Raw genomic sequence first — 72,089 nt, 5'->3', positions numbered from 1 at the left:
TATCAAGGGGAATGTAAATGTGTCTGAATTGTCTGCACTAAATGTATTTCTTTTAATGCATGCTATGCCTGTACACACATATAATGGAACAAAGGACAAGTCTAATAGGCTAACAAAGGACACCGCACATCCCAGTTACGCGTCCCTAGACTAGAAATCCCCGAGACCAATTCGCTATTACAAGATCGCTTGGCGGCGCTAAAACATCAGAGTAATTAAGAAAGGTTGTAGGGAATCATAATATAACTTTATATACCACCAGATAACTACGACTAATAACCACAACTTTTTTACACCATTTCAAAATAAAATAATCTTACCACCCCTAAGTAACCGAATAAGGTTAAGAGCAGTGCAATAACAAATTATCTACTTTACAGGACAAAATTTCACCACTCAGCAACTGAAGCTGACGGTGAAAGATACTGAGCACTGACTCCTAGTAAGTTGGTGGAGACACCAACTCTAGTTAGTAAATTCCAGGTTCAGGATTCACTTCTGTTTTAAGTTTTACTGTTTAGATAGTTATTTCACACTTTGGTTCAATTATTTTGTAATTAAATGTAGAACGCAGCACACAAACTGAAGACCTCACACCCAATTGCGAACTAACAATCACTAAGAATTCCAGGGGAGCGATAATGACGCATTCCCAGGAACCATTCAACTACAATAGACACATTAAACATAGTATCATACAATGTCCGGGGGCTTAATTCTCTGGAAAAAAAGAAACATGGCACTCAGGAATTTCCATAGACTTCAAGCTGACGTGGTATTTGTGCTCTGTTACAGTATTAGTCACTAGTGATGTCCCGAACTGTTCGCTGAACTGTTCGCGAACTGTCCGCCGGCGAACAATAGTGTGTTCGCGTTGGGCAAACATATGCGATTTCCGGTCCGCCCCTATTCGTCATCATTGAGTAAACTTTGGCCCGGAACCTCAGAATTTGCCGGCGGACAGTTTGCGAACAGTTCGGGACATCACTATTAGTCACCTGTATAATAATTTCGGCAGATGGGTTCGGTCCAAACCATGCCAGCCGCTCTCTGATCTCCCTGTTGGTTTCGGATTCAGTTTCCCGAACGGCCAGTGTTTCGGCTTCCTTAACGGTCGGTGCTGCTGCCAAGCTCTCCCGGTCTAGCTCCAGGAGTTCAGCAATTATGACCCACTTGGCCTTGTTGCTGGCAATACCTCCATGCACCTCCAACAATTCCTTCAGCGTGCTGCATTTAGCTGTGTGTATCAGCCCTCCATGCACTGTCACGGGGAGTGGCAATACTAATAGGGGCACAACCTCTCTTAATCTATCAAAAGCACCATGCAGACGAGTCAGGCCATTATATCATCCTCCAAGGAGCAATCTGCAACCAACCTGTAACAGAACCTTCCATTGACTGATGCTCCTAGCGCTTCCTGAGGACTCCAAGCACTGCTGCAGACACCACAACTGCCGTAGCTTAACTGGAGTCTCGCCGTCTTCCTTCCACCCTGTATGAACCTCCAGCATCCAGGAGCGTGTGGGGAAGACCTCTCCTCCAAGGAGAGTGTAACAGGAACAAGCTCTTAAAAGAGCTAAGTGATTAAAGCTCAAGGGAGTATGCAGAGCATAGCAATCCCCAGTGTGAATAAAGCTGTCCCCTCCAATCACGAGACAAGACTACGTGTTGAGGGTCAAGAAGAAATGTGACTTATTATAACACAATGGCATATTGTTAAAGAGGTGGGGGAGACAATAATTAACAGAAAATATCTCATGTGCCTGCAGAATTAGCAATATGCAAATCTACCTGAATATTCAAATGAACCAGTCTTGCTATTCAGGTAGTGCATATTGCTGTTGCTACCAACAGAGGGCACTAGACAAGCTCCATAGCCAAATCCACCTAGTTGGTAGCAAACCTCAGCAGTACAGGAGAGCAGGCAATACATCCCAGGGGCCATAGTCACATGGCAGGAGGCTGGCAATCAGTCTTCTCCAACTCCCAGTGGCGAGGCTGGTTCCGCCACATTTATCCCCTTTCCCAAAAAGACTAACAAGGTATCTGGCCTCCTGCCGGTCAGTGCCTTGGTTAGTCCAGCAACCCACCCACAAAACATAATCAGTAGTGCAGCCCACCCACAATGAAAAGTTACTGCACCTGGGGAAACGTGCAGCCAGTCTTTGTCCAGGGGCTCCATCATGGCTTTGTGGGGTATGGGTACTTCGAATCTGTGGGTTGCTGAGTGGGCAGAGACCAGCGGTAATTGACGGAGGGAAAGGCGCCTACACTTATGCAAAGATTACAATATGAACAATTAAGACAATTTCTGAAAGCTTAGGGCCTATCAAAATGGATCTCAAGGGAATTGACTAAATTCGAAAAGTTATGTTTAATGGACAAAACGCCTCCTAAACCAGCATCTTTATGTTATAAACTCCTACACACACAAACCCACACCCAGTTACTGTATTTTACCAGATTATGGAGGGAACACATGGATGTAGAGTTAGTAGTGGAGGACTGGAATGCTATATTTAAAATCATCTTTCACGCACACTCTATTGTCCCACTACAGGAGATTAATTACAAATTTATCTCTAAATGGTACACCACTCCAGTGCATGTCAATAGATTTGACCCCGCTACATCTCCCAAGTGTTGAAGGTGTACCTCAGAGAGAGGAACATTGCAGCATATATGGTGGACTTGTAACTTAATCTTGGGCTTCTGGAAGGAGGTTTGGAACACGGTAAATTGAGTAATTAATATAAATATTCCTTTTAGTCCGGAGGCACTTCTCCTGTTTCACTTCAACATCCCCCACCAAAATTTCAGATACACCCTCACATATTTCATGCTGAAAGCAGCCAAATGTAGTATAGTGTGCAATTGGAGGTCGACAACCTTACCCTCCAAGAAAGACTGGTACTTAAAATTTAACACTTTCACAAATTGGAAGAACTCAGATGGGGCTCCCTTGATAAATACTACAGGTACACAGAAATATGGCAACCCTGGAAGCATTTTTTTGAAGGGCACACTAAACAAACAAACACAAACCCTGAGTTGACAACAAAGGCAGGTAGCAGGGGAAACAATGGGCTAGGGGGGAATTTGAAGGAAATAGCCCAAACTGAAACACAACTTCCCTTCCCATTCTCACAAGAGTTGTCACATTATAGTTATGTTTTGGGAACATAATCCCATGAAGACTGATTTTCTCACTGCTCTGTGAGACCCACTTTGATGCAACCAGGATGCAAAAGACTACATCATACATACACCCAAATTACTGTGAATTTCAACATGCCTACTTGGCCGAACGCCATTATTAATGAAGGCATAAATAGAAAAAGAAAAAGACATGTAAGAAGGTGTGAAGTCGCTAAATCTAAAAATGTGCAATGTTACGATGTGCTGCTTATATCTTATACTTTATACATTGTATTTTCTTTGTTATTCTTGTTTTAGAATGTGACATCAATGTACCACAAGGAAAAAAAATCTATAAAAATAAATAATAAAAAAAAGAAGAATGGTTCGTACGTTCATTCGTATGAACATATAGTTCGGGAGTTTGCTCCCCCTGAATGCCGCTGGGTGTGAAGGTAACAGGGGGTGGAAGTCCCAGCGGTGTTCGCACCGACGAGTGACCGATTTTATTTCCATGCACTTGACGACCCATGTCTTTGTTCGTGTACCAATATGGCCGCCACCACGTGTTCGCCCATACGAATGACGACCACCCTGCCGACCGCTTGGAATGTTCATGTAGTTGCGATCTGTGGAGGTGTGAACGGTGTTAATGAGCTGCACACTCCACATCTGTGTGGTCTGCCATTCGGTAGTTTGTTCGGTTGTCGACCAGAACTGTGGGAACGAAATTGAACGAATGGCCAGGTGAAGCAGGGGAAAAGAGGGATTTTCAATAACAGGGGAATATGCCTCACACATGTACTGTAAGCCCCAGACATAGGGGACAACGCGGATGGGGGAAACTGGCACGGACAGCCCAGAGCAGGTATAAGGGTACTGTAGACAGATCCATTCTGCTACAATCTCCATGCTGCAGATTCTGGAAGAAATCTCCTTCTATCACAAATTTTTCAACTTTAAAGTCAATTTTACAAAAAGCAAAATACTTCCACTGGTAATCTTAGACTCAACCAAACAAGCCCTACAGAATTCATTTCCCTTTCTATGGTCGTCCATGGCCATCAAATACTTTGGGATTCATCTACCCACACACCCTTCCAAACTCTGATCTAAAGTTCCTACCTCTCTTTCACACAATTACACAGGATTTAACCAAATGGCATAAACCTCACTTCGGCGGGTTTTGCCGAATAAACATAATAAAGATGAGTGTTCTTCCTAAAATCTTATACTTACTACAGACCACTCATATAGCTTTACCAAACACATTTTTTGCAGAAATCAAAAAACGATTCACCCGTTTCATTTGGTCTCACAACCATCCCAGACTACTGTTCAAAATTCTCAAAACACATAAACACCAAGGGGGCCTGGGCTCACCAGACATTGAAATGTACTATAGACTAATTGTGCTGATTAGATAATCTGAATAGTCACTGCTAGAGATGTCGCGAACATAACATTTTCCGTTCGCGAACGGCGAACGCGAATTTCCGCAAATGTTCGCGAACGGGCGAACCGGGAGAACCGCCATAGACTTCAATAGGCAGGCACATTTTAAAACCCACAGGGACTTTTTCTGGCCACAATATTGATGGAAAAGTTGTTTCAAGGGGACTAACACCTGGACTGTGGCATGCCGGAGGGGGATCCATGGCAAAACTCCCATGGAAAATTACATAGTTGATGCAGAGTCTGGTTTTAATCCATAAAGGGCATAAATCACCTAACATTCCTAAATTGTTTGGAATAATGTGCTTTAAAACATCAGGTATGATGTTGTATCGATCAGGTAGTGTAAGGGTTACGCCCGCTTCACAGTGACAGACCAAACTCCCCGTTTAATGCACCGCAAACAACCGCAAACAGTCCATTTGCACAACCGCAAACTCCCCATTTGCACAAGGTTGGTGTAATGATATTGATGTTACAAAGTTTTGGAGTCCAGTAGCCAGATCAGCAATGTTTTCTGCCAGAGGTAGCCACTCGTTACCCAGGTGGTTGAGCCCCTGAGCCTTGAGTGGCCTTCTGGTCTTAAGCAGAGATGGGAGACTGGAACAGAGAGATGATAATCGTAGTGAGGCAAGCCGAGGTCAGTGGGAAGGAGAAGCAGCAAAGTCAAAACGGTCCAAAATCAGCAACAGGTAGGATTAACAGGAACAAGCTTGATTAGAGAGTACAGGAACCACAATAATCTGGCAAAGGTACAGAGACAGGAAGTGGCTTTTATAGGCCAAGAACCAGACACATGACCAGACACAGCTGAAGAGACTTGTCACTGATACCAATGCTTATAGAGTCAAGGTTACCAGATCTCAGGTACATTTGCAAAAGGCAGGCTGGTGTAGTGGTGAGGAAGAGGTTTAGCAGCATGTAAACCAGGGTTCGAAACCCAGCAGAGTCAGTTCCTCACATTACTCCCACCTCTACAGGCGCAGCCTCTGGATGCCCTATTTCCTGGTTTAGCAGGGTACTGTGCATGGAAAGGCTGAAGAAGATCAGGAGCATGAATATTGTCCACTGGTTCCCATGATCTATCCTCTTCACCATAGCCTTTCCAAAGAACCAAATATTGAAGCTTGTTGCGGAATATCCTGGAGTCAAGAATTTTTTCCACCTCGTATTCATCTTCACCATCCACGAGGACTGGTGGTGGGGCAGGCAGGGCTCGACCAGGGAAAGTATTTTCATGAAAAGGTTTAAGCAGTGCAACGTGAAACACCGGATGTATTTTCATGGAATCTGGAAGTTGCAGACGGAAGGTGACAGCTTTGATCTGAGCGATGATCTCAAAAGGTCCCATGAACTTTTGACCCAATTTATGAGAAGGAATCCTAAGCTTAAGATTCTTTGTTGACAGCCAAACCTTGACACCAACATGATAAACTGGGGCCTCCTTTCTATGCCTATCAGCAGCTCTTTTGTAACATTCCTGAGCCTCCGAAAGAGTCTTCTTCAACAGTTCTTGGGAATCTCGTAAGGCGGTTAGCCGGTCAGTGACTGCAGGAATGGAAGTAGTAATTGGGAGACTCACTAGAAAGGTTGGATGGTAACCATAATTAGCAAAAAATGGGCTCAGAGAAGTGGAGCAGTGTTGGGCATTGTTATAGGCAAATTCCGCCGTGGGTAGAAAATCCAGCCAGTCATCCTGCAGGTAACTAATATAGCACCGCAAATATTGTTCTAACGTCTGGTTGGTTCGCTCAGTCTGTCCATTACTTTGTGGATGAAAATCTGACGACAGATTTACATTAATACCTAGAATAGAACAAAAATATTTCCAAAAATGGGATGTAAACTGCACTCCCCTGTCAGAAATTACTTCATCAGGCACTCCATGCAAGCAAAATATTTCCCGAATAACTAGGTCAGCAGTCTGTTTAGCTGAAGGTAGACCACGAGCTGGTATGAAATGACTCATCTTAGTTAACCGGTCCACAACAACAAGAATGGTAGTGTGTTCCTTAGAGGGAGGTAGTTCCACAATAAAGTCCATGGATATAGATCCCCAGGGACGATGCGGAATAGGAAGAGGCTGAAGCATGCCAACAGGGGATGAGCGAGGAGTCTTATGTCTGGCACATACATCACAAGAGGACACATACTTCTTAACATCCTCATAATATTTAGGCCACCAAAAGGATCGGGTAAGTAGTTCTTGTGTCTTTCGGATTTCTGGATGACCTGCTGGTTTTGAGTCATGGTAGAGACGTAAAATGTCCAGTCGCACTGATTCTGGAACAAACAGACGTTGTTGAAAAATCCAAAACCCATTAAGCATGGTCATATGAAGATCACGAGGAGGATCACGAAAAACTGGATCATCAGCGTAGCCCTTTTTAATGCGAGACATTAGATCAGAAGGAAAGGTAACTCCTAAAAATCTACTCTCAGGCAAGATGGTGGCTTTGGTTACTATAGTATGGAGGGGGTCAGCTATCCTAGACAAGGCATCTGCCTTGCCATTTCTGGAACCAGGGCGGTATGAAATAAAAAAATTAAACCTTGAGAAAAATAGGGACCAGCGCGCTTGTCTGGCTGACAGTCTCTTAGCTGATTGAATACATTCCAGATTTTTGTGATCTGTGAGGACAGTAATTGGATGGGTGGCTCCCTCCAAGAGATGTCTCCATTCGGCAAAGGCAGCTTTTATAGCCAAAAGTTCTTTATTCCCTATGTCATAATTTCTTTCTGCTGGTAACATCTGGCGGGAATAGAAGGCACATGGATGTAACAACATCTTAGGTCCAGTCCTTTGAGACAGTATAGCCCCAACAGCTGAATCAGAAGCATCTACCTCTACAGTAAATGGCAATTCTGGCTGAGGATGTACCAGGATAGGGGCAGATGTAAACAGAGTCTTTAATCTGGAAAATGCAGTGTCAGCCTTATTGGACCACTGAAAAGGAGTCCCTTTACGTGTAAGTTCAGTGATCGGTGTAATAACGGCAGAGAAATTCTTAATGAAACGCCTGTAAAAATTGGCAAACCCCACAAATCTCTGAATATCTTTTTCATTCTTGGGGATGGGCCAGTCCAGCACAGCTTTAATTTTACTTGCGTCCATACTTAAACCTTTAGGAGTTATTACATATCCCAGGAATTGAATTTCTGTTTGTTCAAACTCACATTTTTCCAGTTTAATGTATAGGTGGTGGGTACGAAGGCGCTCAAGAACAATGCAGACCTGTTTTCTGTGATTTTAAAGATTATCAGAAAATATCAGGATATCATCCAAATATGCCACAACAAACTGATCCAGGAGATCCCGTAGTACATCATTGATTAGATGCTGAAAAGTTGCAGGGGCATTACAAAGCCCAAATGGCATTACTAGATATTCGTAATGTCCGTACCTGGTTCTGAAAGCTGTTTTCCATTCATCATTTGGTCTTATGCGAACCAGATTATATGCCCCCCGTAGATCAAGCTTCGTAAATATTTTAGCTGAACGAAGTCTCTCCAGAAGTTCAGGAATGAGAGGCAAGGAATAGCGGTTTTTAACAGTGATTTTATTAATGTCCCTGTAATCGACACATGGCCGTAGACTGCCATCTTTCTTTTCTACAAAGAATATAGGAGCTCCTGCTGGAGAAGTAGATGGTCGAATAAAGCCTTTGGCAAGATTTTCTTGTATGTATTCACGAAGTGCTTTCAATTCAGGCTCAGAAAGGGAGTATATATGGCCAAATGGGATAGCAGCTCCAGGTAGCAGCTCTATGGGGCAATCATAAGGCCTGTGAGGTGGAAGCTGATCAGCATTCTTCTTATCACAGACATCTGCAAAATCCCGATATTGTAGAGGAAGCTTAGTTAAGTTTGTATCAACCATTTCATTAATTGTTGTGGCAACAGGTGTTGCCTTAGAGGGTTGACAATTCATTACGCAGTGTTCTGAAGGAAAGGACAAAGTTCTAGTCTTCCAATCAATCTGTGGGTTATGCAGAGCAAGCCAGGGTATACCCAAAATCACTGGAAACTGTGTTCAGGAAATTAGGTGGAAAGATATAGACTCATGGTGATTCACTTCCAGAATCAATTTTAAGGGCACAGTCTCATGTGTAACCGGGCCTGACGTAAGTGGAGAACCGTCTACTGTTTCCATTAACACAGGTGAAGATTTAGGGATAGACTGAATTTTATTTCCTGCTGCAAATTTGATATCCATAAAGTTTCCGCCTGCTCCAGAATCTATCATAGCTGTAGTTGAAATTTTATTATCACCATATTGCAAAGTGATAGGCACCACCAAATGAGGATGTTGAGTCATCATACCCTCTTCACCCTGAGCCAGAGAAAACAAGGGTTGTGTGACAGAATCCAGTTGGTCTGAAATCTGGGATTGGTGTTGAATCTGTGCACCCTCAGCAGTCATAGCTATTGTTCTTTTAGACATGCTAGGGCAATTGATGGCATAATGCCCTGCACTACCACAATACAGGCATAAATTGTGAGTGCGTCGCCACTGTTTTTCTTCATTGGATAATGACCCTCTTATTAGATCTACCTGCATAGCCTCAGGTTCAGATTTTGTAGGTGTTTGTGGGGTGGGAGTAGAAATTCTTGAATAGAAAGTAGGAGTAGCACTTGGTTTAAAAGAGCCCTGTCTTTCCAATCTTCTTTCTGAAAGTCTCCGATCAATACGGATAGCCAACCGCACAAATGCATCAAACTCAACAGGAAGATCAACACGAGCTAGCTCATCTTTTATAGCTTCTGAGAGACCCCTTCTGAAGTGGAACCTCTGGGCTGATTGGTTCCAAGTAGTATCAGCAACCCACTGTCTGAATTCAGCAGCATATTCAGCCACAGAGCGCCTCCCTTGATGTAAATGAAGGAGAGTGGCTTCTGCTGTAGCACAGCGATTGGGGTCATCAAAAACTAGGCACATGGCCTCAAGAAAGTCTTTTAAATTTCCCAAGACTGGACTGTCCTGTTCCAGAAAAGGGGAGCCCCAAGCCAGGGCTTCATCTTTGAATAGGGAGAAAATAAATTCCACCTTCTCTCTTTCAGATGGAAAACGGTTAGGTAACATCATGAAATGCAAACGGCATTGATTTAGGAAACCCCTAAATTTTTTGCGGTCTCCTCCAAATTTTTCTAGTAGAGGCAAGCGGGCATCTTGTGCAGGTGTAACAGTAGTAGCAGCAGCAGCCGCAACATCATGTGCCCTGTAGCTGATAAGCTCACTATGCATTGATTGAATTTCATTTTGCAGTTCAGCTACCTGATCTTGCAGCACTTGAATGGTCTGTGCCTGGGTCTGCATAGTTCTTGCATTAAAAGCAACCTGCTGGGCCAATGCAGAATCTGATCCGACGGTCTCCATGAATGGGCCAGATTATTCTGTAATGATATTGATGTTACAAAGTTTTGGAGTCCAGTAGCCAGATCAGCAATGTTTTCTGCCAGAGGTAGCCACTCGTTACCCAGGTGGTTGAGCCCCTGAGCCTTGAATGGCCTTCTGGTCTTAAGCAGAGATGGGAGACTGGAACAGAGAGATGATAATCGTAGTGAGGCAAGCCGAGGTCAGTGGGAAGGAGAAGCAGCAAAGTCAAAACGGTCCAAAATCAGCAACAGGTAGGAGAAACAGGAACAAGCTTGATTAGAGAGTACAGGAACCACAATAATCTGGCAAAGGTACAGAGACAGGAAGTGGCTTTTATAGGCCAAGAACCAGACACATGACCAGACACAGCTGAAGAGACTTGTCACTGATACCAATGCTTATAGAGTCAAGGTTACCAGATCTCAGGTACATTTGCAAAAGGCAGGCTGGTGTAGTGGTAAGGAAGAGGTTTAGCAGCATGTAAACCAGGGTTCGAAACCCAGCAGAGTCAGTTCCTTACAGTTGGATACCAAGCTAGCCATGTCCCGTTCCTTGTCCTCACTGATGTCATTAAAGGTCTCTTCCTCCACCCAGCCACGTACAACACCAAGGGTCCCCGAAAGGTGACAACAAGCCCCCTGGGATGCCTGCTGTGTTTGGTCTTCCACCTCCTCAAAGCCACCTCCCTCCTCTGACTCCTCTTCTTCAGACTCCTCTCTCTGCGTTGCCTCTCACAATTTTTTGGAACGCCTCAGACTCCACCAGCTTGTATGGTAAAAGCTGGGGCTAAGAGTTCAGACAAGCCAGCTGTCAGATGCCGGGCAAGGGGGTGACTTTGTGACATTGGCTTCTTACGCTCAAACATGTCTTTGACAGACACCTGACTGTGGGCAGATGAGCAGGAACTGCTCAAGGCAAGAGATGGAGTGGCGGATGGTTGAGAGGGGGCAAGGAGGACAGCAGTGGTTGACGTGGCTGAAGATGCTGGAACAGGAGGAGGATGGCGGCTTTGTTTGTGTGCTGCTTGTACTCATGTGTTGATCCCATAGGCGTTTGTGATGTGCGATCATGTGCCTTCGCAAAACAGTTGTACCTAGGTGGGTGTTGGACTTCCCACGACTCAGTTTCTTTTGGCACAGGTTGCAAATGGCATCACTGTTGTCAGAGGCAGACACACAAACAAATGCCACACTGCTGAGCTCTGCAATGACGGCATTCTGGTGGTGGCAACAGCATGCATCGATTGGCGTGCTGTCTGGCTGACCCCGGGTGCCGATGCATGCTGTCTGACTGGGCCACTAGCTCCTTGCGATGATCTCCCCCTGCTTCCAACTCGTCTCCTCCTCCTCTCTGTCTCCCCATCTGAACTTTCCCCCTGTTCTTCTTCTTGCCGAGCGGGCACCCACGTGACATCCACGGACGTATCGTCATCATCAACCGCTTCACTTGTATCTGGCAACTCAGCAAAGGAAGCAGCAGCAGGTACAACATCATCATCATCACACCGTACGTCCATGTGTGTAATGCTGCCTGACTGAGACATATCCCTGTTATCTACATCCTCTGGCAATAATGGTTGTGCATCACTTATTTCTTCAAACGGATGTGTAAATAACTCCTCTGACAGATAAAGTGAAGCGGCTGTGGTGCTAGTGTTGGTGCTGGCGGCAGGCGGGTGAGTGGTATCTTGAGAGGTGCCCGAAGCTAAGCTGGAGGAGAATGGTGCGTCAAGGTTCCGAGCAGAAGTTGTAGAAGATTGGGTGTCCTGTGTTAGCCAGTCAACTATGTCCTCGTGTGTCATGAGCATTTAAGGCTGGACATTCGAGTGACATATTTGAGTATTCGTTTGCTCTTAGTATAATATGTAAGTTGCATATTGAAAATCATAAAGTAAACAAGCTTTTGACGCTTGGTAAAAAGAGGAACATAAAATATAAATGCAGCGTCAACTATGAAGATTGTGCTTCAACGCTAAAAATTACCACCCCATGTGAGTCCTGTGTCATCCAGGCGAGAAAACATGTGCATGTGAGTCCTGTGTCAGCCAGGCGAGGGTCGGTGTTTGCCTGTCAGGAGACCAGCCTTTGTGCCGCATGACTGTTGGTGCATGAAGCTCAGCAGACACTGCATTGTGCACAGTCCCTTTATGTGTGGAACGGTCCGACGCTTGTCTCAGACTGGGTAAGGTTCCAGGAATCATGGTTACCATTAGTGGTCAGGCTGTGTGTTTCTGCTCCCTCACTGTGTGCAGCGTGGTGTGGTAGGTAAGTTGTCATATCGTGCTAGTTCTTCCCTAGGTCTGCTCTTGGGCTTGTTTTCCTTTGCTGCCGGTTCCTGCTCTGTCTGGGTCATTAGGCTGTTCATGGGCCCACCGGAGAGGTGGGTGCTCCCCGCTGTCGTTAGGGTCACCTGCCACGAGGTCTCCGCCATTTTAGAAGTGGCTTGTGCGCTGGGCCTTCTCTGACACCTCTCCGAGCGCCAGCGTTATGGTGGTCCGATGGGTCTCAGGGTGGGGACCGGGATCACCCCCGCCTGCCCAGAGGGGGGGGAAACGGGTCCGGACCCGCTTAGCCCCGGATGTCTGCTTTACCGCTGGTGGGCAGGATAGCTGGGCAGCGGGCGTCCACCCCGCTCACCGCCCGAGCGGTCCGCATCGTGAGATATGGATCGCCCCTCCCGGGTGTCTGACTGTGCCACTAGCTCCTTGCGACGACCTCCCCCTGCTTCCAACTCATCTCCACCTCCTCTCTGTCTCCCCATCTGAACTTTCGCCCTGTTCTTCTTCTTGCCGAGCGGGCACCCACGTGACATCCATGGATGCATCGTCATCATCAACCGCTTCACTTGTATCTGACAACTCAGCAAAGGAAGCAGCAGCGGGTACAAGCGGGTGTAATGCTGCCTGACTGAGACATATCCCTGTTATCTACATCCTCTGGCAATAATGGTTGTGCATCACTTATTTCTTCAAACGGATGTGTAAATAACTCCTCTGACAGATAAAGTGAAGCGGCTGTGGTGCTAGTGTTGGTGGTGGCGGCAGGTGGGTGAGTGGTATCTTGAGAGGTGCCCGAAGCTAAGCTGGAGGAGGATGGTGCGTCAAGGTTCCGAGCGGAAGTTGTAGAAGATTGGGTGTCCTGTGTTAGCCATTCAACTATGTCCTCAGAACTTTTCAAGTTCAGGGTACGTGGCCTCTGAAAACTGGGCATTATTCTAGGGCAAAAGGGAATCACAGCACCACGACCACGACGGCCCCTGCGGGGTGGCCTGCCTCTGCCTGTCATTTTTTTTTGGATTAGTGGTACTATGCGTGCAAGCTACTGTGAGACCAGATATGAGTGGCACTGTGCAGTGGCAGAGGTTGGCAGAGTAGACGCTGTAGGCCTGACACACCCGCTTGAAGACAACTGTAACGGACCTTTTAAGCAGACAAGGGGTTAAAATTGTTTAGGCGATAATCCCCTTTTCACAGACAGGCACAGCTACTGTAGAATCACCAAAATTCACAAATTGGATATAGGTGAATGCACCAAACTCCCGAACTGCATACAAGGGAATAAGGTAGCACTCCAAACTCCCGAACTGGAACCTCACGAATAGCTGCTAGCAGACGAACAGGAAACGCTCCTAAGCGGCTTACACTCCTGGCAATCAGTCCCTATCAGCATACAGTGAATCCCCCCAAGAACGAGACAAGGCTCCGTGTTGAGGGTCAAGCAGTGGTCTGTTTATTGAGGGCTACCTGCCCCTGTATTTATGCAGGTCTCCCACCTGGTGGACACTCCCCTAGGGGACCAGATGGAAGACTGTAAAAACGGACAGACATGTACCAATTACAGACATACAGCAGTAAAACATCCCCACAATGCATCCTGGCTTCCTCCACTCTGCCCTGGAGAAATAATTCAATTATCTCCCAGGACAAAGGAAAAACACCATTACACACGTGGGGACACAAAGACAGACTATCACTTTAAAATACATAAAGACACATTTTATAAATAAAACACAGACATGTACCATATCCCCAGATAGCTCAGGTCTGAGTGCACATTATTAGGTGAATGGCACTCAGACCACCCGAATACAGTTTAATTGCCATGGAGCCAAAGTCTTTAATTACACTAATATGCTCCATGGCATGGCTATCTGGGTTAAAACATTCCTCCAACACAAAATACCGAATTTGCATGCATTTGTTTAATCCATATGAATTAGAACCAGGGGCTGGAGGTTCAGCGGTGCCTGCAGGTAAAAGTCTCGTCACAACAACTAACTGCTATTCAATCTATAACAGTGAAAACACTTTTTTTGTTTTTAAATGTAAGCTTTTGTGACACCAGATATGAGTGGCACTGTGCACTGGCATAGGTTGGCAGAGTACACGCTGTAGGCCTGACACACAGACGCTTGCAGACAACTAACTGCTATTCAATCTATTACAGTGAAAAACATTTTTTTTTTAAATGCAAGCTATTGTGACACCAGATATGAGTGGTGGCACTGAGCAAATGGGCACAGTATGCACTGTGAGCCTGACACAGAAGCTGGCAGGCAAGCAACTGCAATTACATTACACAGAAAAAAAAAAGCAGACTGATGTTCTAGCCCTAAAAATGGCTTTTTGGGGTGCTGTCCTTACAGCAGAGATCAGATGAGCCCTTCAGGACTGTAGTAGACACTGAATACACTAGCCTAGCTATCAATTTCCTTATCAAATCAGCAGCAGCTACACTGTCCCTCCTCTCACTAAGAATGCAGCTTCACAATGAATGTAAAATGAATGCTGTACAGGAGGTGGGAGGGTCTGGAAGGGAGGGTCTGCTGTTGATTGGCTGGAATGTGTCTGCTGACTGTGAGGCACAGGGTCAAAGTTTACTCAATGATGATGAATAGGGGGCGGATCGAACCGCGCATATGTTCACCCGCCGTGGCGAACGCGAACACGCTATGTTCGCCAGGAACTATTCGCCAGCGAACCGTTCGGTACATCACTAGTAGACATGCACAAACATCGTTTCTGCTATAATACACATTTTTGTCTATATCTCACTGTTAAATCTGGTTGTGATTTATTTCTAGGATTAGTTATATACTGAGTTTTATCTAGTTCATCTATACCCTCTGTGACAAACTCCCATTTTTAAGGGAGTTTGCCATGAGTTTTTTGAGGGGCCTGCTTGCCAGCCTCCTACCCTGGGACTATGGGCCCTGTTCAAAAGTACTGTTTCTGCCCCTTGGACTTTTAACTGGAACAGATTCAAACATGTGACGGCGGCGGCCATCTTAAATTATCCAGCAGTGTTTTGTCGTCGAGTGTATGAAACTGTTTTGGGCATGGGACCATGTGCACGCTGGAGCAAAATTAAGACTTCCAGGAAATTCCTGAACCCCTAAACTGATCTAGGTGATTTTTGGATATGTTGTTCACCCAGATCGGGGGGGGGGGGGGGGGGGGGGGGGTTACATTGTGGGGAAAAAATGGTACCATTAAACCTTCAGTTTTACTTCACCCTCAATCTAGAGTCCTGTCTCTTATTGGGGGAATCTGCTACAAGGGATTGCTATGCTCTTCATACTCCCTTGAATAATCACTAAGCTCTTGTAAGAGCTTGTTCCTGTTCCTGCTTCACTCTCTGGGGAAAGAGAGGTCCACCCACTGGAACCTGGAGCCTTGTCATAGATCCAGGGTGGGTAGGAGGCGACGAGACCCAACCAAGCTGCAGTGCTTATGGTGTCAAGTGGAGTGTGTGGCAAACCTAGCCACTTCTGAGCTATCTGCAGTACAGGTTGTCCGTAGGCTGAATGTATAATGTGTTCCGTTAAATGTATATGTGTTGTACTATGGCCGTTCGCATGCTGACAGCCGTACGCTGCCAGCATACAAGCATTCGTACGACGAAACACGGCTATCCTGACCGTTCGCCGTGCGAATACGGGCTCCCCAGGTCGACCACACATTCACAAGTCGTGTGGCACCAATTAACCGATTGCAACATTGTTGCAATCGGTAATTAAGGGCTCTCCTAGGTGGCCGTCGTTCGACTACCGACCATGCGGCGGTCGGCCATCTTGGATCCTTTGTCTCTGCAGCGGTGTTCGGTCGTCGAGAGCCTGGAACTGAAAACGGCTACTCAATGATCCGAACACCGCTGGACTTCCAGAGCATTCGGGAGTTCCGCGTTCGGTACATTATGTGTCCCGTACTTATTCGGTACTTTTAGACCAACTTCAATGTTTAAAGGTATTCTATGCGGCGTTCGGTCAATTCAGCTGGGATCGGAGCGGTATTCTCACAAAGTGTGCGCTCCGACCCCAGCTATCTACCGAACGTTCGGTTATTCCAAAGTACCGAATATTGTGTGAATTATGTATTTTAAAGTCAATTGTCAGTTTTGCTGCACGAGGGGATAATCCACTTAATCGTCCATTTTAGTGGGAGTATCCTTCTCGTGCAGCGATGCCTGTTGGGAAAGTCACAATGCATGTTGGGAGAAATCCCCTGGATTATCTGTGTGGAAACCCCTTGCATGGGGAACTGCTTAAATATGCCTGCTTGTGAATAAACCGAGTTAGTTGACTCCCAAACTGTGTTTTGTCCGGTTATTGGGAGGATTGGGGATATTGCCTTGCTTTCTACTCTGACTGTGGATTTCCTGAGGATACCAACGGATATCGTGCATTATTATACTGCATTCCGTTACAATTGGTGGCAAGCGACGGGATCCGAACCTTACAGCCGAAAAGCAGCGTTCGTGTAAACTGGAACTACCGAACAAGGAAAGCAAGGGCAATTTGTATGGAGATTGATTATACCATACTGAAACGACAGACTTTAAAAGAGCTACTGGAAGCCAGGGGTAAGATAGCCAGCAACAAATCTAAGGCTGTGCTGATCGCGGAACTGATGGAGGGAGACGGAGCCCGCAGCGCTACACCTCCAACAGCCATGGAAGAGACCCCATTCCAGAAAGAGCTACGAACCAGGTTGGCGTTTCTGCCGCAACCAGTACCGTTGGAAATATTGACCGTGATGGTATCGGATGTACAGGATTATCTGATGGCGACCTGCACCCCTGAGACACCGCCTAGGGCAGAATCTGTTACTGCCTCCACCCACGGACAGGTAAAGCCCAAAGTCCCACATCACGCATTTAAAGCGTTTTGTGATGAAAAGGACGAAATTGATGGGTATGTACAGGATTTTGAGCGGCTGTGCGATTTGCACGATTTGGAACCCGCAGTATGGGTGCCGCTGCTGGCAGGCAAATTATCGGGTAGGGCAGCTGAAGCCTACCGTGCTGTACCTCGAGAGGACAGCAAAGATTACCCTAAAGTAAAGAGGGCGATCTTGGAGAGGTATGCTATTACCCCAGAGGCGTACCGGCGCAAGTTCAGGGGCTTGCGCAAACCTGAGAAAGATTCTCACGCAGAGTGGGCGCACAAGCTGGATCAAGCATCACTAGGCTGGATACAGGCCAGCAACGCTACTAATATGGAGGAGTTGCGACAGCTAATGCTACTGGAACAGTTTTTTAATGGTTTGTCCCCAGAAGCACAAGAATGGGTGAGAGACCGTAAACCGCTCACCCTACCCGAAGCCGCTAGGTTGGCGGATCAGCATTTTGATGCCAGGAGGCATCACGGATCACAAAATAAGACTCTCCCTCGGATTACCGGGCCACCCAATAATTTTACTCCTACCAGCCCCACCGTACCCCTGCACAGGCCAGCACTGAATACTCCACCACCACCCTCCCGATACAACGGCCGGGCTAACATTCAGTGTCACACCTGCAAGCAGTGGGGACACATTTCTCGGGAGTGCACCCAAAACCGGAGCCGGCAAGCTTGGAATCAGGTGCGACAAAATTTGGCACCAAGGGCTGCTGTGCACCATTACCAGGTAGCACCCGCCACCCAAGAATTGCTGAGCGCTCAACTTGAGGAGCCTCTAGGGGTGCTCCACGAAGTAATGTCGGTCCGAGCCACCGACAACCGACAACATCATCAGCAGCTAGTAACCCTAGAGGGGAAGGAGGTACAAGGGCTCCGGGATTCGGGAGCCACTTTAACTTTGGTTGCACCACATTTGGTACCAGGCGCAACCCACACTGGCGGCTCAGTGGCAGTACGGGTGGCCGGGGGAGCAGTATACCGGCTACCTACTGCCAAAGTACACTTGGATTGGGGTGTGGGAGAGGGGACTGTGGAAGTGGGGCTTATGCAGAATTTACCTGCAGATGTTGTGCTGGGGAATGACTTAGGCCAGATGACTTCCGCTTTTATTCCCCAGGCTCCATACCAGGAGGCACACCCCGTAACCACCCGGCAACAGGCTCGCACCACGGCTACACCGATACACTCTGAGGCTCAGGTAAGAGACCATGTCCCCCAACCGACCCCCATGCCCTGGGATACCCCGACTACCTTTGCGACCGAAGTCCAGACCGATCCCACCCTCCAAGTATATAGGGACCGGGCACAAACAGACCAAGCAGGGCTAGAGGGGGAGCGGTACATCTGGGAGAAAGAGTTGTTATACCGTGTCACGACAAAAGATGTGGGGGGGTCTGTCACCTTGACTAACAAACAGCTAGTGGTACCGCAAAAGTATAGGCAGGAGCTGCTTAGAATTGCTCATGATATCCCCTTGTCAGGACACCTAGGGATGACCCGTACCCGATACCGCTTAACGCATGCCTTCTTCTGGCCCGGGATCTCTCAGGATGTGCGCCAGTATTGCACCTCCTGCGACGTCTGCCAGCGAGTAGGTAAACGAGGGGATCGCCACAAGGCCAAGCTATGTCCCCTACCCATTATCGCAGAACCCTTCAGCAGAGTAGCGGTGGATATCGTAGGGCCCCTGACAAAACCCAGTCCCTCTGGCAAAAGATACATTTTAACTGTAGTGGATTACGCCACCAGGTACCCCGAAGCTGTGGCCCTCACTAATATCCATGCTGAGACCGTAGCGGAAGCGTTAATGAAAGTGTTTTCCCGGGTAGGGTTTCCCCAAGAGATAATCTCGGACCGAGGTACCCAATTTACGGCCGAAGTTACCCAACATATGTGGAAGGTATGTGGCATTAAGCCAATAGTTAATTCCGCCTACCACCCCCAGTCCAATGGGCTATGTGAGAGGTTCAACGGGACGCTGAAGCAGATGCTTCGGACGTTCGGGGAGACCCACAAAGACTGGGAGAGGTTTCTGCCTCACCTACTCTTTGCTTATAGAGAGGTTCCCCAGGAGTCGACAGGATTCTCCCCGTTTGAGTTACTATTTGGGAGAAGGGTGCGGGGACCCTTGAACTTGATTAGGGAACATTGGGAGGGACAGAGTACTACCAACGAAACCCCTATCATATCCTACGTACTGGAGTTCAGGGACCGTCTGGAGGCGCTCACTCAGGCTGTACACACCAACCTCCAAGCGGCCCAGCAACGACAGCGACGCTGGTACGATAGAGGAGCCCGAGACCGCAGCTTTCAGGTGGGACAGAAGGTTTTAATTTTAAAACCCGTCCGCACAGACAAGCTGCAGGCCATCTGGCAAGGCCCATACCAGGTAGTGGAGCAGCGATGCGACACTACCTATGTGATCGGCCCCTGCTCAGGGGTAGGGAAGAGACGCATGCTCCACGTGAACATGCTCAAACCCTACCATGAGAGGATCGAGGATGTGACGGCAATATGTGCCTCCTCCTTAGAGGATCAGGAGAACCTACCCTTACCTGACCTACTAGAACCAGAGGCACCGATAGAGCCCTCCCAGGGAGTTCAGCTGGGGGAGCGGCTCAGCCCCCAGGAGCGTGCCCAGGTACAAGCGCTGATTGTAGCCAAAGGAGCTACCTTCTCCAATTTACCTGGTTACACTCCGCTAGCCACCCACCGAGTAGACACCCTGGGACAGCTGCCTATGAGGCAGGCTCCATATAGGGTTCCGGAATCAGTCCGTACCCATATGAAAACCGAGCTAGATGAAATGTTACAGCTAGGGGTTATCGAACCCTCCGATAGCCCCTGGGCATCGCCGGTAGTCCTGGTACCTAAAAAGGATGGCACCACCAGGTTCTGTGTCGACTACCGGAGGCTAAATGACAAAACGGTGTCTGATGCCTACCCGATGCCCCGGATAGACGAGCTGTTAGATAAGATGGCACGGGGCCAGTATCTCACTACCATTGACTTGTGTAAGGGGTACTGGCAAATTCCTCTAGCCGATGACGCCATCCCCAAGTCGGCGTTTGTCACTCCGTTTGGCCTGTACCAGTTCAAGGTCATGCCTTTCGGAATGAAAAACGCTCCGGCTACCTTTCAGCGGATGGTAGATCGGCTACTGGACGGTTTCCAGGAGTATGCCTGTGCCTATCTAGATGACATAGCCATCTTTAGCCAGACCTGGGAAGACCACCTACACCATATAGGGGCGATCCTAGATCATATTGGGGAGGCTGGGTTAACGTTAAAGCCTAGCAAGTGCCACATAGGTATGGCTGAGGTGCAGTATCTGGGACACCGAGTAGGGTGTGGGCAGCAGAGACCCGAGCCAGCCAAGATTGAGGCCGTAGCAAAGTGGCCTACCCCCAGGACTAAGACTCAGGTGCTGGCGTTTTTAGGGACGGCCGGCTACTACCGGAAGTTTGTTCCAGACTATAGCACCCTGGCCAAACCCCTAACGGACTTGACTAAAAAGAACCTACCCCGACTGGTTGTCTGGGCCCCAGAGTGTGAGCAGGCATTCCAGCAACTCAAAACGGCTCTAACTAATGCTCCTGTGTTAACTGCTCCTGATCCAACTAAAAGATTTCTTGTTCACACAGACGCTTCAATGTTTGGATTGGGGGCAGTACTGAGCCAAGTGGGAGCCGATGGCGGAGAACACCCCGTAGCCTACTTAAGCCGCAAGTTGCTGCCGCGTGAAGTGAGCTACGCTGCCATTGAGAAAGAATGCCTGGCCGTGGTGTGGGCCCTCAAAAAGTTACAGCCATATTTGTACGGACAACCTTTTTCTTTACTCACAGATCACAACCCGTTAGTATGGCTAAACCGTGTATCTGGAGACAATGCCCGGCTGCTGCGCTGGAGTGTGGCGCTGCAGCCCTTTGACTTTACCATTCATTATCGGCCCGGAAAACAAAACGGTAACGCTGACGGGTTATCCAGACAGACTGAACTCGAGAAGTGATCTGTGAGTACTCTCCCGGACATCCCCAAGCCGATCCGTTGGGATCAGACTGTGTATGCCGGCTTGGTTCTGGGGGAGCATTGTGGCAAACCTAGCCACTTCTGAGCTATCTGCAGTACAGGTTGTCCATAGGCTGAATGTATAATGTGTTCCGTTAAATGTATATGTGTTGTACTATGGCCGTTCGCATGCTGACAGCCGTACGCTGCCAGCATACAAGCATTCGTACGACGAAACACGGCTATCCTGACCGTTCGCCGTGCGAATACGGGCTCCCCAGGTCGACCACACATTCACAAGTCGTGTGGCACCAATTAACCGATTGCAACATTGTTGCAATCGGTAATTAAGGGCTCTCCTAGGTGGCCGTCGTTCGACTACCGACCATGCGGCGGTCGGCCATCTTGGATCCTTTGTCTCTGCAGCGGTGTTCGGTCGTCGAGAGCCTGGAACTGAAAACGGCTACTCAATGATCCGAACACCGCTGGACTTCCAGAGCGTTCGGGAGTTCCGCGTTCGGTACATTATGTGTCCCGTACTTATTCGGTACTTTTAGACCAACTTCAATGTTTAAAGGTATTCTGTGCGGCGTTCGGTCAATTCAGCTGGGATCGGAGCGGTATTCTCACAAAGTGTGCGCTCCGACCCCAGCTATCTACCGAACGTTCGGTTATTCCAAAGTACCGAATATTGTGTGAATTATGTATTTTAAAGTCAATTGTCGGTTTTGCTGCACGAGGGGATAATCCACTTAATCGTCCATTTTAGTGGGAGTATCCTTCTCGTGCAGCGATGCCTGTTGGGAAAGTCACAATGCATGTTGGGAGAAATCCCCTGGATTATCTGTGTGGAAACCCCTTGCATGGGGAACTGCTTAAATATGCCTGCTTGTGAATAAACCGAGTTAGTTGACTCCCAAACTGTGTTTCGTCCGGTTATTGGGAGGATTGGGGATATTGCCTTGCTTTCTACTCTGACTGTGGATTTCCTGAGGATACCAACGGATATCGTGCATTATTATACTGCATTCCGTTACAGAGTGCTTGGAGCCCTCAGGAAGCACTAGGAGCATCAGTCAACTGAGGTACCCAATCAGGGTGCCAGGTGATCCATTACACCCTCCATCTACTATCTTGGTAGGAACAATCTTGGCAGTCAGGGCAGTTTGTCTAGTTCATGCAGAGTGTTTGATGGACACAGTTACTTCCCTTTGCCATAGCCTTGAAGGTTTGTAGTCCAATGGCCATGAGAGGGAATGCCCACCTGCCACGTGGGCCTAACGCTAACCATTCGCCCTCCATTTGTTTAAAAATACATAGGGATGTGGAAAGAGTGCAGTTAACTTTTTTTTTCTTTGGTTTTCACTATATGTATTTTGGCTGATGTGTACTCTAGTCATTGCTGCCGCCCAGGAGTAATGGGAGTTTGAGCGCAGGACTAGTTTCTTTGTATTTTATTCACTTTTGTATCACACAGCTAGGTTGCAATGCTGCTGACCATCCCATGTGTTCCCTATTAAGGGTTAATAAGCATGTAGGGATGTATATACAAAAATACCCCTTTCTGTCTCATTAGAGATATATTTGCCAGAAGCTCAAGGAAGCAGGACGAATGGTTAGAGTTAGGACCCACCTAAGAGGTCTGCCTTGATGTGGCAGGTGGGCATACCCTCTCATGGCCATTGGAGGTAACTAAAAACCTCCATTTGTTTAAAAATACATAGGGATGTGTAAAGAGCGCAGGTAACTTTTTTTTTTCCTTTTTTTTTCTTTGGTTTTCACTATATGTATTTTGGCTGATGTGTACTATAGTCATTGCTGCTGCCCAGGAGTAATGGGAGTTTGAGCGCAGGACTTGTTTCTTTGTATCAGTACTGGGTCCTGTTCTCTTACATTAAAGGGAAACTCCAGTGCCAGGAAAACGATCCGTTTTCCTGGCACTGGAGGGTCCCTCTACCTCCCACCCCCCAATCCCCGGTTACTGAAGGGGTGAAAACCCCTTCAGTGACTTACCAGAGGCAGCGACAGATCCCACGTCGCTGCTTCCTCCTCCCCCGCCGCTCTTCCTTCTGCTTACGTCGGCCGGTGGGCGAGACTGATCTCGCCCACCGGCCGAGGAGACCTAATGCGCATGCGCGGCAATGCCGCGCATGCGCATTAGCGCACCCCATAGGAAAGCATTGAAAATGAATGTCAATGCTTCCCTATGGGGAATAGAGCGACGCTGGAGGCCCTCACACAGCGTGAGGACGTCCAGCGACGCTCTAGCACAGAAAACCTGTGCTAGAAACCAGGAAGTTCCCTCTAGTGGCTGTCTAATAGACAGCCACTAGGGGAGGACTTAACCCTGCAAGGTAATTATTGCAGTTTTTAAAAAAACTGCAATAATTACACTTGCAGGGTTAAGGGTAGTGGGAGTTGGCACCCAGACCACTCCAATGAGCAGAAGTGGTCTGGGTGCCTGGAGTGTCCCTTTAAGAGTTTCAATAGGGAAATGAATGGCTACGGAATAGCAATCAATTCTACTAATCCTGCAGCTGAATTGAAGCACTACATAATTGAACTGAGAGGGAGCAAACCGCATTGGATTTGCCTCAAGACTCAAAGAAGAGCTAACAAAAAAGTACATGCTCTGATTGTATGCACATGTGCACTATATTATGTTACATTCTATGTCTGTTTGTTATGCTTGTTTTTTGCTCAGTGTGGGATAGCACTGTTTAACATTACAGAATAAAAAATAATTTAGAAGTGGGACTTACCATTTTCATTTTTTTTTCTTGCTCTTCTATCTTTGAATGTAGTCAGACTGTTTCAGTCCTGTCTAACCATCTTTTTAAATACATGGTGTGTCAAGACACATTTGTGGTCAAGAGATTTAACAACATGCTTAGTATTAAATACACGTCTTTGTTACTTTTTTTTGTTTTTTGCTTTCCATTGTTTATCTCCATTGATGTAAATGCACACTGGTGTAAAATAATGTTGTAAATATGTGTTGTGTCCTATGCGTGCAGCAATATTTAATTTGGAAATTATAAATTGCAGGATTTATGTGGTTTTGTATTTTTCAGGATTCTGACATGGACAGCAATTTGATATCACTTTTTTGGAACAAAGTTAACTTTCATCATTTTAATATTACTCCCAAGACCAATGAGGGTTTACTTCAAATAACGATTCATTTTTTCAAGCATGACATAAGAGCTTTTCCACTTTTAATTTTGATGAGGTAAGACAATTTGTGGATGATTTTGGTGGATGTAGATTACTTGCAAATAATGTGCCTAGTTCTACAGTAAGTGATAAAACTACATCATTCAGTGTTTAGGATAGCTGTACTGTAAAATTACTGAGATAAATGTTTCCAAAGCATAATATACACGTTAATTAAAAAGAAAGAAATAACTGAGAATAGTTTTAACTATTTTACTTTTAACTGCATTACTAGAAATTGTATATGCACGCTCTATGCAGCCAGAGTGGTGTGCACACAGTGGAGGAACTAATGTAGAGAGGGAAACATTTTCTTTTCTGGACCCCATCTAGCTCATGCATGGCCAAAAGTTAGATCAACATCTGTCATACAACTCCCACAACTGTTGGGTATCTACCATATATCCATCCATGCAGAGCTGTATATGTAAGCATGTTTTTTTGTGATTGAATGTATCTACAGGTGATACTCGAAAAATTACAATATTGTGCAAAAGTTCATTTATTTCAGTAATGCAACTTAAAAGGGTAACTAATATATGAGATACACATTACATGCAAAGCAAGCTTGTTCACGCTGTGATTTGTCACAAGTGCGATGATTATGGCTTACAGCTCATGAAAACCCCAAATCCACAATCTCAGTAAATTTAGAATATTACATGCAAGTAAAAAAAGGAGTATGCATAGAACAATATCGGACCTCTGAAAAGTATAAGCATGCAAATGGACTCAGTACTGTGGCGAAACCAGCCTCGCCACTGGGCATTGGAGAAGACTGATTGCCAGCCTCCTGCCCTGTGACTATGGCCCCATGTTAAAATGCTTGATTTTCCCCTGCAAAGACCTGAAAGCCGGGTCATTCTGTACTTTCCCTATGTGAGCAGTGTTACCCCAGATAGCGATGCCATGGAGCCCATTCGTATAACAAAAGACTATGTGAAAGACTTTGGCTCCATGGCAATTGAACTGCATGTATGTGATCTGAGCGCCATTCAGTCATAATGTGCACTCAGATCTAAGCTATCTGGGGATATGTTGAATGTATATGTTTTATGCAATAGCTGCACAGTTATATATTTTTATGTATTTTATTGTATTTTGCTACCATGTGGCTAATGGAGTTTTGCCTCTGTCCTTGGAGATAATTGGATTACTTCCCAATTATCTCCAAGATAGAAGACTCTGTGGAACTGGTTTTGGGCAGAAAAGCCATGCTTCATTTGGTCAAATAGGACTTATGTTTGTGGCATGTATATTTTGGAAGTTATTAATATTTGGTCAAAACTGTATTTCTCTGCCTGTGATAATTATATTAACCATTGTGTTCAGTAATCATATCACAGGCAGAGGGGAGGATTTTGTGTGGGAGTATCTGTGTGTATTGTACGTATTGATTGGTTGTTCTATAAAACCCTGTGGGCAGTACTATGTTTGTGGATTGGGAATAAAAGAGGCTGTATGTGCCAGTACAGTCGGTTCTGCTTGACCTCAAAATGAAGTGTTGTCTCGTTATTGCGGGAATTGGATTGTATGCGGATTGCCAGGAGTTTAAGCTGATTGTATGCTTTTCCTGTTCAGCTGTTTACAGCATTCATATGCTTGAGAGCATTCGTATGCTTCTCCGGTTTGGTGGTTGTGGTGTCTGCTGCAGTGCTTGGAGTCCTCAGGAAGCACTAGGAGCATCCTTTAACGGAGGTACCCAGTCGGGTGCCCGTCGATCCGTTACAAGTACTTTGGACCCTTTTGCAGCAATTACTGCCTCAATGCGGCGCTGCTGAGGTGTTATGCTTCAATAGCGGCGTTCAGCTCTTCTGCATTGTTCGGTCTCATGTCTCCCATCTTTCTCTTGGCAATGCCCCATAGATTCTCTATGGGGTTCAGGTCAGGCGAGTTTGCTGGCCAATCAAGCACAGTAATCCCACGGTCATTGAAACAGGCTTTGGTGCTTTTGGCAGTGTGAGCAGGTGCCAAGTCCTGCTGGAAAATGAAGTCAGCATCCCCATAAAGCTCGTCTGCGCAAGGAAGCATGTAGTGCTCCAAAATCTCATGGTAGACGGCTGCATTGACCCTGGACTTAATGAAGCACAGTGGACCAACACCAGCAGATGACATGGCTCCCCAAACAACACAGACTGTGGAAACTTCACAGTGGACTTCAAGCATTTTGCAGTGTGTGCCTCTCCATTCTTCCTCCAGGCTCTAGGTCCTTGGTTTCCAAATGAGATGCAAAAGTTCTTCTCATCAGAAAAGAGGACTTTGGACCACTGTGCAACAGACCAGGTCTGTTTTTCTTTAGCTCAGGTAAGACGCTTCTGACGTTGTTTGTTGTTCAGGAGCAGCTTGACAAGAGGAATACGACATCTGAAGCCCATGTCCAGGATCTGTCTGTGTGTGGTGGCTCTTGATGCACTGACTCCAGCCTCAATCCACTCCTTGTGAAAGCCCCCAACACTTTTGAATGGCCTTTTCCTGACAATGCTCTCCAGGCTGCGTAATCCCTGCTGTTTGTGCACCTTTTTCTTCTACACTTTTCCCTTCATAGAGCTTGGTTGCTTCATCTAAGTGTTGCTTCTAAGTGTGTGGTTGGAGATATTCTGGAGAGTTTTACAGAAGCTTCAACTGTCTAAGAGTTGTGCTAAGAGTTTTTCTTTTCTACTGTTACAGGTAAGATTCATCTGTTGGAAAAGGTTACTGATTGCACAAGGTTTGATTTCCTGTTGATAATTATAAGGCTATTGGTTGCTGTTTAATTAGCTATTGTTTGCTGTTTAATTAGCTATTGTTTGCAAATAAGCAGAGGCCTACCCAGGTGTTAAACATTCCTAGTGGGTGGTGATTTTAGGAGTTGTATAAGGGTTGTTGTCATTAGCTTGGCTAATAGAGCTTGGTTGCTTCATCTAACTGCTGCTTCTAAGTGTGTGGTTGGAGATATTCTGGAGAGTTTTACAGAAGCTTCAACTGTCTAAGAGTTGTGCTAAGAGTTTTCTTTTCTACTGTTACAGGTAAGATTCATCTGTAGGAAAAGGTTACTGATTGCACAAAGATAGATTTCCTGTTGGTAATCATAAGGCATTTGATTTGATTAGTTAGCTACTTGCTATTGATTGCTGTTTATTTAGCTATTGTTTGCAAATAAGCAGAGGCCTACCCAGGTGTTAAACATTCCTAGTAGGTGGTGATTTTAGGAGTTATATAAGGGTTGTTGTCATTAGCTTGGCTAATAGAGCTTTGTTGCTTCATCTAAGTGCTGCTTCTAAGTGTGTGGTTGGAGATATTCTGGAGAGTGCTGCTTCTAAGTGTGTGGTTGGAGATATTCTGGAGATAGGTTTGTTGAACGTCTAAAAACACATGGATTTCAAGATCAGAGACAACATGGGTTTACTTCAGGGAGATCATGCCAAACTAATCTTATTGATTTTTTTGATTGGGTAGCTAAAATTATAGATCAGGGGGGTGCAGTAGACATTGCTTACCTAGACTTCAGTAAGGCTTTTGACACTGTTGCACATAGAATGCTTATCAATAAACTGCAATCTTTAAGTTTGGATTCCAATAGTGTTGAATGGGTAAGGCAGTGGCTGAGTGACAGGCAGCAGAGGGTTGTAGTCAATGGAGTATATTCAAAGTTAGGGCTTGTCACCAGTGGGGTACATCAGGGATCTGTACTTGGACCCATTCTCTTTAATATTTTTATTAGTGATATTGCAGAAGGTCTTGATGGTAAGGTATGTCTTTTGCTGATGATACTAAGATATGTAACAGGGTTGATGTTCCAGGAGGGATAAGCCAAATGGCTAATGATTTAGGTAAACTAAAAAAATGGTCATAGTTGTGGCAACTGAAATTCAATGTGGATAAGTTCAAGATAATGCATCTTGGAAGTAAAAACCCAAGGGCAGAGTAGAGAATATTTGATAGAGTCCTAACCTCAACATCTGAGGAAAGGGATTTAGGGGTAATTATTTCTGAGGACTTAAAGGTAGGCAGACAATGTAATAGAGCAGCAGGAAATGCTAGCAAAATGCTTGGTTGTATAGGGAGAGGTATTAGCAGTAGAAAGAGGGAAGTGCTCATGCCATTGTACAGAACACTGGTGAGACCTCACTTGGAGTACTGTACACAGTACTGGAGACCAGGGCCGCCATCAGGGCATGACAACCGCAACGGTTGTCATGGGCCCGGCGGTCCTGGGGGGCCCGGACTGCTCAGGTCGTCCGGGCCCCACATTCAGTGGGAACATACCGGGTCGCAGGGGGCCCTGCGACCCCGGTATGTTCCCACTGGGCCAGCCTCTTCTCCTGGGGGGCCCAGCAGCCGGTCACCTCAGGGCCCCCCAGAGGCTGACCCTGCTGACACCCGGCGGGCGCACGAGGGAGCACTCTCCTCTGAGTGCTTCCTCTTCAGCTCCCTCGCGCACCGTACTGATGTCGGAGCCGGAAGATGACGTCATCTTCCGGCTCCGGCATCAGTACGCGGCGCGCGAGGGAGCTGAAGAGGAAGCACTCAGCCAGGGAGAGTGCTCCCTCGCGTGCCGGCCGGGTGTCAGGACATTTGAGTGAGGGGGAGGGAGGACATTTGAGTGAGGGGGAGGGAGGACATTTGAGTGAGGGGGGGGGGGAGGACATTTGAGTGAGGGGGGGGAGGACATTTGAGTGAGGGGGGGGAGGACATTTGAGTGAGGGGGGGGAGGACATTTGAGTGAGGGGGGGGAGGACATTTGAGTGAGGGGGGGGAGGGAGGACATTTGAGTGAGGGGGGGAGGGAGGACATTTGAGTGAGGGGGGGAGGGAGGACATTTGAGTGAGGGGGGAGGGAGGACATTTGAGTGAGGGGGGAGGGAGGACATTTGAGTGAGGGGGGGGAGGACATTTGAGTGAGGGGGGGGGGGAGGACATTTGAGTGAGGGGGGGAGGGAGGACATTTGAGTGAGGGGGGGGAGGGAGGACATTTGAGTGAGGGGGGGAGGGAGGACATTTGAGTGAGGGGGGGAGGGAGGACATTTGAGTGAGGGGGGAGGGAGGACATTTGAGTGAGGGGGGGGAGGGAGGACATTTGAGTGAGGGGGGAGGGAGGACATTTGAGTGAGGGGGGGGAGGGATGACATTTGAGTGAGGGGGGGGAGGGAGGACATTTGAGTGAGGGGGGGAGGGAGGACATTTGAGTGAGGGGGGGAGGGAGGACATTTGAGTGAGGGGGGGAGGGAGGACATTTGAGTGAGGGGGGGAGGGAGGACATTTGAGTGAGGGGGGGAGGGAGGACATTTGAGTGAGGGGGGGGAGGGAGGACATTTGAGTGAGGGGGGGAGGGAGGACATTTGAGTGAGGGGGGGAGGACATTTGAGTGAGGGGGGGAGGGAGGACATTTGAGTGAGGGGGGGAGGGAGGACATTTGAGTGAGGGGGGGGAGGGAGGACATTTGAGTGAGGGGGGGAGGGAGGACATTTGAGTGAGGGGGGGAGGGAGGACATTTGAGTGAGGGGGGGAGGGAGGACATTTGAGTGAGGGGGGGAGGGAGGACATTTGAGTGAGGGGGGAGGGAGGACATTTGAGTGAGGGGGGGAGGGAGGACATTTGAGTGAGGGGGGGAGGGAGGACATTTGAGTGAGGGGGGGAGGGAGGACATTTGAGTGAGGGGGGTAGGGAGGACATTTGAGTGAGGGGGGGAGGGAGGACATTTGAGTGAGGGGGGGAGGGAGGACATTTGAGTGAGGGGGGAGGGAGGACATTTGAGTGAGGGGGGGGAGGGAGGACATTTGAGTGAGGGGGGGAGGACATTTGAGGGGGGAGGTTGACATTTGAGGGGGGAGGTTATTTGAGTGAGGGGGGAGGGAGGACATTTGAGTGGGGGGGAGGGAGGACATTTGAGTGGGGGGAGGGAGGACATTTGAGTGAGGGGGAAGGGAGGACATTTGAGTGAGGGGGGAGAGGGAGGGAGGACATTTGAGTGAGGGGGAGGGAGGGAGTACATTTGAGTGAGTGGGGGGAGAGGGAGGGAGGACATTTGAGTGAGTGGGGGGGAGAGGGAGGGAGGACATTTGAGTGAGGGGGAGTGGGAGGGAGGACATTTGAGTGAGGGGGGAAGTGGGAGGGAGGACATTTGAGTGGGGGAGAGGGAGGGAAGGGAGGAAATTTGAGGGAGTGGGGGGAGAGGAAGGGAGGACATTTGAGGGGGGAGGAAGGAAATTTGAGGGAGGGGGGAGAGGAAGGAAATTTGAGGGAGGGGGAGAGGAAGGAAATTTGAGGGGTGAGGAAGGAAATTTGAGGGGGGAGAGGAAGGAAATTTGAGGGAGGGGGGGAGGAAGGAAATTTGAGGGAGGGGGAGAGGAAGGAAATTTGAGGGGGGAGGAAGGAAATTTGAGGGGGAGGGAGGAAGGAAATTGGAGGGGGAGAGGAAGGAAATTGGAGGGGGAGAGGAAGGAAATTGGAGGGGGGAGAAGAAGGAAATTGGAGGGGGGAGAAGGCAATGAGAGGGAGGGGGAGAAGAAGGAAATTGACGGGGGTATGGGGAGAGATTGACATCCATCACACACACACACAATGCACCCCTTGCACACAGAAAAACACACAATGCATTACACACAGACACACATACACAAGCAATGCATCCCTTACACACAGCAACAAACAATGCACCCCTTCCACACACTCAGTGCATCCCTTACAGACACACACACACACTGCATCCCATACATACACAAACTCACCTTGCAGCCCTTACACATACAAACACAGATTCACACAATGCATTCCTTACACACATCAGGACATCCCCCCCCCCCCCCCTGTGTAAAGGGCCCTCAAAAAATGGAGCTGTTTCCCATTCTCCCAGAACATTGATTTTTGTGACCACAGTTACAAACCGCCTCCAGAGAGCCTGTTCTACACCAGACCAGTGGAGCCAGACGGCAGCTGAAGCCCATCATCATCCTCATCTGGTTGTAAGTAGGCAATCTAGTATATTATTCGTGGCACTAATCTCTAATTTACCTCACATTAAAGGGACACTATAGTCCCCAGAACCACTGCAGCTTAATGTAGTGGTTCTGGTGTCTATAGCCTGTCCTTGCAGGCCTTTTAATGTAAACACGGCGGCACTGCAGCACTGTGTTAGTTAACATGGCAGATCATATGGGTGGCGCACTGTGATGTCACATGGGGGGGCGGCAAACTATACTTTTGCCTAGGGCGGCAAAAATCCTTGCACCGGCCCTGCAGACACTGCATGCCTGTGGGCGGACTCGGGGGGGGGGGGGGACTCGGGTGCAGGCGCCGGGGGGCCCAGACCTTGAGCTGTGTCAGGGGCCCCAAAATTTCTGATGGCAGCCCTGCTGGAGACCGTATCTCCAGAAGGATATTGATACCTTAGAGAGAGTTCAGAGAAGGGCTACTAAACTGGTTCATGGATTGCAGGATAAAACTTACCAGGAAAGGTTAAAGGATCTTAACATGTATAGCTTGGAGGAAAGACGAGACAGGGGGGGATATGATAGAAACATTTAAATACATAAAGGGAATCAACACAGTAAAGGAGGAGTCTATATTTAAAAGAAGAAAAACTACCACAACAAGAGGACATAGTCTTAAATTAGAGGGACAAAGGTTTAAAAATAATATCCGTAAGTATTACTTTACTGAGAGGGTAGTGGATGCATGGAATAGCCTTCCAGCTGAAGTGGTAGAGGTTAACACAGTAAAGGAGTTTAAGCATGCGTGTGATAGGCATAAGGCTATCCTAACTATAAGATAAGGCCAGGGACTAATGAAAGTATTTAGAAAATTGGGCAGACTAGATGGGCCGAATGGTTCTTATCTGCTGTCACATTCTATGTTTCTATGTTTCCACATAACTTTCTATTAATGTGCTTTGATCCAGCACTTTGGGAACATCCAACTTCCTTCGCAATTACCTTTTGAGGCTTTCCCTCCTTATGGAGGGTGTCAATGATGATTTTCTACACATCTGTCAGGTCAGCAGTCTACTGAACTAGACTGAGAGACATTTTGCAGGTTTTATGGCTTACTTCACTGATTAGAGTGGGACATTGTGAGCCTAGAATATTGCACCTCTTCACAATATTCTAATTTACTGAGATTGTTGATTTGGGGTTTTCATGAGCTGTAAGCCATAATCATCGCACTTATGACAAATCGCGACTTGAACTATCTTGCTTTGCATGTAATGCGTCTATCTCATATATTAGTTTCCCCTTTTACATTGCATTACTGAAATAAATGAACTTTTACACGATATTCTAATTTGTCAAGGTTCACCTGTATGTGTGTGTAGTGTTGAAAATTGAATGCAGTTTTATGTGTGTATGTACTGTTGCTATTTTAAAGCCGTGGGGTACTTGTTTGTAGTTTTTGTATGTAGAATTGACGTTTTATTGGATGTAGACACATATTCACATAAAACAAAAGTTACATAGTTACATAGTTACATAGCTGAAAAGAGACTTTCGTCCATCAAGTACAGCTTTCCTCACATATGTTTTTGGTGTTGATCCAAAAGAAGGCAAAAAACACAGTCTGAAGCGCTTCCAATTTGCAACAAACTAGGAAAAAATTCCTTCTTGACCCCAAAATAGCAGTCGATGTCTACTTGGATCAAGCAGCTCTTACCCCACTAATTAGAAATGATATCCCTGTATGTTGTGGTCGTGACTTAAATATGAATATTAATCTCTTAATACATAATAATTAAGCAATACGGAACAACATTAATATTTTTATAGTTCATGTTATTATGGTCGAATATGTGGATAGAAAATACACAAAACGTTGTAATATTAAATGTATATTTAATATAACTATAATAAATAAACAGATGCTAGCAGAATGTCAATTTAGGACATTTGAGTGAGGGGGGGGAGGACATTTGAGTGAGGGGGGGGAGGACATTTGAGTGAGGGGGGGGGAGGACATTTGAGTGAGGGGGGGGGAGGACATTTGAGTGAGGGGGGGGAGGACATTTGAGTGAGGGGGGGAGGGAGGACATTTGAGTGAGGGGGGGAGGGAGGACATTTGAGTGAGGGGGGGAGGGAGGACATTTGAGTGAGGGGGGGAGGGAGGACATTTGAGTGAGGGGGGGAGGGAGGACATTTGAGTGAGGGGGGGGAGGACATTTGAGTGAGGGGGGGGAGGGAGGACATTTGAGTGAGGGGGGGAGGGAGGACATTTGAGTGAGGGGGGGGAGGGAGGACATTTGAGTGAGGGGGGGGAGGGAGGACATTTGAGTGAGGGGGGGAGGGAGGACATTTGAGTGAGGGGGGGAGGGAGGACATTTGAGTGAGGGGGGGAGGGAGGACATTTGAGTGAGGGGGGGAGGACATTTGAGTGAGGGGGGGGAGGGAGGACATTTGAGTGAGGGGGGGAGGGAGGACATTTGAGTGAGGGGGGGGAGGGAGGACATTTGAGTGAGGGGGGGAGGGAGGACATTTGAGTGAGGGGGGGAGGGAGGACATTTGAGTGAGGGGGGGAGGGAGGACATTTGAGTGAGGGGGGGAGGGAGGACATTTTAGTGAGGGGGGGAGGGAGGACATTTGAGTGAGGGGGGGAGGGAGGACATTTGAGTGAGGGGGGGAGGGAGGACATTTGAGTGAGGGGGGAGGGAGGACATTTGAGTGAGGGGGGGAGGGAGGACATTTGAGTGAGGGGGGAGGGAGGACATTTGAGTGAGGGGGGGGAGGACATTTGAGTGAGGGGGGGGAGGGAGGACATTTGAGTGAGGGGGGGAGGGAGGACATTTGAGTGAGGGGGGAGGGAGGACATTTGAGTGAGGGGGGGAGGGAGGACATTTGAGTGAGGGGGGGAGGGAGGACATTTGAGTGAGGGGGGAGGGAGGACATTTGAGTGAGGGGGGGAGGGAGGACATTTGAGTGAGGGGGGGAGGGAGGACATTTGAGTGAGGGGGGGAGGGAGGACATTTGAGTGAGGGGGGGAGGGAGGACATTTGAGTGAGGGGGGGAGGGAGGACATTTGAGTGAGGGGGGAGGGAGGACATTTGAGTGAGGGGGGGAGGGAGGACATTTGAGTGAGGGGGGGAGGGAGGACATTTGAGTGAGGGGGGGAGGGAGGACATTTGAGTGAGGGGGGGGAGGGAGGACATTTGAGTGAGGGGGGGAGGACATTTGAGGGGGGAGGTTGACATTTGAGGGGGGAGGTTATTTGAGTGAGGGGGGAGGGAGGACATTTGAGTGGGGGGGAGGGAGGACATTTGAGTGGGGGGAGGGAGGACATTTGAGTGAGGGGGAAGGGAGGACATTTGAGTGAGGGGGGAGAGGGAGGGAGGACATTTGAGTGAGGGGGAGGGAGGGAGTACATTTGAGTGAGTGGGGGGAGAGGGAGGGAGGACATTTGAGTGAGTGGGGGGGAGAGGGAGGGAGGACATTTGAGTGAGGGGGGAGTGGGAGGGAGGACATTTGAGTGAGGGGGGAAGTGGGAGGGAGGACATTTGAGTGGGGGAGAGGGAGGGAAGGGAGGACATTTGAGGGAGTGGGGGGGAGAGGAAGGGAGGACATTTGAGGGGGGAGGAAGGAAATTTGAGGGAGGGGGGAGAGGAAGGAAATTTGAGGGAGGGGGAGAGGAAGGAAATTTGAGGGGTGAGGAAGGAAATTTGAGGGGGGAGAGGAAGGAAATTTGAGGGAGGGGGGAGAGGAAGGAAATTTGAGGGAGGGGGAGAGGAAGGAAATTTGAGGGGGGAGGAAGGAAATTTGAGGGGGGAGGAAGGAAATTGGAGGGGGAGAGGAAGGAAATTGGAGGGGGAGAGGAAGGAAATTGGAGGGGGGAGAAGAAGGAAATTGGAGGGGGGAGAAGGCAATGAGAGGGAGGGGGAGAAGAAGGAAATTGACGGGGGTATGGGGAGAGATTGACATCCATCACACACACACACAATGCACCCCTTGCACACAGAAAAACACACAATGCATTACACACAGACACACATACACAAGCAATGCATCCCTTACACACAGCAACAAACAATGCACCCCTTCCACACACTCAGTGCATCCCTTACAGACACACACACACACTGCATCCCATACATACACAAACTCACCTTGCAGCCCTTACACATACAAACACAGATTCACACAATGCATTCCTTACACACATCAGGACATCCCCCCCCCCCCCCCTGTGTAAAGGGCCCTCAAAAAATGGAGCTGTTTCCCATTCTCCCAGAACATTGATTTTTGTGACCACAGTTACAAACCGCCTCCAGAGAGCCTGTTCTACACCAGACCAGTGGAGCCAGACGGCAGCTGAAGCCCATCATCATCCTCATCTGGTTGTAAGTAGGCAATCTAGTATATTATTCGTGGCACTAATCTCTAATTTACCTCACATTAAAGGGACACTATAGTCCCCAGAACCACTGCAGCTTAATGTAGTGGTTCTGGTGTCTATAGCCTGTCCTTGCAGGCCTTTTAATGTAAACACGGCGGCACTGCAGCACTGTGTTAGTTAACATGGCAGATCATATGGGTGGCGCACTGTGATGTCACATGGGGGGGCGGCAAACTTTACTTTTGCCTAGGGCGGCAAAAATCCTTGCACCGGCCCTGCAGACACTGCATGCCTGTGGGCGGACTCGGGGGGGGGGGGGGGACTCGGGTGCAGGCGCCGGGGGGCCCAGACCTTGAGCTGTGTCAGGGGCCCCAAAATTTCTGATGGCAGCCCTGCTGGAGACCGTATCTCCAGAAGGATATTGATACCTTAGAGAGAGTTCAGAGAAGGGCTACTAAACTGGTTCATGGATTGCAGGATAAAACTTACCAGGAAAGGTTAAAGGATCTTAACATGTATAGCTTGGAGGAAAGACGAGACAGGGGGGGATATGATAGAAACATTTAAATACATAAAGGGAATCAACACAGTAAAGGAGGAGACTATATTTAAAAGAAGAAAAACTACCACAACAAGAGGACATAGTCTTAAATTAGAGGGACAAAGGTTTAAAAATAATATCCGTAAGTATTACTTTACTGAGAGGGTAGTGGATGCATGGAATAGCCTTCCAGCCGAAGTGGTAGAGGTTAACACAGTAAAGGAGTTTAAGCATGCGTGTGATAGGCATAAGGCTATCCTAACTATAAGATAAGGCCAGGGACTAATGAAAGTATTTAGAAAATTGGGCAGACTAGATGGGCCGAATGGTTCTTATCTGCTGTCACATTCTATGTTTCTATGTTTCCACATACCGTATATACTCGAGTATAAGCCGAGTTTTTCAGCCCATTTTTTGGGCTGAAAAACCCCAACTCGGCTTATACTCGAGTCAAGGTCTGTATTATGGCAATTTGCATTGCCATAATACAGACTGGGGGGAGAGGGGGGCTGGCAGAGCTGTACTTACCTGTTCTGCAGCTCCTGTCAGCTCTCTCCTCCTCTGCGCCGTCCGGTCAGCACCTCGGTCAGCTCCCAGTGTAAATCTCGCGAGAGCCGCGGCTCTCGCGAGATTTACACTGGGAGCTGACAGAAGAGCAGAACGGACGGCGCAGAGGAGGAGAGAGCTGACAGGAGCTGCAGAACAGGTAAGTACAGCTCTGCCAGCCCCCCTCTCCCCCCCACTGAACTGCCACTGGACCACCAGGGAAGGAGAGCCCCCCTCCCTGCCATGTATCAAGCAGGGAGGGGGGACGAAAAATATAAATAAAATACGAAATAATAATACAAAATTAATAATAATAAAAAAAAATTAATAATAACAAAAAAAAGGGGGATAAGGACCACTATGGGAGGGGGGGGGGGGTATAAGGACCACTATGGGAGGGAAGGGGGTATAAGGACCACTATGGGAGGGAGGGGGGTATAAGGACCGCTATGGGAGGGAGGGGGGGTATAAGGACCACTATGGGAGGTAGGGGGGGGATAAGGACCACTATGGGAGGGAGGGGGGGATAAGGACCACTATGGGAGGGAGGGGGGGGATAAGGACCACTATGGGAGGGAGGGGGGGATAAGGACCACTATGGGAGGGAGGGGGGGATAAGGACCACTATGGGAGGGAGGGGGTGGGATAAGGACCACTATGGTAGGGAGGGGGTGGGATAAGGACCACTATGGTAGGGAGGGGGTGGGATAAGGAATACTATTGGAGGGAGGGGGGGGATAAGGACCCCTATGGGAGGGAGGGGGGGTATAAGGACCACTATGGGAGGGAGGGGGTGGGATAAGGACCACTATGGGAGGGAGGGGGGGTATAAGGACCACTATGGGAGGGAGGGGGGGTATATGGACCACTATGGGAGGGATGGGGGGGATAAGGAACACTATGGGAGGGAGAAGGGGGATAAGGACCACTATGAGAGGGAGGGGGTGGGATAAGGACCACTATGGGAGGGGAGGGGGAAGTAAGGACCACTAGGGGAGGGGAGGGTTTGGACCACTAGGGGAGGGGTGAGTCAGGACCACTGGGGGGGGGGGGGGTGAAGGAACACGGGGGTGGGGAGGTAAGGACCACTGAGGGAGGAGGAGGGGAAGTCAGGACATATGGGGGGGGAGGGGGCGGCAACATTTTTTTTGCCTACGGCGGCAAATATCCTTGCACCGGCCCTGCACACACTGCATTCATGCACACACACACTGCATTCATGCACACACACACTGCATTCATGCACACACACATTGCACTCATACACACGCTGCACTCATACACACACGCTGCACTCATACACACACGCTGCACTCATACACACACACATACGCACACACTGCATTCATTATACACACACTGTAAATAAATATTCAATTAATATATTTTTTTTAGGATCTAATTTTATTTAGAAATTTACCAGTAGCTGCTGCATTTCCCACCCTAGTCTTATACTCGAGTCAATAAATTTTCCCATTTTTTTGGGATAAAATTAGGGGCCTCGGCTTATATTCGGGTCGGCTTATACTCGAGTATATACGGTAACTTTCTATTAATGTGCTTTGATCCAGCACTTTGGGAACATCCAACTTCCTTCGCAATTACCTTTTGAGGCTTTCCCTCCTTATGGAGGGTGTCAATGATGATTTTCTACACATCTGTCAGGTCAGCAGTCTACTGAACTAGACTGAGAGACATTTTGCAGGTTTTATGGCTTACTTCACTGATTAGAGTGGGACATTGTGAGCCTAGAATATTGCACCTCTTCACAATATTCTAATTTACTGAGATTGTTGATTTGGGGTTTTCATGAGCTGTAAGCCATAATCATCGCACTTATGACAAATCGCGACTTGAACTATCTTGCTTTGCATGTAATGCGTCTATCTCATATATTAGTTTCCCCTTTTACATTGCATTACTGAAATAAATGAACTTTTACACGATATTCTAATTTGTCAAGGTTCACCTGTATGTGTGTGTAGTGTTGAAAATTGAATGCAGTTTTATGTGTGTATGTACTGTTGCTATTTTAAAGCCGTGGGGTACTTGTTTGTAGTTTTTGTATGTAGAATTGACGTTTTATTGGATGTAGACACATATTCACATAAAACAAAAGTTACATAGTTACATAGTTACATAGCTGAAAAGAGACTTTCGTCCATCAAGTACAGCTTTCCTCACATATGTTTTTGGTGTTGATCCAAAAGAAGGCAAAAAACACAGTCTGAAGCGCTTCCAATTTGCAACAAACTAGGAAAAAATTCCTTCTTGACCCCAAAATAGCAGTCGATGTCTCCTTGGATCAAGCAGCTCTTACCCCACTAATTAGAAATGATATCCCTGTATGTTGTGGTCGTGACTTAAATATGAATATTAATCTCTTAATACATAATAATTAAGCAATACGGAACAACATTAATATTTTTATAGTTCATGTTATTATGGTCGAATATGTGGATAGAAAATACACAAAACGTTGTAATATTAAATGTATATTTAATATAACTATAATAAATAAACAGATGCTAGCAGAATGTCAATTTACCACAATAATTATACAATACAAAACTACAACATATTACTTACAAAAGGTTGCTAAATGTTATACAAAAGGCTATTTTACAATTGGTAAATGTTACAGTGGATTAATATTACTTACTAGGCCCCAGCCCTTTGGCTGGGGTTAAGTCAGATCTGGTACTACATCTTAGGTCCAGTCAGGTACAGGCAAAAAGAGAGAGAGTTTCTCCTACATCTGGTTTTTATTCAGTGTAAGTAGGCTGGCCTGTGATGTCACTGCCAGAAGCACATGTCTTCCTACACACTGCCCCTAGTGGTGCCTCCAAAGCATTACACTAAATATGCTTTCTTTATGATGTAAAGTCATTAATTAATAGATACAATTACACTGTATGTTATGTTTTTTGCAAGTATTTATCCCATTGCAGTTTAAACATCTGTATAGACTCTGACAAAACTACATCTACATATATACTGTGTGACCTCGTATCCTATGTATATCCCTGTTTATGAATAGATTTCCAGATAACGGTTTGTACTGGCCCCGAATATATTTGTATAATGTTATCATATCCCCTCTCAGGCGCCGTTTTTCTAAACTAAAGAGATTTCAATTTTTTAACCTTTCTTCATAACTAAAATGCTCCATTCCTTTTATTAATTTTGTAGCTCACCTCTACACTTTTTCTAGTGCCATGATATATTTTTTTAGAACAGGTGCCCAAAATTGCACAGCATACTCAAGGTGTGATCTTACCAGCGATTTATAAAGAGGCAAAATTATATTTTCGTGAAAAAGAAATAGTATACACACTAACCATAAATTAACGTGGGCTAAATTGAAAGGATCCCAGGTGTACCTCACTGACACCAAGTGATACAATGTGAAAACAAAAAGTGGAAAACACTTTCAATTAGCATATAATATTGAATACAACCTGGATATAGGGACCAGAGTAATACTATAAGAATGTAGGGAAATCTAGGATAATAAAAAATACAGATCATAGCATAATACTGTATAAATTAAATAATAGAGAAATGGAGTTAGTAATAATAAAAAGTAATAATAAAAAGCATAAAAAAATACAGGAACAACAGAGAGTCCGTCATCCAACGCGTTTCGTCCGAATATAATAGCAAGGACTTCTTCAGGGATGTATGTAGAGGCATCTATGAGGAAGCTTCTTATACCCATGGTAATTCTTCTTAATTCCGTTCACCGGCGGCGTGCGTTCCAGCTTGGAACGCAGTGACACACTTCCTATGACGAGTATCCGGTCTTGTGCGCATGCGTCCGAAGAACGTAGAGTGCAAAACACTAGAGAATCAAACGTGCTATGACGCACGTAAAAAAAGTTCTATATACAAAAGAAAAGTACATGCAAAGAGAAATACGGAGTGGAAGAAATTAAATAAAAATATTGAACATATTAGACAAGGCTCACAGGTGGAAGACCAATCTATAAACAAATAAACAATTAGTATGCATGAATATTATACATATAGATAAACTACTGGAATATGAGAAATGAGCATAATAAATCACCATAAAGGTTACTATATGAAGTAACAATTTAGTCCGATCTGGGGCAAAAAAACAAAAAAGAGGAAATAAATGAAAAAATAAATAAATAATAAATAAATGGAAAACCAGTTTCCTAGAATATAACAATGTGCAAACACAGTACAGTAAAAATATGCATGTGTAGATAAAATGAGAGAAATAAGGGAATTAATATAGGTAGGATCCAAAAAAATAATTGGAACACAAACCTATGGAACTATATCTACATAAAACCCAAAATATATATGATGAAATATAATAACCCAAGAAAATACTTTATGATCTAGTATGAGATAAAAAAATAAATAAATAAACATCCATAACCCAAAAATACAGTAGTGTATAAATATAGTAAAATGATGTGTATAGATAAATAAAAAAAATAAGGAGATGGATGTATATAGGATCCCAAAAAGAGATGAATTCAAATAAGACCCTGTAGATCTATTTCTGCATTAAGCCCGTGTTTTAAAGTTTTTAATGTATAGATCCAGAAAGCTTCCTTACGAATGAGTTCTTGAAGTTTATCACCTCCTCTGCAACCCAGTAAGATCCGATCTATACCAAAAGCCAGAAAATTGTCCCAACAAAAAAGTGAACAAGAATTACAATGTTTGGGGACGCTATAATCTAATTTCCCTTTTTTAATATTATTAAAATGTTCCAAAATTCTAATGTGGAGTTTTCTGGTGGTACGGCCTATATATTGGGCCCCACACCCACATTGGAGTAAATAGATCACGAAGGTCGTAGAGCATTGAATATGTTTTTTAATCTGGTATATTTTTTTGGTATAAGTACCAGTGAAACTGGTAATTTTCCTTTGTTGTTGTTTACACGTGGAATAATGTCCACAACAATAAAAACCCTGTAAAGGTTTAACCCCTTCAGGACGGAGTCAATAGTGCACGTTCTGATCAAAACAAAACGTAAACAAAAACTGGAATTTGCGCTATATGTCTGTTCAACCGTAATTCACCGCTGTCACATTAAGTGCACCCACACTTATTATATATCATTTTGTTCAGGAGAAACAGGGCTTTAATCTATCATTAACTATTCATATATGGAACATAATTTATTATGAATAAAAGTAAAAAAAAATGTGAGAAAATAAAATTTTTTTTTTAAATTTGCATTTCCGTCTGACATTTTAACTGTGAATGTCATAATACTGTTAGGTTTTACTGCAAAAAAATGCACATATTTGTAATCAGCGATGTCTCACGAGTACAACAGTACCCCCCATTAACAGGTTTTATGTTGTTTTGGAAAGTTACAGGGTCAAATATAGAACATTACATTTTCAAATTGAAATTTGCCAGATTGGTAATGTTACCTTTGAGACGGTGTGGTAGCCCAGGAATGAGAATTACCCCCATAATGGCATACCATTTGAAAAAGTAGACAAGCCAAGGTATTGAAAGTGGGGTATGTTTAGTCTTTTTTAGTAGCCACTTAGTCACAAACACTGGCCAAAGTTAGCGTTCATATTTGTTTTTGTGTGAAAAAAGCAAAAAACAAATATTTGGCCAGTGTTTGTGACTAAGTGGCTACTAAGAAAGACTGGACATACCCCACTTGCAATACCTCGGGTTGTCTACTTTTGCAAATGGTATGCCATCATGGGGGTAATTCTCATTCCTGGGTTACCATACGCTCTCAAAGGCAACATAACCAATCTGGCAAATTTCAATGTGAAAAAAATGAAATGCAAGCCTTATATGTGACTCTCTAACTTTCCAAAACACCATAAAACCTGTATATGGGGGGTACTGTTATTCTCGGGAGACTTCACTAAACACAAATATTAGTGTTTTAAAACAGTAAAACATATTACAACAATAATATAGACCATAAAAGTGCAGTTCGCTTGTAAAAAATGCAAAAAACGTCACTTTTACTTAAAATATCATCGTTGTAATACAATTTACCAGTTTGAAACACGAATATTTGAGTTCAGCGAAGTCTCCCGAGTAAAACAGTACCCCCTATGTACAGGTTTTATGGTGCCTTGGAGAGTTTCAGGGTCAAATATAGTGCTTGCAAATTAAATTCTCTGCACTTTCTCCCTGTGTTGTCAGGCATGTCAATCAAATTTTAATTAATCAAATCACATAATTACGTTAAAAGATTATTTAAATATACATGTAGAATTTTAATATATATGCATTTATAGGTATTTAAATTCTACGTGTATACTAATGTAATCTTTTATGTAATTATATGTATTTATCTATATATATATATTTGCGGTTATTTGTATTTTATATATATATAGATATATATAGAATGTCATTCTAAGTGTATTTTGTTACCGATATATATAACGGAAAATTTCTTCATACTTACCGTAATTTTCTTTTCCTGGCTATTATTCATGGCAGCATATACACATGGGTAGCTCCTCCCCTTACAGCCAATAGGACAGGATTAAACAAATTCCTATAAAAGGAGCATCCAGAGATGAGTCCCTCAGTCAGTTCCCAAGCTCTTACAGAAGAACTATATCCCTAAGGGCGGGCCGTATATGCTGCCATGAATAATAGCCAGGAAAAGAAAATTACGGTAAGTATGAAGACATTTTCCGTTTTCCAGGCTAATCATGGCAGCATATACACATGGGACTACCCAAGCTCACAGGGAGGGAAAACAAGAGACATAATGGATGCAAAAAAACATTTTAATGAAGCAAATAACAAATACAAATTACGAGTGTCGAGAGGAGTGAACTGAATTAAGGACTTGACGACCAAAATGAGAGTCCACTGTAGCTCTAACATCCAGCTTGTAATGTTGGATGAAAGTGTTCGCTGAAGACCACGTGCCAGCTTTACAAATATCATCTGGAGAAGTGTTAGCCACAGAAGCCCAAGATGCAGCGATAGCCCGGGTAGAGTGAGCTCTGATACCAGTAGGAACCGGCAGCGATAAGTACTTATAAGAACTTGAGATGGCCGATACCACCCATTGTCTTAATGTAGAGGTAGAGGCAGCTTCACCCCGTCTGTGTCCAAACGGTAATACAAAAAGTCTGGAGGACTTCCGGAAGGGGCTGGTCTTCTCCAGATAGAGAGACAATGCTCGAACCACATCCAAAGTGTGCCAAATTTCTTCCTCAGGAGAAGAGGGATTCGGATAGAAGGAGGGTAGCACAATCTCCTGGTTCAGGTGGAACATGGATACCACTTTAGGTAGAAATTCCGGGACTGGTCTGAGGACCAACCGATCCTGAAGTATCCTTGTATATGGGGTCTCGCAGGATAACGCCTGGAGTTCACACATTCTTCGTGCTGAAGTAACAGCCACCAACAGGAGTACTTTACGAGTAAGTACCATCAATGAAGCCTGGTCAAGTGGTTCAAAGGGCAACCTAGTCATGGCCTTCAAGACCAGAGGTAGGTCCCATGCCGGCAAAAATACTTTGAGAGGAGGCCGTATCTTTATCGCTGCTTTCAGGAAACGTATAACCAGAGGTTCTAGAGCCCATCGGGTACCCGACAAGGCGGATAGAGCAGATACATGGACCTTCAGAGTGTTATAGCTCAAGCCCTTATCAAGGCCAGCCTGAAGGAAACCGAGCAATGATGATAAGGCCAGGGGTTTAATTACCACCTGATGTTCTTGCGCCCAACACACAAAGGCATGCCAAATCCTATAATACGTGGAGGAAGTGGATACCTTACGTGATCTCAGGAGAGTTTTGATAACCTCGTCAGGCATGCCAGCATTCATTAGAGCTTCCCGCTCAATCTCCAAGCCCTCAACTTGAGGGTCCGAGGGTTTGGGTGTAGCAGTGGACCTTGGGATAGTAAATCTTCCAGGTCTGGTAGTTCCCTCGGGGCTTCCCGACTCATCCGACTCGCCATAGGGAACCAGGGCCGACGGGGCCAGAATGGGAGGATAGCGATGACCTCTATCTTCTCCTTCTGAATCTTCTTCAGAGTCGGGAATATGAGAGGTATAGGAGGGAACACATAGGCTAGAGTGAACCTCCAAGGTTGGGATAGCGCATCCTGACCCCTGGCTCTGTGATCGAACAGTCTTGAGAAGAATGATTCGACCTGTGCGTTCTGGGCAGTTGCCATAAGGTCTATCTGAGGTGTTCCCCAGATCAAAGACAGCTCCTGAAATACTTGGGGGCTCAGATGCCACTCGCTTTTGTCCATTGTCACACGACTCAGGTAATCCGCCATGGTATTCTGAATCCCTGGGAGGTGTACTGCCGAAATACCCTGAACATTCTTTTGACACCAAGACATGATGGGTTGTAGTTCCTTCATCAACAGATGGCTGTGAGTTCCGCCTTGATGAGAGATATAGGCTACTGCCGCCTGATTGTCGGACTGGACTCGTACCCACTTGTTCATCAAGCTCCCCTCGAAGTGTATGAGAGCCCTGTGGATGGCACGTAGTTCCAAGACATTTCCCGTAAGGACCGACTCCTGTCTGGTCCATCGACCTTGAGTCATCTGTCCCTGACAGTGGGCACCCCAGCCATGAGCGCTGGAATCTGTCGTCAATAGGACCCAATTGGGTTCTAATATAGGGAATCCTCTTTCCAAATTCTCCTTTCTTAACCACCAGGTCAGGTGTATTTTTACCAACGGAGAGATTTTCAATGGTTGATTCCAATCTACAACCCGCCGGTTGAACTGGTTCAGGAATGACCTCTGAGGAACTCTGAGATGCCACTGGGCCCATCTGACTAGTCCTATAGAAGAAGTCAGACTGCCCAGAAGTTTCGAGTATGTCCTTGCCGTCATCATACGAAGGCGTAAAATACTGTGGATTAAGCATAAAATCCTCCGTATCCTTTCTTGTGAAAGGGAGATGGAGTTCTGGAGAGTGTCGAAATTTGCCCCCAGAAAAGTAATCCTCTGGGATGGGACGAGGCTGCTCTTCTGTAGATTCACCAACCAGCCGAATCGATGCAGCTCTGATAGCACAAAATTTCTTTGTAGTGCTGCCAACTGGACGTTTGGTGCCACCAATAGTAGGTCGTCTAGGTAATGAAACAGAGAGATTCCCTGAATCCTTAACCTTTCTATGAGAACAACCAACACCTTTGAAAAGGTCCTGGGTGCTGTGCTCAGGCCAAATGGGAGTGCTCTGAATTGAAAGTGGTCCTCTCCTATTGCAAATCGGAGAAAACGATGATGTTCCTTGGCTATTGGGACGTGATAGTAGGCGTCCTTCAGATCTATAGATATGAGCCAATCTGCCTTTCGGATGGCTGGGGAGATGGATCTTATGGACTCCATCTTGAAGGATCTGACCAGTAATCTCCTGTTGATTCTCCGCAGGTCTAATATAGGTCTCCACTTGTCCTTGTCTTTTTGGACTAAGAACAGAGGTGAATAGTGACCCTGGAATCGTTCCTTTTCCGGAACTGAAACGATGACCCTTTGGGGCCTGAGGTTCTGAACATAATCTCCCAGAGCCTTGCTTCTGCCCTCGTCCCTGGGCAGAACTGTGGGTATGAAGAAGTCGCCCCTGGGTCTTCTGAGGAATTCCAACCTGTAACCTCCTTGAATTATATCTTTGACCCAGGCATCTTGAATGTCTTGTGCCCAAACTCTCTTGAAGAGGGAAAGTCGAGCACCTACCTCCATCGGATAGTCAGAAGTTCTTGCCTCCAGAACGAAAGGAAGGATTCCTACCACGGGAAGAACGTGTAGCGTATGATTGGCCTCCACGCCAATTATTGTTTCGGCTGAATTCTCTACCTGGTCGGTAGCTACGCGTATCCCGAAAATACTGATCCCGAGGAGGTCGCTTCTCTGACCAAGAGGAGCCTGGTCTCCTTGTTCTTCTCTCTTGGGGTAAAAAGACCTTACGCCCCTCAGCTGCTTTTTTAATGGAATCTTCTAGGGTCTTTCCAAACAGCAGATCGCCTTCAAAAGGTATGGAACATAAATTGGCCTTGGAGGAGGCGTCTGCACCCCAATAACGCAACCATAAAGCTCTCCTGGCTGCTACCGAGAGAGCCATGGTGCGGGAGAAGATCCTGGTGATATCCAGGGCAGCTTGTGTGACAAATTCAGTAGCTATCCTAAGATCACCGATAGCATCCCTGAGGTCTGATCTCTTCATTCCTCTCTCCACATCCGTATCCAGGTCTCTCACCCAACTTTTCATGGCTCTGGATACTGCCGTAAGACAAACAGCTGGATGGCATCCTGTTCCGCCAGCAGAATATATCTTGGAAAGATCCGAGTCCAACTTCTTATCCATAGGTTCTCGTAAAGAAGCTGAACTGTCCAACGGTAGGCTTGTTCTCCTGGCTACCCTAGAGATGGTAGCATCAACCTTTGGAGGTGTCGTCCATTTCTTGGAAGTTTTCTCCTCCAAAGGGTAAAGCCTGGATAGTCTACCTTGAAACGGAACCTTCGTATCAGGTTTCTCCCATTCTGCTGTGACCAATTCTTTAATGGCTCTGTGAAGAGGGAAGGAAAGCTTCTGCTTCCTCAGATCCGCAAAGTGTTTATCAGAATTTTCAGATTTAGGCACTTCTTCCGGTAATTCAAGAGTCTTTCTTACCTTCAAGATAAGTTTATCAACCGTCTTGGCATCTAGATATTCTGAAAGGAACTCCTCCTCATCTTCACTAGAAAAAACCTGGTCCAGAACCTGAAATTCTTCAGCAGGCTCCTGGTAGTCCGAGGCTGATGATTCTGAGGAGACCTGTCTCTGTCTAGGTCTTTTCATGGACCGCTTACTTGCCTCCATGGCTTCTGAGATGCCCTGGGCCACCTCCTGTCTGATCCAAGCCCGGATATCTGGCGACTGAGAGGGCGTTAAGGTTGCTGGAGCGGCCATTTTCTGCAGACAGTCTAGGCACAGATGTTTGCCTTCCATCGCCTTTCCATCACATCCTGCACAGGGGTCTGACTTCTGTCTCCTCTTACGTGGGGGAGATGAAACAGATCGTCCTCCATCACTAAAAGTGACACAAGGAACCGTATTAGTAGATGGAGCATATACTACTACAGAAAATTCTTTCAAAAAATAAAAGGAACCCTACTCACCTGGCTTCATCCGAACAGGGTAAGGGGTTCCTACTAGGAGAGCTCATAATGGGCTACTACAAAATAAATATTAAATAAATCATTCAGATAAAATCCCAAACTTTCACATAAGGATGGGAAATATATATAAAATACACAAACCTGTGGCAAAAGGATAGAAAATCCTGCAGCAAATACCAGAGTCCTAACTTGTAACTTCCCCAAGGTAATACAACTTAAACTGCACAAGTCAAGTTTACCATACCAACCTCCTTCGAGTTCAGGTCTCTTTAAATAGTACCTGCTGAATACTAACCTTACTCCTGGCGTTTACCGCCATTTACCTGCAGTTTTCCGGTTTTGCCCATAGTAAAGATGGCCGCCGCGACCTCGCGACCTTACCCATACTGCAGTTTGGCGCCAAAAAACGATTCTGAGCGCATTGCGCATGCGCGAGCGTTCTCTCCGCGATCTGGGCAATCCAAGCTGGGAGGATGGAGGATGGAACGAAGGACACCCTGACCGAAGCCAGGATGTCTCCAACAGGTCTCAGGTACCCTAGGATCGATCCTGGGCTGATTGTAAAGTGCAATAGGAGACCTAAACTTAGTTTTAAACAAAATAAAACACATACAGTACTAATCACTAAAGGGAGCTAAGGAGCTCCCTTCCTAAAGGCTGTAAGGACAGGAAAAAGACTGAGGGACTCATCTCTGGATGCTCCTTTTATAGGAATTTGTTTAATCCTGTCCTATTGGCTGTAAGGGGAGGAGCTACCCATGTGTATATGCTGCCATGATTAGCCTGGAAATATATATTAATAACAAAATACAGTTAGAATGAAATTACATATGCATATATAATTTATATTAAATTTTGTTTCAATATTTTATTTATTTATTTTATTATTTTATTTATTTATTATTTTAATTGTACGTATTTATATATAATATATATATGTACATCTATTATATATATAATATATATACATATTATATATATGTAACGTCATTCTAAGTGTATTTTAATATTAATATATATACTTATATTAATATTAAAATACACTTTGTATGACGTTACATATATATAATATGTATATATATTATATATATAATATATATACATATTATATATATATAAAAATATATTTAATTTATTTTTACACTTGTCTTTTATTTATTTTTTATACTTCCCACCAGCAGGGGGACTGTCTGATATTTCAAACAGTCCCCCTGCTGGCATATCCACGGCCAGCTATAGGGGGCCATGTGATTGCTCTTTGAGAGCGATCACATGGCCCCCGGGGGCCTGATTTGCCGTGGGAGGGCTGCCTGGGCTGTGAGGCAGTCCTCCCGAAGCGGATCGCGGCGGAGGTAAGTATAACTTACCTCCTGGGGCTGCAAGCCGTTACGGCGTGCTATGCCGTCATAACGGCTTTAAAGCCCACTTAACCCGTGACGGCATAGCACGCCGTAACGGCGTTAAGGAAAGAAACAGGCGTAGAAGGAGGCTGTGTGGGAAGAAGACTGGGAGCGAGTTTATGTTTTACATTGATGGCTCGTCTATAAATATTCCTAGGTTTATTAGGAATTATATCTTTCAATATATTGTCTTTTTGTAAAATGTACCAATATTTGTTTAAAATGTTTTGGATTTTTTTAGCTTGTGGGTTATATTGAGTAATAAATGCCAGTTGAGATTTGTTGTTTTGAGCATCAGAAATGCATTTACCTCGTTGTTGGTTAGGATGATTTTTTGAACTTTTGAAAAAATGAGACCTATGTGTATCCAATATAGTCTGTATGTCCGTATTAATCTGATCCTGATTATACCCTTTTTCTGAGTATCATATTTTAATTTTCTGGGCCTGTTGGAGAAATGTGCTATCATCCGAACAATTCCTACGTAAACGTACTAGTTGGCTTTTGGGTACGTTAGAAAGCCAAGGAAGATGGTGGGCACTAGAAAGGTCTATAGCTGTGTTACAATCGGTAGGTTTGAAAAATGTTTTGGTTTTAAGTAAATTATGATCTATGTAGATAGTTAAATCTAGAAAATCTAGAGATACCTGGCTGATGTTATGCGTAAATCTAAGATTATAATCATTAGAATTGATATATTCGAAAAAAAGATTTAAACTGTCAATAGAACCCTCCCATACACCCCTGAAGAAGTCCTTGCTATTATATTCGGACGAAACGCGTTGGATGACGGACTCTCTGTTGTTCCTGTATTTTTTTATGCTTTTTATTATTCCCTGCTTGTCCTATCTATGTAAGCTGGAATTCGTTTTTTTTTTTTTGTCAATCTTTGTTTTTATTGAAGCATTGAGTGAGCGTTACAGAAAGGAAGAAAAGGAGGTATATATTCGTTAACATACGCAAGAATACAACGAGTAACAACTTTGTATATTCTCCCATGAATATCTGCTTCATTTTTTAGGGTAAAGTAAATCGCCTTATCAGAGTAGCTAGGTGAAAACAGTTATTATAGAGGAATATGTATTCTGAATTAGGGAAGCTAAGACTGGCATGTGAATACTACCTAAATTCAAGAGTAAGATGAAGATTAATCAAGCCCACCAGCGCAGTGCACAATACTAGTAGTAATTGTAGGGCATAGATAAGTTTACGGGTATGGAGCGAGACAAACATATATTGAGATTGGGTGTAGGTATAAGCTCCATGCGTCAGTTAGTGAAGCAATTGACATGCTATATTTAGGTATGAGTTGAGTTGCTGGCATTGGGAAACTCTGGTTCTGTAACCATTCAACAATATAATAAGTATGGCAGAGAATTGGTTAACGGTTATGGCCTAAATAGTAAGCTCGAATGAGGCTTTGCAGTGCCTGCTAATCATAGTGCTTGTGCGGTCTATCATTTTCCGTCACCCTCTCTAGTGCTCAGATTTTCAATATTAGCTAACATAGGCTGCGTTAAAGACAATAATTAGAAGCTTAGCGTTACATCTATTAAACATTTAGGAATAAAATAAAATGAGGAGAGAGTTAAAGAGTGTAGCATGTCCGCATTCAGCCCCTATTTTCATCCGGGTCGGGAAGGGAAAATATGTTGGAGCAGCAGTTGCGAGGACCCCCTCCAGCCCCAGGCCCATGCAGAGGGAGGCATCGTCAGACCTGCATGGTGGTCGACGCTGCAGGGGCAGTTTCCTCGCAGCCCTTAGCCTGGGCGGGCTGTGTGCTGGTGTGGCTAGCTTGGGGGTGGTTGCATTGCCCGCAGTAGAGCGCCTCTTCCCCCCCCCTTTACCAGCTCCGGACTTGCGTTCTGTCTGCCTTTGCGGTGGCGTCTTTCTCCACTCCTCGTGGGCTCGGTTCAGCTTATTCGTATCCGGTAGGGTTTGCAGGCTAACCTGAGTTGCTTGCAGCCGCTCTGAGCCAGAATCGGGCAAAAGCTGCATCCAGACGCCACTGAACATCGCTATAGATCTCTGCCTCAGGTATGCATTTTGGCTCGCATGGTGTGCTTGCCGCCCCCCACGAGGATCTTGCCCCGTTGTTGATGTGCAGTATGGAGTGAGTGTCCGGCATAGCGGGCGTTGCAGGCAGTGGGTTCCTCGTTGGAGTCTCCTGGGCTCCCGTTGTGTCGATCCTGCCTCTGAGGGTTGGTGTCAGTCGGGGTGTTGAGCTTGATGTTGCCCACATGAGTGTATCCGATGCACTGGGTAGTTGCTCCTGCGGTAGGGCGCACATGTGGCTGGCGTGCGGTGGCCATTTTGGGGAATTCCGCCGGAGATGTTTTCTGTAGCAGGGTAGTGGTTTTCTGCCCCGCGTGTCGTGACTTGACATGAGACTCTGCGTGTGTGTGCAGACCGGGATGACCCCCCCCAGTCCAGAGGGGGGCGGGGCGCCGGACCCCGGCCGGAGACCCGGGAGAGCGGCCGTCTCGTCCCGGCTCAAGCTCCTCACGCCTCGGGCCTGAAGGCAGCTTGAAGGGTATCCCCTCGTACCTCGGGATCTGGGGATCAAGATGGGTGTTGTTGCGGGTGGTTAGGGAGGTTTTGCTTCCAGTTTGCGCCGTCTTCCCGGCCCCAAAGAGGGAGCTCAGACAGACGCGTCTGATCCCGCCGGCGGTCCGGCTCCGCCCCCCTGGAATTCGTTTTTTATTCATCAAGCTGAGTTCCACTTGAAGTGGATACATGCCTACTACACTTCTTTGTCCGTAAGTGCAACCAATAAATACGCTTTGTTACTTTTTTACGTACTTCACCATGTATGGCTCCCTTTTTCCATTTCTTTGAGGTTATTCACATATTTGAATCTACTATCAAGTCACCCATCATTATACATACCCCAGGGGGGTGAGAAGCCTGATTTTCACTTTTGTTTGTGAGTTTAATACGAACTCCATTTCTCTATTATTTAATTTATACAGTATTATGCTATGCTCTGTATTTTTTATTATCCTAGATTTCCCTACATTCTTATAGTATTACTCTGGTCACTATATCCAGGATGTATTCAATATTATATGCTATTTGAAAGTGTTTTCCACTTTTTGTTTTCTCAATATTATATTTTCATCTCGAGAATTTATGCCCCTATTTATACATGAAAAAACCTTACTGGCCTTAGCAACGGCAGATTGACATTGCATATTGCTGCCTAATTTGTTGTCAATAACAATTCCCAAATCCTTCGCGTGTGTGGTTATCCCTAGTTCACTACCATTTAGGGTGTAAATTGCTTGTGCATTCTTAGCCCTGAAGTGCATAACTTTGCATTTCTCTACGTTAAATTTAATCTGCCATTTTAGTGCCCAGTCCCGCTTTGCAGCAATATCCTGCTCACATTTTATTACTTTACAAAGTTTTGTGTCATCTGCAAACACTGATACATGGCTTTCAATGCCTATTTCAAGATCATTTATAAATATGTTAAATAGAAGCAGTCCCAAAACAGAACCCTGAAGGACACCACTTACCACTTTTTTCTAGCTTGAAAATTTACCATTAATGACAACTCGTTGTACTCTATCCTTAAGCCATGTTCTAGCCAAGAACAAGAATTTTCATCTAGACCAATGTCTTTTAGTTTGAAGACTAACCTATTGTGAGGAACCGTATCAAATGCCTTGGCAAAATCCAAGTAGATCACATCCACTGCAACACCCTGATCTATACTTCTACTTACTTCTTTGTAGAATGCAATTAGGTTAGTTTGACATGACCTATGTTTCATAAAACCAGGCTGATTATTTCTAATAACACAGTTCTTCCCAATGAATTCCTGAATAGTATCCCTTAATAGCCGTTCAAATAATTTCACAGTCACAGAAGTTAAGCTCACAGGTCTATAATTTCCAGGCAAGGATTTTGAACCCTTTTTAAATATAGGAACAACATCTGCCTTCCTCCAATCCTCCGGTACAATACCTGAAACAAAATAATCTTGAAAAATTAAATACAGAGGTTCACTTATTTTCCCAGTAAGCTCCTTAAGCACTCGTGGGTGGATACCGTCAGGCACCGGAGCTTTATTTACATTAATTTTCTTTAATAACTGTAGCACCTTGTCTCGAGTTATCCAATCACAAGTTATCTGCAAGTTTGTTGCAGCAATAATTTGCATATCTCTTGCCATAGGATCCTCATTAATATATACTGAAGAAAATATATACTGTTATTTAACATTTCTGCCTTTTCCTGGTCTTCATTAACTAACAGACCCATTTCTGTTTTCAGTGTACCTACACTTTAATTTTTTGTTTTTTTTAGAATTGATATACTTGAAAAGAATTTTGGGGTTAGTTTTGTATTCTTTGGCTATCAATTTCTCATTTACTAGTTTAGCCACTTTAAATGCCTTTTTGCAAGTATTATTGGCTTCCTTATATCTTATATAGGATGCCTCTGATTTGTCTGATTTTTTTTTTTTTTATTTATTTTCTTTTTATTGTATAAAAGTTTTAACAATTGCATGTGAGGTACCCCAGAGGCAATCCTCCAGCACATTGAAACAGCCAGACACAAAGATATATGTTAAAACACGACATAGATTAAACAGGCAAAAAAAAAAAAAACACACCATAACTATTTAAGGCATACATATGCTGGCAATATATTGCAATATAGACATTATGTAGAATTGAACACCGAAGGTTTCCACAAAGAAAGTGCAGTGTTTCCATTGAAAACCATCGTACACACGATGTATATTGCAATCGCGCTACATTAATCCACTGCCAACCGCTATCTGATGGAATTCGTACCAAGAATTTCCATGGTATAGCTGTTATATTGATAAACATACAAAAAAAAAAAAATTATACTACAAATAAATTGCATTCTCTGAGACTCGATATGGGGGAAGCACAATCTGTTATCATATATTCTGTCTATTTGTCCAGGGTGACCATAGTTTGGCCACATCTCTAGTACCAAAAAAGGGGTTTGATTCCATCCTGTACTGATAATCTATTTGCTCCATAATATTGTGCCATATTAATGGGATAGAGGATTTCCAGGCCCTAGCTATACATATTTTAATGGCGAAAAATATGTGGGTCATAAGATATTTTGGATATTTATCTTGCGAAGGGAAACCAATATTAAAGAGAAAGAGATGAGGGCTAATTTCTTTTATCTCCCTAAAAATAGAATTAATAAAGCCAAGCATTTGAATTTTTATATTATTAAGACCCTGGCACTCCCACCATATGTGATAAATAGTGCCCTCCTCGTTTTCACATCTCCAACAGTTCCTAGACAAAAAACTATGTTGTTATACAGGAGCTCTACAGCTAAAATAATTAATTATTTTGTTGAGTCTGACCATTTTGAGGTCAAAAATGGTACTAGACAGGGTTGCCCTTTGGCTCCCCTGTTATACATTCTTACAATTGAACCCTTGGCCACCTTGATCAGACAGGATAATAATGTAAGGGGGGTTAAGTCTCTTAATGGGGAAACCAAGGTTTCCCTTTTTGCAGATGATGTCCTCCTTACCTTGACGGATCCGATGGTCTCAATTCCATCGGCATTGGATGTTATATCCATCTATAGTAGTTTTTCAAACTATAAGGTCAATATGAAAAAAACTCAAATCTTAGCCTCTTTTTTATCTGAGGCTCAGAAAGATCTTCTGACTGCACATTTCCAAATCTTATGGGCAAAAGACACTATTGGTTATTTGGGGATTAAAATATCTTTTGATATAGAGAGGACGATACAAACAAATTACGATAAATTACTAAGAGATTTGCAACAATTGGTAGACAAATGGAGGAAGATTGAGTCCTCATGGATAGGAAGATTAAATATGATCAAGGCATTCCTGATACCTAAACTCGTTTATTATCTTAGGGCAATTCCTTATAGACTGGGGAAAGGTATCCTTAACCGTTTTCAAATCATGATTTCCAAATGTATTTGGGCAAATAAACCACCTAGGATAGCTTTTGACACTCTTCAAAGGAGCTATCAGAAGGGAGGAATAGCAAATCCTAAATAAAAAGTTGAAGCTAGAAGATAAATTATTATATAGGGTTCCATTAGTGGTCCTACAGTCAGTGGTGTATCCTGGTTTTGTGCTGCCCTAGGCAGGACAAAACTCAGGCGCCCCCCCTCCTCCCGCGCCACCCCCACCCAACCTTTCCCCCCGCCCCGCATACTAAATACACACGCACACATTCACTGACAGATACGCATACACTAGCTAACAGAAACACACACACACACACTAACAGACACACTCACACTCAGTAACAGACAAACACACTCACTAACAGACACACACTCACTCACTAGCAGACACACACACTCACTAACATACACACTCACTAACATACACACACAGTCAGACACAGACACACACACTAACAGACACAAACACTAACAGACACACACACTAACAGACACACACACTCACTAACATACACACTAACAGACACACACACACACTAACAGACACACACACACACTAACAGACACACACACACACTAACAGACACACACACACACACTAACAGACACACACACTAACAGACACAGACACACACACTAACAGACACAGACACACACTCACCCACCCACATTAACACATTTTTTTTAAATTTATTTTTAACACATTTTTTATTTTTTTTTAACACTTTTGTTTTATTTATTTTTAACACATTTTTTTTTAAATTTATTTTTAACACATTTTTTTTTTAAATGTATTTTTAACACATTTTTTGTATCTTTATTTTTAACACGTTTTTTTTTTTTTTTTATTAACCCCCCCCCCCCCCAGCCTCCTTACCTTTGGGAATGCTGGGGAGGGGGGTGTCTCTTCGTCCCTGGTGGTCCAGTGGCTGCTGGGCGATCGGGCGGCACTGCATGGCGGGCGGGCGGCTGGCGAGGGAGCACTTCCTCTGAGCTGTCTGCTCAGCTCCCTCGCGCGCCTCAGAGTGAGGCTGGGAGCCGGAATATGACGTCATATTCCGGCTCCGCCTCCCAGCCTCACTCTGCGGCTGGCGAGGGAGCTGAGCAGACAGCTCAGGGGAAGTGCTCCCTCGCCGGCCGGCCGCCCGATCGCCCAGCAGCCCGCCGGCATGTCTGTTAGCCGCAAGGCTAACAAGACATTTGCCTTGGGCATTTGGGGGCGGCTTTTTTTGCCGCCCCCTGGAAAATGCCGCCCAAGGCAAATGCCTTGTTTGCCTCGCGGCTAATACGCCCCTGCCTACAGTATACAATGGATAATATAAATGTCCAATCTTGGACACACCTAGGTATAGTGAAGATCTCGGATTTGTGGGATGGACTTAAACCCATCCCATTTACACAATTGCAAGAAAAGTATAATCTTCCCCCTAGAGATCTCTTTCAATATCTAAGGATTAAAAATTTTCTATTATCTCGGACCATACTTAAGGACCACAATGTTAATCCCCTTATTGTATTATATAAAAAGAAGGGAGGGATCTCTAGATTTACTAAATTGCTAGAATCAATGGAACAAGATTCTCATGCTACCTCTTTTGTTAAATGGGAACAAGATATTGGGGAATTCTTTCCACTTTTGGAATGGACCAATGCTACACTCCTAGTTAAGCGTTGTATACATAGCGTCTCTCTCTATGAAACACACTTAAAGATAATATATAGGTGGTATATGGTACCGGCTAGATTATATAAAATATCATCTGTATATTCTAGGAACTGTTGGAGATGTGGATTTGTCTGATTTAAATGCTTTAAATGCCCTTTTATTATTTGTAATCTCTTGTTTTACTTCTCTACTAAGCCACATTGGTTTTAATTTGTTTCTTTTATATTTATTACCCAATGGTACATACTGTTTCTTTTATATTTATTACCCAATGGTACAAACATCTAATATTTGTTTGAATAGTTTCCATTTTTCCTCAGTGTTTCCCAGTGTTTTTATCACTAAGGAGTTTATGCCAGTCAATATGTTGTAGAGCTGCCCTAATCTTATTAAAATTGGCTTTTTTTTTTTAAATTATACGTTTTAATATTTAATATAGTTTATTTCAAAAGTTACCATATTGTTATCACTAGTTCCCAAATGCTCTCCTACTTAAATGTTGGTTAAAAGATCAACGTTGTTTGTTATAATGAGATCCAGACAAGCATCCTTTCTAGTTGGTGCTTGTACCAGTTGTGACATAAAGGTGTAATTTAACACATTCAAAAAACGGATTCCCCTTGCTGAAGTACTAGTCTCTCTATCCCAATTTATGTCTGGGTAATTAAAATCTCCAATAATTAATGTGTTACCCCGATTTGCAGCTTTCCCAATTTGCTCTAACAGCAGTTCTTCCTCATTAATATTTACATTTGGTGGTTTATTACATATCCCAACCAATAACTTATTTCCCTTTGTTTTCCCCAAGCAGATATCTACCCATAAAGCTTCCACATTTCCTTGTCACACTCCACATGCCTAATATTTGACTTTAACTCATGGCTGACATACAAACACACTCCACCACCCTTCTTGTTTTTCCTATCCTTCCTAAATAACGTGCACCCATTTATGTTAACTGCCCAGTCATGTGTCTCATTCCACCATGTTTCTGTTATGCCTATTATATCATATTGTTTAGTGTATGCTATTGCCTCTAGTACCCCCATTTTGTTATATAGACTCCTTGCATTAGCAAGCATACATTTAATATTACCATGAGTCATTTGTACTTTTTGTGAATTATCACTATTACATACCTCCTCTGTTCTGAGCTTTCCCCTCCCCCATCTCCACCCCCCATCTCCACCCCCTTTGTTCTGAACTAAAGCCCATCTCCTTTCTATCATATATATATATATATATATATATAGTTTCTGTATCAAATATTATATAAAATAATAATGTGAATGCCCATCAATATGATCTTATCTTATCTATAATCAATAAAAAATATAAAACACATGCTAATATTAAGTGCAAAATGTGCTAAGTGTGAGACAAAAATTAAAGTGCATCAAGTAATAAAGTACTTAATTAACTTGTGTCAATCCCAAAATTTATCTAAATAGCTTAATAGGAGAGCAAAGTCACGGATAATATAGTATTGGATAAAGTGTGTAATGCCAAAGAAAAAAGTCATATATTATTTAAAAAAATATAATAAAAATGATATAAGAAAACTAAATGTCTTATATAAACATTAAAGGTACACTATAGTCAACAGAACAACTGCAGCTTATTGCATTTGTTCTGGTGAGAAGAATCATTCTCTTCAGGCGTTTTGCTGTAATCATGATCTTATCAGAGAGAATTCAATGTTTGCATTACATCTTAGTGATAACTCCACTGGCCACTCCTCAGATTGTTGCTAAAGCTGCTTCCTTGGGTAGTGCTGCAGAGTAAGCAGCACTGCAATTTAGTGTCTCCACCCTCTGCATGGAGACACTGAACTTCCCTCATAGAGATGCATTGATTCAATTCATCTCTATGAGGAGATACTGATTGGCCAGAGCTGTTTTTGACTTGTGCTGGCTCTGCCCCTGATCTGCATCCTTGACAGTCTCAGCATTGTGATTGGCGCAGACCACCACTTCTGATGATGTCAGCAGTCATAGGCAGTTCACAGGCAGACAGGGGCAGAGCCAGTAGCTGCTGAATTGAATACAAGTAAGATTTTACTATATTTAGGGAAGCACAAGGAGGCCAGGGTAAATGGTGGTTTTAACATTATAGGGTCAGGAAAACTTGTTTGACCCTACAGTGCTCATTTAGGGTGTTGCATGTCAAAGTAATCCCAGGACTTGTAAAGGATTATAGAAATGGGTGAAAAAAAGAACTACAAGCACCTAACACACATGTAAAATCTGTAAAGAAAAAAGTTTATATATATTATTAAAGTGTAAAAAAGTTAAAATAATAAGGATAATCTCCTATACAAACATCAGATTCAGATAAGCGCTACGGAATCTGTTGGCGCTATATAAATGGCAATAATAAATAAATAAATAAGAAGTGACAAATCATACTCTTTAGATAATCCCCTAGGGCTAAGGGTATCCAGCTCTCATATACAATATGCTTCTTTCCAGCATAGAAAAGAAAAAGAGAAAATATCCCTTAAACAGGGATGAATTCAGTGTGTCCAGATCATATCTCGAGAGGGGATAACCCTGATACTGTAATACAAAAAGGAGAAAAAAAGTGTAAACCTAGGACAGAACGTCCAGGAAACACTAGTGAGATATAGAACTGAGTTGCCAGTCACTTTAAAATAAAAATCGTTTAATTGGTATACAAGACCATGAACAAAAGAAAATTATAATAATAATAAATAAATAAATAAACACACTCAGAGAGGGAGAGAGGAGAAATAAGAAGCTCAGGGAGCTAAGGGAGGAGCTTAAACGAGGGGTAAATATACTTAATAACAAACAACTAATATATAACCATAAGAAGGACTATTATGATGCAATAAAAGGGGTGAATGTGAAGCCTTCATTAAGACCATTTGGGGATAAGGTATTTAGTGTCTGAATCCAAAAGCATTCTCTCCTCTTTAGGATCAGATCCAGATCACCTCCTCTTTTCCCCACATTAACCTTTTCAACCCCTGCAAACCTAAAGCATCTAAATGCATCGCTGTGGTGTACTCTAGCATGTCTAGCCACGGGGGTATCCCTATCAGATGAAACTGAATATGTTCCATCATTCGTCTCTTAAAAGGGACGTATTGTTTATCCTACGTATTTTTTACCGCACTTACATGTAAGAAGGTTGACTATTCCCATTGAATTGCACTTAAAAAATTGTTTAATTGGAATTTTTTGCGTACCAGAGGACTCTGTAATGGACTTAGAATCTTTATCTATGTAGCGACAAGCTACACAGCGTCCACACTGATAAGTACCGTACACATTAAGCCAACTTTTCTTATTTACATTACGTTTGCAAAGATGACTTGGTACCAGCATGTCTTTGAGATTTTTGCCCCTTTTTGCTGTTATTGAGACATGTGGGGGGATCACATCTTTTAGATGTCGATCTTGTGTAAGTAATGGCCAGAATCTAGCCAAGATCTTTTTAGCTGTGTCCCACCCTGCGTCAACATTTGCCACACATCTGATTATTTTAGGGGGGCATGATTTAGGACTATTGTCAAGAAGGACCTCGCGTTCACTTAAAAGTGCTCTTTGGTATGACTGTTTCAGGCATCTGTTCGGATAGCCTTTGGCTTTAAATCTGGCCTTTAGTAAGGCTGCCTTCTCTATAAAGTCATCCACAGAAGAACAATTTCTTTTAAGTCGCAAATACTGTCACACTGGGATGCCCCTCTTAAGTGGGTTGGGATGGTAACTACACCAATTAAGCATATTGTTGGTTGATGTGGGATTGCGATATAAAGAGGTCTGAATGCTAAGTTGGTCCGTGATAGTGAATGTACAATCAAGGAAATTCAGAGAGGATATGCCAATTTCCATGGTCAAACGTAAATTTAGGTCATTTTCATTCAAAATTCCCACAAATTCAATAAAGAGTTCTTTTGTACCTGTCCATATTAACCAGCAGACAAGGGGGGAAACATTGTCATTTTAAATAGACCCCACTACATTTAGATTGCTGAAAAGATCCTCAATGATGAGAGCACATACAAAGTCATACATACATAAAAAAGTCCTGCCCTCCTCATACTTTGTGAAATATGGTCTATGATTTGAAACTTTAACTGTGAGATGTTGTGTCCATATTCAAGAAAGTTGGCTGATACTGTTAAATCCACTAATACAGTACGAATAGTGATTGTATGCTTGGAGAAACGATCCTTAAATTAATGGGTTGTTTGGCCCACATATAAAAGGCCACAAGGGCACTTCAAAATATCAATGGCATAATTAGTAGAGCATGTCACATAGTGATTAATTAAGTATTTCTTGCCACTATGGCAGTGTACAAATGTTTTACCTACAAGTAGCATGAGATGCAGAGGTGCGCTATACTAGTCTGCACTACACTAGTTTTCACCCCCTTCTACATTTAAAGCCAGGGCCGGACTGGGAAGAAAATTCGGGCCGGGCATTTTTTAATTACAGCGGCCCACTAAAAAGGGGGCGGGGCCTCATAGGGTGTGTTTTGTCATCACCAATGACAAGCACACCCCATTAAAAAGTGGTAGACCAGGGTAGACCATGTGCAGAGTTCTGCTGAAGAGCTCTGGCATGAGAAAAATACCCTGTATTTGTTCTGCACAGCGCAAGCAAATTCAATAACATGCTTGCACTGTGTTTGCTTGAAATGTGTCTATGGTGTCTCCATAGTTGGGATACCAGGAAACAAAAATGCAAGGAAAGCAGAATTTGCAGTGTGTGTGAGGGTGCTGTGTGTGTAAGGGGTGTAGTGTGTGTGTGATGGGTGCGGTTTGCGTGAGGGTGCTGTGTGCGTGTGAGGAAGCTGCGTGTGTCAGGGGTGCAGTGTGTGTGTGAGGGTGCTGTGATTGTCAGGGGTGCAGTGTGTGTGAGTGAGGGTGCTGTGAGTGTCAGGGGTGCAGTGTGTGTGTGTGTGTATGTGTGTGCTAGTGAGGGTGCTGTGAGTGTCAGCGGTGCAGTGTGTGTGAAGCGAGTGTCAGGGGTGCAGTGTGTGTGAGTGAGGGTGCTGTGAGTGTCAGGGGTGCAGTGTGTGTGTGCTAGTGAGGGTGCCATGAGTGTCAGCAGTGCAGTGTGTGTGTGCTGGGAGTGTCAGGGGTGCAGTGTGTGTGTGTGAGGGTGCTGTGAGTGTCAGGGGTGCAGTGTGTGTGAGTGAGGGTGCTGTGAGTGTCAGGGGTGCAGTGTGTGTGTGTGTGTATGTGTGTGCTAGTGAGGGTGCTGTGAGTGTCAGGGGTGCAGTGTGTGTGTGCTAGTGAGGGTGCCATGAGTGTCAGCAGTGCAGTGTGTGTGTGCTGGGAGTGTCAGGGGTGCAGTGTGTGTGTGTGTGTGAGGGTGCTGTGAGTGTCAGGGGTGCAGTGTGTGTGAGTGAGGGTGCTGTGAGTGTTAGGGGTGCAGTGTGAGTGTGTGTGTGTGTGAGGGTGCTGTAAGTGTTAGGGGTGAAGTGTGTGTGTTATGAGTGTCAGGGGTGCAGTGTGTGCTGTGAGTTTCAGGGGTGCAGTGTTTATGTGTGAGGGTGTGTGAGGGTGCTGTAAGTGCTAGGGGTGCAGAGGGCACCCTGCTACCTGCACACTGCAGAGGGGGACCCAGCAGCACACTCTGTCTTCCTTTCCAGCTGCTCTCTGTCGAACTTTCCTGCGGCTGCAGAGCGTTGCCACGGGTTACCATGGCAATGCTCCGCACAGCACGCAGGCCGGTCTCAAGAGTGTTAGTCAAAGAGGAGCTGGAAAGAAGGACAGTGTGCTGCTGGGCCCCCCTCTGCAATGTACCATGGCTGGCCCCCTCCACCATGCCACTGGGCCACCAGGGAATGCAATCTTCCCCCTCCCTGGCAAGGTAAGAACCAGGGAGGGGGAATAAAATTTAAATATACACAAATAATTTTTTTAAAAAAATACTCCCGTCCCCACCCTATTTTACACACACACTACACCCTTACAAACGCACACTCTGCACTACACACTCACACTACATTCACTAAACACTGCACTACACACTCACACTACATTCACTAAACACACTCTGCACTACACACACTACATTCACTAAACACACTCTGCACTACACACACAATTGGATAAAAGGCTTAGCATGAATTCAAGGAAAGGGCAGGTCTTACCTATGGCCTCTTTTTTTTATAGAAAATTGAATTTGAATTGCAATCTGGCTCACATTGATTGCAATTTTCTTGTACCAGGTCCTAGTTTTTTGGTTCACCAAATAAGGCGGTACGCATTAGTTAGGCAAGTCTACTCCTCCCATAAACTTGCTGTAGTTTACAATGCACTTCGGCTTTTTTAGATGCTCAGTGCTACCTATCACAGACACTGTGTCACATATTCTGCACATAAAAATGTGTTTAATGATACCCTTTCTGCCCTACACTCAATACTCAGAGATGCTTACCCACAAAACCCTCCTAACTTCACTCTAAAATGGACAGACGGATTACAAATCAACTTGACTTCACAACAATGGAGGGACATTTTCATCTCCATACATAAATCTTCCATTTCAACCTATGCACAAGAATGTAACTTTAAACGAGTAACCCGCTGGCACAACACGCCCTCTAAACTTCACAAATTCTACCAAACGTCGCCAGATTTATGCTGGAGATGTGATAATCCAAATGCCCATCACGCACACATCTGGTGGCAATGTCCAATGATACACAAATTTTGGAGGAGGATTCACACCGTTATACAGCTGATTTTCCACAAATCCTTCACTTGTGCCCCTGAACATTACATCTTACTCCTACCCCCCCGAGAACTCACGACACAAGAGACAGCCCTGTTCCGTCACCTTGCCATGGCGGCTTCCCAACTAATACCAAAATACTGGAAACAACCTAAACCACCTCCAATTTGAGAATGGATACTGAGAGTTGAAGATATTAGATTGATGGAAGAAATTACCTTAACTAAACAAGGGAGATATGCTAAATTTAAGTCCATCTGGGATCTTTGGAATAAACAAACATACAGCAAACCACCCCTGCCATAGCAACTTACTTCTCCATAATTCAGTGTCCAATACAAGCATATAGGCTCCATCTATCTCTACCTCTATTTCCCCAACACCCACCTCCTAGTCATTCACTACTGAGTCTTGGTTCTCCAACCCATAGTAGAAACTTTTGATCTACATGAGAAACGTACCAATATTAACATGGAACGTTATATTTAACCTGCTTATTGTTTCTTTCAACTATCTATTATTATAGTATTGATTTTTGAATTGTTACCTTATATACAAAATATGCTAAAACATAACCTATTGGAAAATAAGTTAATCTACAGGGAGTGCAGAATTATTAGGCAAGTTGTATTTTTGAGGATTAATTTTATTATTGAACAACAACCATGTTCTCAATGAACCCAAAAAACTCATTAATATCAAAGCTGAATTTTTTTGGAAGTAGTTTTTAGTTTGTTTTTAGTTATAGCTATTTTAGGGGGATATCTGTGTGTGCAGGTGACTATTACTGTGCATAATTATTAGGCAACTTAACAAAAAACAAATATATACCCATTTCAATTATTTATTTTTACCAGTGAAACCAATATAACATCTCAACATTCACAAATATACATTTCTGACATTCAAAAACATAACAAAAACAAATCAGTGACCAATATAGCCACCTTTCTTTGCAAGGACACTCAAAAGCCTGCCATCCATGGATTCTGTCAGTGTTTTGATCTGTTCACCATCAACATTGTGTGCAGCAGCAACCACAGCCTCCCAGACACTGTTCAGAGAGGTGTACTGTTTTCCCTCCTTGTAAATCTCACATTTGATGATGGACCACAGGTTCTCAATGGGGTTCAGATCAGGTGAACAAGGAGGCCATGTCATTAGATTTTCTTCTTTTATACCCTTTCTTGCCAGCCACGCTGTGGAGTACTTGGACCTGTGTGATGGAGCATTGTCCTGCATGAAAATCATGTTTTTCTTGAAGGATGCAGACTTCTTCCTGTACCACTGCTTGAAGAAGGTGTCTTCTAGAAACTGGCAGTAGGACTGGGAGTTGAGCTTGACTCCATCCTCAACCCGAAAAGGCCCCACAAGCTCATCTTTGATGATACCAGCCCAAACCAGTACTCCACCTCCACCTTGCTGGCGTCTGAGTCGGACTTTAGCTCTCTGCCCTTTACCAATCCAGCCACGGGCCCATCCATCTGGCCCATCAAGACTCACTCTCATTTCATCAGTCCATAAAACCTTAGAAAAATCAGTCTTGAGATATTTCTTGGCCCAGTCTTGACGTTTCAGCTTGTGTGTCTTGTTCAGTGGTGGTCGTCTTTCAGCCTTTCTTACCTTGGCCATGTCTCTGAGTATTGCACACCTTGTGCTTTTGGGCACTCCAGTGATGTTGCAGCTCTGAAATATGGCCAAACTGGTGGCAAGTGGCATCTTGGCAGCTGCACGCTTGACTTTTCTCAGTTCATGGGCAGTTATTTTGGGCCTTGGTTTCTCCACACGCTTCTTGCGACCCTGTTGACTATTTTGAATGAAACGCTTGATTGTTCGATGATCACACTTCAGAAGCTTTGCAATTTTAAGAGTGCTGCATCCCTCTGCAAGATATCTCACTATTTTTGACTCTTCTGAGCCTGTCAAGTCCTTCTTTTGACCCATTTTGCCAAAGGAAAGGAAGTTGCCTAATGATTATGCACACCTGATATAGGGTGTTGATGTCATTAGACCACACCCCTTCTCATTACAGAGATGCACATCACCTAATATGCTTAATTGGTAGTAGGCTTTCGAGCCTATACAGCTTGGAGTAAGACAACATGCATAAAGAGGATGATGTGGTCAAAAAACTCATTTGCCTAATAATTCTGCACTCCCTGTACATATATAGACAACTTTACAATCTATCACGAAAATTTGTTATCTCAAATACGAACAGCTAACCCCTCACTCTATACCGATTGATGTATTTAACGTTCTGTAAAAATGTTTGGGGGGGGCATCATTTTCAGAAAATCTGTCTGACAAGAGTTTGATAAAGGACCGCATTTTATAGAGCCTATCAAAAAGTGGATAGTTTCTAGGAGGACACAGTGCATTGTCATTAAAATAAAGGAATCACAGCAGTTGCAGGTTGAAATTCCTCTGCATAACCTCAGGGAATAGAGGGGTAGCTAGGATACGGTGCTTGCTCTTGTAGGACCTGATACTGGGCTTTTTAACTATACCCATCACTATGGTTAAAGTCCAAAACCACTTCATCTCTGCTACATCCGTGGGTCGCCACATATTCCTGTGACTATAATGGGATCCCGGATGTTCAGAGAGATACTGCATGGCAAACAAATTTGTTTGCTGAGCCATGAGCTCAAATATGTCATCTGACATAAAGAGCTCAAAAAAACCAATTGGCTCGCAGTTGTCCATTGTTACAGTGATGCCAACAATTTGTTTTTCTGGGGCCATCAAAAAAACAGGTGCTCTATGTATCTATGGGATTAAATTAGATTGCCACACCATGGTATTACACAGTGGGACAATACCCATTGACCCATGAGTCATTCATTAGACCAAGAGGGCAACAATAAAGCACTAATTACATAAAGGATAATATTTGGAGAAAATCAGACCTGATTACATGTTAAAAGTAAAATTACCAAGTTTCCAATCAGTTCCACTAGGTGGATACTGTGCCCTAAAGTGGTTGTTTTTGTAGTATTAACTACTCTAGTTCTCAACTCCGGTTTCACCCTCCCACTTTTTGTGGAGAATTGGAGAAGAGGGAAGTTCTGGTCCCGATGCAGAGGAAATTACAACCTGTAAGCTCACAGGAGCACTCACCCCCCAGTAGGGGCCAAGGCAGCAGTAATGTATACTTGAGCACAATATATAGCATCTTTACAGCAAACTCATAATATGAAAATATGTTGTTATAATGTAAAAGGGTTAAAAATTCCCCATATAAAAGGCACTGCCTATTTCAAGACCTGAAACAAAACCAGGCGGAGACGCACTTCAAAACACCCCCACTTTAAAATCAATATCATGCAGTATCAGGGCATAAAACTAGAGGGGTATCAATCCTAATAAGTAACAGAGTGGCCTTTACCCATCATGAGTCGCAAGTAGACCCCACAGGCAGGTACGCAATCTTTATTATTATTATTATTATTATTATTATTAGTAGTAGTAGTAGTAGTAGTATTTATATAGCACCAGCATATTCCTCATCACTTTACAATAAAAGGGGAATTTAACAAATGAGACAATAACAAAGTGTAACAGGAACAATAGGTAGTTGAGGACCCTGCTCAAATGAGTTTACAGTCTAGAGGAGGTGGGGTATAAAAACACAATAGGAAGGTTATTGAGGGAGACAGCAAATAGACATGGCAGGAAAGTAGCAGAACTGGAGGTGAAAGTGGAGTATGGCCTTTTAGTAGAGAGCAAGAGCAAGGATTAAGAGATATAAATTACTCTTGAAGGCCGTAAGCATTCCTAAAAAGATGGGTTTTGAGAGACTTCTTAAAGGATTGAAGACTAATGGAGAGTCTGACAGGGGGAGACCAGCTGTTCCAAAGGAAAAGAGCCGCCCGTGAGAAGAGTCTTGCAGGTGTGAATTTTCAGTAAGGGTGCGAGCAGCAGACATGAGAAGGTTACCAGTAGAGAGGAGACACCGAGAGGGGGCATACCTATGAATCAGTGAGGAAATGTTAGAGGGGCTAGAGTTGGTTAGAGCTTCTTAGGTAAGGGTAAGTATTTTAAATTGACACCTGTAGGGTACAGGAAGCCAGTTTAAGGATTGACAGAGGGGTGAGGTGTGAGAGGAGTGACAGGAGAGAAAGATCAGCCTGGCAGCAGCTTCATCACAGATTGTAGGGGGGCAGTACGGCTTCTGGTAAGACCAATTTGGAGAGAATTACAGTAATCAATGTGAGAGATTACTAGAGCATGAACAAGCTCCTTGGCAGCATCTTGTGTGAGAAAGGGGCGCAGCTGGGCAATGTTTTTTAGGTGGAATCGACATTGCAATAGCCCAAAGGAGAAGGTGATTGAAGTACGTTTTGAGGCTACTGAGGATAAGGGTGGGTTAATGTGAATGTCGAAGTCCCCGAGAATTAGGGATAGGATATTGCTTGAGAGGAAGTAAGGAAGCCAGGCAGCAAAATGGTCAAGAAAGAGATGAGGGGCACCAGGGGGGCAATAAATAACTGCAATGTTTGCAGATATGGGTTTGAATAAGCAAATTGAATGAACTTCAGAGGATGAGTGTCGTGAAAATAGCCCCGCCACTGGGTTTTGGAGAGGACTAATGGCCAGCCTTTTGCCCAAAGACTATGGGCTCTGCAATAATACATGCTAAAAAGTCTATTTGGGCTTATTGGATTTAAAAACACTTTGTCTGCCCCTTTAAATCCATGGGAAGATGTGCCTCTTCCCCTCCCCTTTTTCCTGTCCTATTGTTCTCCAGCAGGGCGTTGTCCCAGGGACACTGCCAGACGAGTTGAAACTGGCTGCTTTGGCCCTACTCAATCTCTCATCAGTTATTGTTTAACCCCATGGCGATCCAACTGTATTCGTGAGATCTGAGCGCTTCTCGGACATATTGAGCACTCAGATCCAAGCTATCTGGGGATATGTTGGAAATATAGGTTAAACATTGTATTATATGAGTTATGTATTTTTGTCATTTTTGTAACACTTTTTGACTTAGAGATTTTTCCTGTACCTGAAGATAATTAAGTTACCACAGCCACTTATGCCTATTATCTCCAGGATAGAGGAGACAATAGACCGGCTGCACAGCTTAAATCTGTGGAACTATTTTGGGCATGAAAACCATGCTTGCGGTTGGTCAAATGTGACTTCCACAAAACTTTTGAACCCCTGCTCTGATCTGGCTGAATTTTGAATATGTTGTTCACCCAGATCAGGGCTAACCAGTATAATTTGTGGGGATATGTAGTGTTTTGGGGTGTTTCTGTGTTTTGTGAAAAATTTGTTTTTTGTTATCTGCCTGTGGGTAATTGAGTTAGTCCATTGTGTTTGTTAATTGTATCACATGCAGAGGGGAGGGTTTGTGTCTGCCCTGATTGACTTTGTAACTTTGTATATTGTGTTCCACAAGGCCCACGTGGGTGGTAACCTTGTGGGAAAACCTTTATAAAAGAGACAATAAACCCTCAGACTGCTGAGTTCCTGTTTTACCCTCAACATAGAGCCTCATCTCATGTGTGGGGGGAAAAGGCTGCATCTACACTAGGGATTGCTATACGTTGTATATTCCCCTGGCTATAATCACTAAGCTCTTTTAAAAACTTGTTCCTGCTTCGCTCTCTGAAGGAAGAGAGGTTCACCCACTGGAGCCTGGAGCCTTGTTGTGGATCCAGGGTGGGTAGGAGACGCTGAGACCCCAACCACGGTGAGACCCCAAGCTGCCGAGTTCGTGGGGTCTGCAGTGCATATGGTGTCAAGTGGAGTGCTTGGAGCCCTCGCGAAGCACTAGGAGCATCCATCAACTGAGGTACCCAGTTGGGGTGCCAGGTGATCCATTACATTGAGAAAGAGAGGGACAGTGGGTAGCGGTTTGGAGGAGCAGTGAGGTGAAAGCAGAAACTCTACACTGCTACCATTACTGTCAGATTGTCTTGGGTTGTGCGTAAACTGTAGACCACCATAGGATAATGAGGCAGGGGTAGCTGTGACAGAGGGAGAGAGACAAGTTTCTGTTAAAGCAAGTAAGTTTAGGGAGCATGAGATGAGTAAGTCGTGGATATGTTGCACACAGAGCATGCATTCCAGAGGGCAGAATGGAAGGAGGGCTTAGATGGAGAGTTACATGGGATGCATATTGTAACGAATCACCTGGCACCCCGACTGGGTACCTCCGTTGAAGGATGCTCCTAGTGCTTCCCGAGGACTTCAAGCACTGCAGCAGACGCCACAACCACCGAACCGGAGAAGCATACAAATACTCTCAAGCATATGAATGCTGTAAACAGCTGAACAGGAAAAGCATACAATCAGCTTACACTCCTGGCAATCAGCATACAATCCAATTCCCCCAATAACAAGATGACACTTCATTTTGAGGTCAAACAGAACTGACTGTACTGGCACATACAGCCTCTTTTATTCACAATCCACAAACATAGTACTGCCCACAGGGTTTTGAAATACAACCAATCAATCCGTACAATACACACAGACACTCCCACACAAAATCCTCCCCTCTGCCTGTGATATGATTACTGAACACAATGGATAATATAATTATCACAGGCAGAGAAATACAGTTTTATAAAACATATCACAGGGACCCCAAAACATGCAATAACCCCATAAAGTATATCCTCGGAACCGGGGGATCTGGGTGAACCACATATCCAAAATTCACCCAGATCCGTTCAGTAGTTTGGAAGATACAGTTTAATGCAGATTCCGCAGAACAAATACAGGCTATATGAAAAATAATTACTGTATAATGTGTCCCCTGTTGTATAGTTTAAAACTACTGCACAATGTCTTTGTGCACCAAATACTGGCGAGATGGCACCGTGTAGAAAAGTCCTAACAGTGTCTGTGCGTTAAAATGGCCGCCATCCATTGTTCTCACCATGTGCTTCATCCATTATTCTCACCATGTTCCTCTGATACATGAAATGGTGGCCACCCAGTAACTCCACAGTATGTCCCCAGATGGTTCTTAAAGAGCCAGCAGCAGCGTAATAAAATACAATATGCCCAAATCAGTTCCTAGAAGGGCAATACATCCCAGGGCAATAGTCGCAGGGCAGGAGGCGGGCAAACAGGCCCTCCAAAAACCAGTGGCAAGGTCACTTTTGCCACATATATAATATTGGAGAGGTTTCTTGGGTGGACACAAGGTAGGTAGGTAGAGGCGGGACCAGGGTTTGGAGAGACATCTCCAGCTGCCTGGAGCAGAAGCATAGAAAGTAAGAGAAGGCAGGAGTAAGATTTAAATGTTTTGGTTGAATGTTTGTATTTTGAAGATTTATAAAGAGTTGGAGGAGAAAGGGAGGAAAGGTATGAGTATAGTGTATGGGATGAACAGAGGGAGGAGGGAAGTAAGCCAGGAGAAATGAAGATGGTGTCAGCAGGGACAGGTAAGCAGAAAGATAGATTTTAGTAATCATTGAAGTGAGGGTGAAACTGAAAAATGTTAGAGAGAACATTAAGTAGTGTTTTGTTAAAGATGAGGAAATTATAAAGGCAGCTAGGGCCATAGGAGAGTCTGGAGGGGTGAAGGGTTAACTGGCCTGTGGCATGGGGATGTAGGTATTACCAATTAGGTGAAGATGATAGACATCATTGGTGTGTTTGGTAAACCAGGTTATTTGAACTATCTATAAATGTAGTGAGTACCCTGTGGGTGGGGTGTGGGGCAGGGAGGGTGGGGAAACTGTTTGAGATGCTACCTCACCATAAGGCTTTGAGCTGCAAGAATTGCTAGCTGTGAGTCCTGGGAACAACCTTTTGTTGGGGCTCAGACTGAAATAGAAAGTCTGGGTTTAGATAAAATCTAACACAATAATCTGCACAATCAATAATATCCTATATACCATAGTCTCAGTGTATGCTCCCAACAGTGTAAATAAACTCCTCACAAAAATATAACCGGTTGAGAAGGGATCACTGTTTCTATGCGGGAACTTTAACCACATAATAGAGCCCAGATGGGACACGACATCCAAGCTCAGCTCAATGAGTAGATCAGAGCAAAGCATGCGCCTCATACAGCAAATAGTTAGACGAAGATCATCTGTACGATGTACTGCATCCACAACAGAAAGATTTCACCTTTTACTCAGCACGGCCCAAGACCTACACTAGAATTGACAGGTTCCACATAGATAGACAACATTTGGATCAAGTCCAAGACTCTCACATAGGGACAATCACTTGGTTGGACTAAAATACCAATATGACTATAAGCACAAAAGCCCACGGCGTTTGAATGAAACTATTTTATATGATCCCACATTTGTGGCATCCATTGAAGACGCCCTAGCACAATACTTTAAACTAAACTAATCCCTAACCAAATCCGAGAGCACTCTTTGGCAGGCACACAAACCGGTCATTAGAGGTTTGATGATACAAAAAGCCGCACAACTACAGCACACATTCAAAGCACAATGCTTAAACTGGCATAAATGACTGCATGA

Source organism: Pelobates fuscus, chromosome 4 (genome assembly GCF_036172605.1).
Source record: "Pelobates fuscus isolate aPelFus1 chromosome 4, aPelFus1.pri, whole genome shotgun sequence".
In the NCBI taxonomy this organism is placed as follows: Eukaryota; Metazoa; Chordata; class Amphibia; order Anura; family Pelobatidae; genus Pelobates; species Pelobates fuscus.
Note: the sequence above shows the minus strand (reverse complement) of the source record.